General features: G+C 43.5%; 1 protein-coding gene across 1 annotated transcript; it reads left to right on the top strand.

Annotated features, from left to right (window-relative positions):
* Nucleotides 1-12,395: 12,395 nt before the first annotated feature.
* tsnare1 (T-SNARE Domain Containing 1) lies at nt 12,396-41,996 on the top strand (the record flags this gene model as incomplete). Its single annotated transcript, XM_080004809.1, has 8 exons — nt 12,396-12,409; nt 13,197-13,287; nt 13,394-13,468; nt 15,323-15,376; nt 18,627-18,785; nt 29,522-29,594; nt 34,929-35,011; nt 41,901-41,996. The coding sequence occupies 8 exons, from the start codon at nt 12,396-12,398 to the stop codon at nt 41,994-41,996; spliced, it is 645 nt and encodes a 214-aa protein (XP_079860935.1).
* Nucleotides 41,997-72,089: the final 30,093 nt, after the last annotated feature.

Genomic DNA, 72,089 nt, shown 5'->3' with positions numbered 1-72,089 from the left:
GTGTACTGCACATTCGGCACTCTGTTGGAGGGGGGGGGCTTCTTTTGTTTAGTTCAATAAGCTAAAAAACACGATGTCACACACACACACACACACACACACACACACACACACACACACACACACACACACACACGCGCGCACACACACGCAGCCCTGAAAGCACACAAATCACCGAGCGAGTAGTCACGTTGTAGAAATTTACGTCATCAACATTCCCACTTGCACGCCCACTCTGTAGCGGCTTCGTGCTCTTTTGTGATTGCCTGTACATATATGTATATATCTATATATGTATCTATATACAGTGTATACAGTATTTATAAGCCTTGAAAACAAGTCAAACCGAAACAATTTCGTAGTGAATGTTGGAAACCGGGACATCTGTCGGGACTCGGGACACAGCTTGACACCAGGACAGTCCCCGACAAACTGGGACATGTGGTTACCGTGCTCCGCAGACACTCCTTCCAAGGGCTAATGTGTAGGCAGTGGACCAAACCACTGTGAGGCATATAAGGGGGGGACGCAATCTTTCGAAACTTAAAAACGCATTATTTTACCTCTTTAATTAGCACATATGCTTTCAATGTATATAATTATATTGTTTTAAATGATAATAGTTATTTTTACAATCATATGTTGGGGGGGTATTTGAACTCTCTGTTTTTCCCAGGAAGAGGTGTCTGGACCTCCCTGTCCTTCCTGTAATTTCCACCCCTTGCAACATCTGAAACGACAACAACAAACATGTGTTGCGCCAAACTACTTCCCTAACTGGGATCCTCCTTGTCTGGACTCATCTGTTAATAGTTTATTTATTTTCTTTTAGATCCTCAAATTATCTCTCAATTATGTGTTGGTATTATACATCCAGACAGGGGCGCTGCCAGGTATTTTGCACCCTATCAAAATATATTGGGCCCCACCACCACAGGGCACGCCAACCCTGTGCTATTGCTTTAACCACACACCTCCAGAACCTAACTGACCGATTGAAAGCTTTAAATAACTCTCTTATAGTCCAATACTTAATGTACGATATTTACTGACAGTGAGCTGTGAAAATATGTGGGAACACTGTGCAGTTGTGCATGCAACATTCTGCATACCGTGGAATTCACTATTTGATGATGAGGATTGATACCATCTGAGAAATGTGCTCAAGGCCATGTTTCACATGTCTAAATGGAATTTTAATTGTAAAATTCTTGAATGTAAAATTCTCTCAACATTAATAAATAGCTTAAAATTCATATAACTTAAATATACATTGTAGGGTTATGACCACATTAATAATTAAAATTAGCTCGACTGCTCCAAGAAACGGCCGTGGAAATTTGCAGTTGCCGCATCGGCGGCCTGTCAGCAGTCAGTGTGGGTGACCTACATGGTGTGTGCACGTAGTTCGTGGCTTATCGATATTTTTTTCATATTTACTGTGTTTGTGCTGTTTATTTTGTTTATTTTCACCCTTCATGATGACTCCTAAGAAGAAAAAGGATTCCCATTGAAACTAAGAAGGAAATCATACAAAAATATGAGCGTAGTGTATGTCTATGGGAAAAAATGCTTCGAAATACGACTGTTTTAACATACGACCGTTCTTATAGAACTAATTACAGTCGTAAGTCGAGGTACCACTGTATAAGGGAAATAAAATGTTAAAGAAAAGAGATGATAAAGAAAATAAACACAGAATGCAGGATTTAAAAATGGTGACACACCTTAACTCAGAGACGATAGTGAGGCTAGCAGTTATGTGAGTCTTTCATCAAGATAATAAAACGAGACACGCAAAGAGGTAGTTGACTTCTCTAAAGGGGAAATAAATAAAATCCGACACCTCAACCCGTATCATGAAGTAGATTTGGAAGCCTTTCGTCTTATTGATCGTAAAGTTGTGGTTGGGAGTTCAAGCTGCTCTCCAGAGCTTACGTGGGCCAAGGAGTCGTCGACCGGTGATTTTCATCCATATCTTGTAGGAGTTAGCGGTCGCAGTTTGGAAGGGCCGGGGAAGTTGTGGTCCACCGGTCTTCAAGGGCCTTGATATCACTCTCACAGAGTCGAAGGGTGAATGAGCTCCGTGTGCTTCTCTCGTTGTGGTTGGGTGTCAAATTGAATTCCCCCGACTACACTAACTTAATCAGTTAGTCCTGATAATTTCGTGGATCGATGGAAAACAAAAAATGAAAAATAATGTAATGTTGCAAAAACAAGGTTTAGTGATACATAATAGAATAAAAAAAATAATAAAACAGTTCTTCAGCTCGGTGGCTGGAGCAGGCTTATTTAATAACCTTTAAATTGCACGCAAACTTTAGCAAAAACAAAGACTGAAAAACTTATAGTTAAACAAACAAACAAAAAACATTTTTCTGGGAAATTCTGAAACTCAAGTGAGGACAAGCTTATTCGATACCTGGTCGAAGGCTTCTTTTAAACTCTTAGACTGAGGAGGAAGAAGAGGAGTGTCTGTATCTCACCTTCCAAAAACGGCGGAGGAGGCTGAGTTTTTGTGTGCCTCCTTTCTTACTGACTGTTGATCATTTCTAACCAGGGAATGTCATTCCTTACACATGAATGTCACACAGCTTCACACAACACTTGTGTTCAAATCAATTAATGATTTCAAAACAAACTCTTGTGAAAGTGTTTACATTGAAAGAATTAAAAAGAAAAAGAAACACATGTTCAGACATCGTCATCTTTCTTTCATTCTCTCAGTAACAAAATATTTGTGACTAATTTACTATTAAGATGCTTTTTTTAATTACTAACTATTAAAGCATAATTTCAACACTCCTAATAAATGGCATACGATTGCCATCTTTAATCTAGTTATACCACACACAAGGGACATTGTAATCGGTGGTTATTGCGATTTCTACATGTTGGCAACTAGATGTCAGCATGGCTTTATGACAGTTAATATATTTAAACGGTATTATTGGTAACTTTGCCAATTTATTTGCACATCTTTCTTCGCTCTGTACCCTGGGGTGAAGGTCCACATCCCTGTCTGGGGAGCGTCCCAATTGACGCCTTTATTGGTTGGGAATGCAGACAAGAGTTAGCAGATCTGGGGTCTCAGCGGGGTTTATTAACCTCTCCTGTGAATCTCTGAAGAGAAGGGGTTCCTGGGGAGGCAGTCCTGGTTGTGGCCCTTACAATTTACCTCTTAAAATAAATTAATGGAAATAAAAAGGCCTGATGGTGGCGCTAGGGGAAGGGTCAAGCTTTCTAGCCAACTGACTTGCAATGGTCAGCATGGCAAGACTGTAAAGCCTGTCCTGGGACAAAGCAGACCTCAATTAGCATTGATTAAATGTCTGCTAAAATAGGACTGAAATGTAAATGTAAATACTTTAAATTCACAAAGAATGGATTGCGGCTGCTAATAGCGGCATGAATTGCGCATCAATTGCAGCTCCTATCTGCGCCATCTTTATGTCGATTCACAAAAGATATTGCACTTATAATATGACAATGCAAACACGCCCATAAAATTTTGCTGTTGAGTGCAATTTGCGCTTGTTTGGCGTCTGATCACAATCATCCATGTGGCAAAGTAAATAATGAGTGGGGGGGGGCACAAACCTTTATTTATTTATTGATTTATCTTTATTTGATATATTTCATTAAACCCTCTGGGGGAAATCCATCTTCTGCATTTGACCCATCCTATACAGTAGCTTTGAGCAGAGGGCAGCCACAGTCAAGTGCCCTGGGACCAACTCCAGTTTTTAGGATTGTGCCTTGGTCAGGGGCACCGACAGGAGTATTACCTCCTTTCATACATGCCTTTTTTTAGGAAAAAGAAATTGAATATTGAAAAAGAATACATCTGAATTAATAAAAACACACTCTTTTTTATTTGTTTTATTTGTAGAAACAGGGAACGGGCACGCGCAGCAGAGCCTAAGTGCGTAATGGAGAGTCTGGATTACACATTAATGCCACTGTTTTATTCTATCAGTCGTAAATAAATATAAAACTTACAATCATAGTGGGACAGAATAGTTATATCGATTCAAAGTTGTTTAACGAAAATGTTAAGCCCTCAGGGAAATCCCTCGGGGGTTCTGTGCCTTTGCCATGTCAAATCCTGACAGGGCTATAGCACCGGAAAGCGACCCCCTTAGGATTTGAAAATAATGGAAATTACGGGTTGGAGACCCGTTAAGGGCATGGAGGTGGGGAGACCCCAACAGGGTCCCTTTGCACATGTAACAGGTCTGTGTGTGTCTGTGTGTGTGTGTGACCACTGGGGCTCCCCCTTGGCCTGCGGAGGCACCGCAGGGGCCTTTTCTTGCTCTGTGCACCACCAGGTCTCACTCTCTCACTAACTGCGTGTGGATATTAGCGCCAGTGTTTCTGAATTGGACATTTTTTGCAACAAGGCTTATTTGCATAGAAAGGGGCCAATCTTGCACCAAATGGATGCATAATAATTCATTTAAATACGTGCAAATAGCAGCGATGCATCAAGATGCTATTTGCATGGAAGTAAGCAGTGCGTTTCACCGTTTGCGGGTGTTTTAAAAATTAGACTTGGTTTTTGTGTTATTTGCGCCCGTTTAGTGGCCTCAAAAGCCATGCAATCCTTTTGCGAAGTCGCCACACAGAATTTTCTGTGAAGATAATCAGTAAATAATGTTGGGGGAGCAAATGCAGCCTATTTCTCTATGGACTAAGCTAACCGGTTAATTTCCACCACTCACCTTAGTGGACTACACCCACCTTCCTTCTTTGTGAAAAGTCAGGTGACATATCGTTGCCCTTTCTTTTCTTTCTCCTGACTTTCCTTTCTTTCTATTCATTTTTGGAAGCCAGATTTTTCTTTAGGAAGCTGAGACCTGATGCTCCACCGGCACTCCTCACTCGCAGTTCACTGCTAGCAAGTACCGTTCGCACCTGGTTTGGGGGCAGGACCGAACAATTTCATCTAAATTGAGGGGGAGGATGTTTACTTTTTGCAAAAAAGAAGATGTGGGAGTCAGGTAGGGGTTTAGGCAGGGAGACAGAGTCCTTTTTGCCATGGTTTTCTGACAAGGTTCGCAGGCCAGAAGTATATATAATAATAATAATACTACTAATAATAATAACAATAATAATAATCATAATGGTGGTGGTGGTTTCGAGCGCAGGAGGGATGGCGTTCCTCTCCCTGGCTCCTGGTCAGCTGACGGGCCTGTGCGCCGATCCCCTCTGCAAGACAGACAAACATTAAGAACAAACAATAAGAAAGCTGTCCGACTAATCAGTGCTGCGTGGGCGCTGACTAATATGCTGTAGCCTGTGCTTAACCACGGCCTTTGCCTAGCCACATACCCCCACCACACAACTTAGGCCAGGGAGCTATCCGGCTGACAGCCGAATCCCCCCCCCCTGCCAGAGCGTGAGAGAAAGTCAGCCACGACCATCTGCGCAGCTGGCCTATGGACAACCTGGAAAATAACAGGCTGTAGAGCCAGGTACCACCGGGTGATACGGGCATTTGTGTCCTCCATGCGGTGGAGCCACTGCAGCGGGGCATGGTCTGAACAGAGGGTCAAAGCTCGTCCCAGGAGGCAATAGCGGAGGGAACCGATGGCCCACTTGATTGCCTAACAGTCCTTCTCCACTGTGCTGTACCTCAACTCCTGCTCTGAGAGCTTGCGGCTGAGATACAGCACCGACCACTTGGTCCCCTCCACTTCCTTGTACAAGACCACACCCAGCCCTCTGTCCGACACGTCGGTCTGCAAACAGGAAGGGAGAGAGAAGTCAAGGTTAATAAGCACTGGCTTCCCACAAAGAGCTAACTTCACCCTCGCAAATGCCTGCTGGCACTTCTCTGACCAGCTCTGGAACACCCTTTCAAGTTAAGTCGGACAAGTGGCTGGTTAGCTCAGAAAAGTCGGGACAGATCTCCTATGGTAGCCAGTCAGCCCCAAGAACTGCTTCACCTCCTTCTGGGTCTTGGATCTCGGCGTGTTTGGGAGCACAGCGGTTTAATCAAGCTCTGGTCTGACCAGGCATTCACTAAGTGGTACCCCAGACACCGTACCATCCTCCATCCCACGGCACACTTCTTTGGGTTGGCAGTGATCCCAGCTTGCCTCAGGGACTGTTCAGAGGGAGAAAATCCTGTAAAGGCCTGAGGAACCTCCTGCACCGCAAACAACAGGTGGTTCAACCACTTGTCCCCACTTGTGTATAATAATCCGCTAGGACTAACACAAAACGATACCCGCGTTCATACCTCCCGAGTCTTTCAAACAGGACTGTGGTGGATGGGGTGGCTTAAGTAGCCACATCTGATGCTCGTTGGTTGGGCTAACGAGCATCAGGTGTGGCTACTTAAGCCACCACATCCACCACAGGGACCTTTCGGGGGAGGGGCCTTAACGGCACTCTTGGCGTAGCCCGAGGGTTGACTAACTGGCACTCAGGACAGGCAGCGCACCATTTACGCACATTTGCCTAAATGCCTGGCCAATAGAAGCAGGCCATTATCCACAGTCGTGTTTTATTGTGACAGAGATGACCGGCAATCGGGTTATGGTGAGCCGGCTGGAAGAGCATTTCCCGGCGGCTCTTCGACACCAGCAACTGGGTTATCTCCTCTCCTGTCTGAGAGTCACGGCTCACTCGATATAACCTGTCCCTAATCACCGAAAAATGGGGGATAATTTTGCACAGCGTTTAAGCGCATCAATACGTCATCTTCAATTACCCCCTCAAAGGCCCCGCGTAGGGTGTTGTCTCGCGGGTCGTCTCGCGACAGGTAAGGTCAAGGGGACTGGGGAAGATCCCACTTGGTATTCTGCCGCCTTTGCACCTGTCGCTCCTTCCGACGACCCCTCCGCGTCACCGTGCGCCACACAACACTCACATCTCCTTATCGACAGTTAATGCACTCTCCCAGCCTCTCTCATCAATGTTTCAAACCCTGGCCAATCCCTGCTCAAAATCACGGAGTGCGACAGGTGGGAACTAACCGCAGCCTGTACCCTATGCATTTTTTGCCTTGTAACAAACTTCAAGCCGGACCATCGGGTACATGTCAACATCCCTATGCACACAACGATGTTACACGTCCACCAAAGCCCCGGGTTGAACCAGGCGTTGCTGGACCATCGTCTGCAAACAGCCAGAGTCCTTCAAAGCCTGATCTCTACCCTCTTGTAGCCTTACCGGAACTTGGTAGGCCCCTTCCTGACCATGGGAGGGGTCCGGCAGGCCGGGGACCCGGACCAACTGGTTGAGTTTCATCCGGGGGCAGTCCCGATGGTGGTGGCCGGGCTGCATAGGAAGGGGAGAGAGCGTTCCGCTGCACCACAGGACCAGGCTGGTAGACATCCGCCCTCCCCCAGGCCGGAGGGAGGGGGATTGTGTGGGAAAGGAAGGGGCCGTCTTCCAACGCCTGTGGGTGTGGCGGACTCCTGCGTGGATCCTTGGGTTGGATGCAGCGGACACATTCTCCTCTGGGGCATCGTGATGGGCTGGTCAGCTCCCGGTCAGTGGCGGCTTGCCAGCGGTGCTGGCTGGTGAGGACGCGCTTCAACTTGCAGCGGAGGAAGTCCCGCTGCTCCTCCAGGTCCACATGGTGTTTCTGCAGCCAGCAGATCGGCTTTGGGGCGCCTTTCAGTTGGCACCCTGCCCCTGCCGAGTCCCTGTACAGGTGCCACTTGTGGGTGTCTCTGCCCACTGGTAGGTGTAGGGAGGGAGACGTGCTTTTTGCTATGGGTTGCCAACATGGCGAGAGTTTTTATTATATCGAGGAACAAAAGGCTTGCAGACCAGAAGTATAAATAATAATAATAATAGTTATTATTATAATAATTATAAAAATTTTAATAATGATGATGATGGTGGTGGTGGTTTTGGGCGCAGGAGGAATGGTGTTCCACTCCCTGGTTCCTGGTCGGCTGACGAGCCAATGTGCCGATCCCCTCTGCAAGACAGACAAACATTAAGAAAGCTCCCTGCCCTGAGTTGGAGCAATCAGCGCCGCGCAGGCGCTGCCACAACTTTAACTACAATTCAGTACTACATTGTACAGTCTTTTCACATGTTTTCCGCAATTCCTTTCTAACATATATAATGTTTTCAGAAACAAATCCCCAAATTCACTTTACAGGGACTTTAACCTTGGCTATGATGCCCTTATTTGGAGTTCCACCTTTCCTGGCTGTGACCAAAATGCCCTTGAGTTAATTTACCTGGAAGAGCTCAAAGGAACATACAGTACAGGAACATGTTATCTACAAATGGAATTGGAGAGAATCTCCATTCATGTCTACGAAACTCTATGGGGCGTGACCAAAGAGTACATTGGTGGTACATTACAGTCCAGCCTCTCAAACAGCTTGATGGCCCTTTTCTCAGATACAGAGAAGTGTAGGAATAGGGTATAATTGGTAAAAATGTGTGATTTTCCATTTAAATACACAGGGTCAGCTCTACAATATATACATGTATACATGTGAGTTATATACACTCAAATGCTAAATGGAATTATGGCAACATGATGGCGCATTAGGCAGTCATGATTTAAAAATAATCATTTTGAATGTCTGAACACTCTGCAACTGCTGCAGAGTTTAAACGATGACACATCAAACTGAGGTTTAGCACTTATAAATCCTTGTTTGTGTGTGTGTGTGTTTGAGTGTGTCTGCATGTGAGTGTGTGTGTGTGTGTGTGTGTGTGTGTGTGTGTGTTTGTGTGTGTCTGCATGTGAGTGTGTGTGTGTTGTGTGTGTGTGTGTGTTTGTGTGTGTCTGCATGTGAGTGTGTGTGTGTGTCTGCATGTGTGTGTGTGTGTGTGTGTGTGTGTGTGTGTGTGTGTGTGTGTGTGTGTGTTTGTGTGTGTGTGTGTGTGTGTATGGGGTGTCTTTCATCATGCTGTGTTCTAACAGCACAGGTGCAGTTTGTCCTACTGGCACTTTTCCACTGAAAAAGTGTCAGAAAAACTCTTTATACTTAACCCGAGACAAGGTTTCCTTACAAATTCTAGCGATCTATCGGCCAGTCACACCTTCATTCCTCTCCACCATCATTACAGAGAGTCATCATACATAGTCTAAACTTAAAGGGATATTTGGGAAATGCACTTTTAGTCAATGACCCAGATGAGATCATCTGGATCATCACAGGGATGACCAATGGTCAGTGGAGAGATAGTGATGGGCTGCATGCTCTCTGTGTTAGCCCAATGCATTGCTGCAGAGGGAAGCGACTAGCCTGGCCCTTGGCAAATGAAGGCTCAAATACACCTTCCAGCACCTCAAAAACTGAGTTATCTGTTATACAACAATAGAAAGCGGAAAATTTAGATTTTACTCTTAGTTTGATCCCTTTTAATCCCATGTACTCACTCTTTTGATTCAAAAATGTCATTATTTAGATGAATCCATTTTACATCTTCGACTGTGACCTTTTGCACCTCCCCCGCCCCACCACCACCACCACCACCCTCACCCTCACCCTCACCCTCCCCCCGTACGCCTGGGATCAGTGAAGGAGTTCTGAAGTGGCGTTTTTCTGCCCCGCTGCTTTTGCTCGTCTCACAGCGGACAATGAATGTACAGTGACATGCCCGCCCCTCCTCCACCACCACCTCCATCCTCCTCTCGCCCCTCGCCTCCTTTCCCTCTGGCTCCAGATCAATATTTGAGGATGCAGGGGGTTCTGGGTGGAGGTGTGTGGAGTCCGGGGTGGGGATGGGGGTTTTCTGTTTGTGAGTCTTCTTCCTCTATCTGTGCTGAGTGGTAGCAGGTGGTGGAGGTATGGGTTGTGGTAGTCGGTAGGAGGTGGTGGTGTTGGTCGTGGTGGTGAATGCCTGGCGGAGTTCCCCTAGAGTGCATAGCAGTTCTCAGTTTCAACGGTACTTTCTGACAGTTATTTCATCCAATTTTCTAATATTATGTATGCTTTATTTTATTTATTACCTGTTCCAGTCAGGATATCTTTCAGATAATTATTAAAATTGATTCCCTTTCGAGTTAACCTCTAATCGGGCAGCTTCCAAAAATAACCGAGATCTGCGATAAACTGTTCAAAGAAGACACTCAGACTTTTTATTTTATTTTTTCTTAATTTTTCAGTGTTCCCAGATAGACTCCCTCTCTCACTCTCCACCTCTCTTTTTCTCTCCACCCCTCTCTCTCCACCCCTCTCTCTCTCTCTTCTCTCCACCCCTCTCTCTCTCAACCGCTCTCTCTCACTCTCCACCTCTTTCTCTCCCTCTCGCACTCTCCACCTCTCTCTCTCTCCACCTCTCCCTCTCTCTCTCCACCTCTCTCTCTCGCTCTCTCTCCATTTCTCTCTCCCTCTCTTGCTCACCCCCTCCCTGTTTCTGTCATTCAGTCACTGTAATTCGTTCACCCTTTAAAATGGACCTATGCTTATGCTCCTTATGCTCCTTTTCAACAAATTAATATCGGTCTCTGAGGTCCCCAAACATATCTTTGAACTTTTTTTTGCTGAAAATACCATTCAAAGTATGCATTCTAGCCATTCTACTGTAGCATGCCTCTATAACCCAGACTGTCACTGACATGCTGTTTCAGTGTGTCACTTTACGCCTTTATCTTCGTTTTTGTTTATATATCAGTTTGCCAATGTTAAGTGTAGTCGTTTGAATCCCTCCTACAACCGCCAAGATCTTCTGATCATAGCATTACAGTGTAACCAGGTCGTTACGAGTTAACTACATTTACATTTATTCATTCAAAAACCAAAAGCAGACGCTTTTGTCCAAAGCAACTTACATGAGAGGCTAGAAACAATCAAACCATACATCAACCACCATTCATGTTAGTATGTCTAATAACAACTTAACAGCTCGTCAACATCAACAACTCATGTGTCGTTAATGCATTGTCAATACAACAACTTAGGGCTAGTCAACCTAACCAGAAACAAGGATAGTCATAGCTAAGGTAGGATCAGGTGTTCAGGTGTTCTTGAAAGAGTAGGGTGTTGAGGTGTTTCTTGAAGGTTGTAACTGTCTCTGCAGACGTAACGAGCTGGGTAGCTTGTTCCACCACTGGAGCACCATGTATGAGAATAACCTGGGTTGAGAACTCCTTCCACGCAGTGGAGGCACCACCAGCCGCCGCTCATTTGCAGACCCCAGAGAGCGTGTTGGGGCGTGTGTCCTGATACGTGATGCAGTTGTATGTGGGTGCGGATCCAGTGACTGCCCTGTAGGCCAGCATCAACGATTTGAACTTGATGCGGGCAGCTACAGGGAGCCGGTTGAGAGAGATGAAGAGAGGCGTGTCATGTGCAGGCTTTGGCTGGTTGAAAACCATGCGCGCTGCTGAATTCCGAATCATCTGCAGTGGGTTTAACAGTGTGTGCTGGTAGACCGGCCAGTAGAGCAATGTAGTAGCCTACTCGTGAGAGGACAAGCGCCTGGACAAGGAGCTGTGCCGAGTGCTCCGACAGATACCGTCTTATCTTCCTGATGTTGTACAGAGTGAATCTGCAGGTTCGGGAGACAGAAAAAAAGTCATCGGAGAAGGTTAGCTGGTCGTAAATCACTACCCCAAGATTTCTAGCAGACTTGGATGGTATTTATGATGATGAGCCGACCTGAACATTTCTGTGCTGTTGAATGGTTGAACCTGCCGGGATAAGGAGGAGTTCTGTCTCGGAGAGATTCAGTTGTTAGTGGCATTCCTTCATCCAGTCAGAGATGTCTGTGAGGCATGCCGAGATTCTTGCCGAGACAGTGGTATCCCCTAAAGAAAAGCAGTCGTAGAGCTGGGTGTTATCGGCGCAGCAGTAGTAGAAAAAACCATGCCGCTCGATGGCCAATCCCAGTGAGGAGGTGTATAGTGAAAAGAGAAGAGGACCACGCACCTGTACCTGACAGACACCGGTCTTTACCTGGTGAGACTTGGACACCTCTCCCTTCCACGACCGCTGTAGGGTCTATCCGAGAGCTAAGACTCAAACCATCAGTGCGCAGTCCCTGTAAGGCCAAGATCAGAAAGATTGGACAAGAGAACATGATGGTTAACGGTGTCAAAGGCTGCGGATAAATCAAGCAAAATCACAATAGATACATTATGGGCAGCTCTTGCTGCTCGCAAAATGTCCACAACGGTCAGCAGGGGTGTCTAGGTGGAGTGACCGCATTTGAAGCCAGACTGGTTCGGATCCAAAAGGTTATTCTGTGTGAGAAAAAAGATCAGTTTGTTTAAATACAGCACGTTCAAGTGTTTTGGATAAAAATGGAAGAAGAGAGACAGGTCTGTATTTCTCCACGTGTGATGGGTTTAGTGATTGTTTCTTGAGCTTGTTATTCGAGCTTGCTTAAATGCGTCCATGAATGTGCCTTTCATCAGTGATGTGTTAATGATGTGTGTGAGTGAGGGTATGAGGGTAGGAGAAATGGCCTGCAGAAGGTAGGAGGGGATAGGGTCAAGGAGACAAGAGTGGAGAAAGAAAGAGTGGAGAGAGTCAGGTGCTGGAGGGTTAGGTGTGAGAAAGGGGGGTGGGGAGAGTTGCCTGATGATAGCCGCCACTGTCTCTTTAAAGAAGGTGGCAAATTCATCAGCAGTCAGTGTAGTGGGAGGTGGAGGGGGTGGGGGTTGAGGAAAGTTTTGAAGGTAGAGAACAGTTTGCGTGAATCACTAGTGCTGTTAATCTCGTCCTGATAGTAAGTGGTTTTAGTGTTAATAATACAACGTGAGAAAGAGTATAAATATTTTTTAAGGTTACAATTCCCCCGTCTGCAGTTTCTTCATGGACAGTTGGTATTGATTCCCTTTTCTTGAAAAGATTTGTGCTGGTCTGTGCAGCCAACATCAGAGCAGTTCCCATGCTTGGTTCATAGCTTCTACATATTGCGAGCGGGTCCGGTGAGTTCGACCTGTCCTCCAGCAGTGCGAGAGATACAGTAATTAGATGTGGGGTGGTTTCCTATTCCACTGAGGCCCATTGTGACCTAGGAAGCTGTGGCAAATCTGAGCGGCATATTTCACCACGTTTTCTGAAACAGACAGCTCACAAAAAACTGAGTTTTTTTCCACAGTTCGTGCGTTAGTAGGCCCATCAGAGACCAAAACGTATGTGCACAAGCACTGAAAAAGTACGTTTTTCATAATAGGTCTCTCCTCTCTCATCACGCTCTTCCTTTATTGTCTAAATCTTCTTCTTTCTTTCTCTCTTTTTTTCCTGCTTTCTGTCCAGACACTCCACACAGCAGCAGACCAACAGAGTCATCACCAGCACAAGTCAGCTCATCAAGCAGCTCTCGGACATCATCAGCGGCTCCTCAAGGGTATGTGAATAAATGAAAATATGAAAATAAATAAAATATGAATAAAATACATGAATAAACAGGGGATTAAACCCAAAACGTTTCTTCTTGTGTTCTTTTCTCACAGCAAGACCGTCTGCGTCTCACGAGACTAAAGACAGAGCTATCCGAATCCGTCCAGCGCTATGGGGATCTACAGAAGGTATCCTCACTAAACCTCCTCTATAGATCAGTGTTCTTCAACCTGCTCCTGTGTTGCAAGATCAAAATTGCAAGGCTGCACAAAACAATCAAACTCATCAGTTCCAGCCGGAATAGCCACTCCGTGTTCATCAGAACAAGCTCAAGTTTCACACTGAAAGTGAGAACTATTAGTAGTGAAGAAAGGATGGACTCTTTTTTGAGATTTGGTTCTTGACGAGTCAATCGATAAAAGGAGTTTGATTTTCGGTCTCTTCGTTTATTTAATTCAAGTTGTTTATTTTTCGTTTGGACTTCCTGAATGATGAACGAGAGTCAGAAGAGTCATTGGCTATGTTTAGTTGTGAATGGAGGTCTCACAAGAAGAATTAAATTCTGTCAAAATATGTTAATTTGGTGGAATGCAAAGAGTAAGTCAGTCGCATTCCATATTAATTATGCCAAATGCCTTGTCCTTTTTTTTTTCATTGGACTTATGGACTTGGAATAATTGTTTTCTTACTCCTGAGTCATTTAAAAGATGAGTGATGAGATGAGAGAATCCTTTGCGAGTATTGCGTCACTATCAGGAATAGAAGCAATAAGCAAAGTTATACATGGTTTTAGGGTTGAAAGGATGTCGGTGTAGTGCCTTGGGATGCCGATGCAGAAAAAGGGCTGGGTGAAACTGCTCTAGACACTGTGCAAATTAGAATTAGTTATCCCCCGCCAAATAGTTCAGTATATTTCCCAAAAGGGAATCTATAAAACCTTGGATGTGAAATTTTGGAAGTGCTCCACATACGATAAAAATTGATGGTCTCGCGGACTGGTGATATATACCGTGTTAGACATAATGCATATTTTGATGTAGTAATAATAATAAAAAAAGTAGCTCAGCACTTCATCTCTGGCTTTTAAAATATATGACGAGTGGTCGGGTATCTTTTCGATTCCAATTTCAACCGTTTTATTCTGTGTCGTTCCACTAAAGACTACAAACCATGTTAACAAGTTGTTTTGGGGAAAGGACAAAAAATCGCCATCGTCTCTTTTTTTCCCTTCCACCACAATAGGTCGTTTTAGAGACCGCTGCATCAGAATTTTAGGATATTTTAAAGATGATACAATCTAGAATCCACTCCAAACCGGTCAGACTCATTTTAAGTTTATTTGGGGTTTTTAGAGAGACAATTTAGACATATTTCACATTCTCTCCACTCCTTCCGGCATCACAACCGGCCAAGCATTTCTTCCAAAAATATCACAATGTTAGAACTTAAGGTGAGCCATCCCAATTTTGTCATACCATCATACATCATACATCCTGCTTTAGGTTTTTGGGAGGAATTTAGGCTTCACAACTATGCAACTTGAGTTGCAAGTTGACAACATAACATTTATTTTCTCTTAATTTTATATATTTATCTGAAACGATAAAAGAAAAATCGTATTTCTTTATTCAGAAAATTGCAGATGTACAAGTAGACAACATATAATTTTTCCTCTTATATTTTGTATATCCCTTATATTTTCTCATATCTGAAAAGGAAAAAAAAATAATTGAAAGGCCCACCTCTTCATTTATTTTTTCCTTCAATTGTCGACCATGCGAGTGCACAATATTAAGTGGACTCACAGGTGGACTCACCCCGTCTCCATCTCCTCCATCTACTATAATAGCAAACAACAAACTGTTTTTTCTCTTGATTTCATATCTTTATCTGTAAAAATATAAAGAAAGAAAAACAACAACATTTTTTTTTTCTCTTAATTTCATCTATTATCCGGCGGTAAAAAAGATGACAAAAGAAAAGCAATGATAACGGCTCATCCTGTCGCCCCCTTTTTATCCTTTTTTTTTTTTTCCTCCCAGAAAATTGCCGACCGTTCGAGGGCCCTGCTTCCTGCGGCACAGAAAGACATGAAGGTGAGTTGATTGTGCGGAGTAGAGGAAGGAAGGCCTTTGATCCGCCCTTTTTATTCATATCAGAGTCTCCGGCAAAACCCTGGCCCCTCTCCATTTGGTTGCATCCGCCCCGCTCAGGTTTTCTTTTTTCTATTGAAGTCCTTTGTGCCGTTCTTCTCTTTTTTTTTTAAAATTGAATGGACATTATTCATTGTGTGCCGACAGCTTCAATATTACTACTCTGTTGAGGTTTTTTTGCATTGACTGAGAATGAGTCGAAACGGTCTCTTTTACGACGACAAGTCTCGCTAGTTTTCTAATTTCAACTCCTTGATGACCGGAGAAATTAATATAGAGCGTTAAAAAATGTGAGTCCATCCTTCTGTTGATTTTCTGGACTTAGGGAGGATACCAATACCACCAATACCAGGAGTAATTGCAGTCGCATTTCCATTCCCTTGCGCAATCTTGTCTCTATGGGAACCTCAAAAACCGCTCCTGTAATTTCCTTTTTTTGGTCCTCCGTGATATATTTGCAAAAAGAGCGAAAGACGTAGAGAACCACCAATCTGTGCTCGGCAACCCGCTGCTATGTATTTCCTCTGACAAAATGCTGAAAGAAAAACAAGAGAATTTGATAACTCACAACACTAGGAAAGTGTTTAAAGGGTGGTAATAAAACACAGGAATACTGAAAAACTGGCAACCGGTCAAATATTGTGCTCAAAACGGCTGGTAGAGAATACTTATCTTCATCGACACAGACTTGACTTCCTTTATCAACACACCTTTTAACCGTTTAAACAGAAAACGATTAAAAGGTGATAATAAAATGCTGGAATACAGACAAACTGGCAACCGGCCAATTTTTGTCCCAAAAATGTCTGGTGGAGAATATATTCCCCTTTATCAACACAGACCGACTGTGAAGTTCAGTAAAGCGTCTGTATGATAACGTTGAAAAAGTGTAATTCAAATCCCTGCGCAGTCTTTTTTTGGGAGCCTGAACACGAATGTTGTTTCATTTATCCAACCTTTTGTTTAATTTTGAAAACAACGACTGAGTTAGAAGAAGAAGAAAAAAACGAGCGGCGACGATAATTGCGTCCTGTTTTTGTGATTCAAATCACAAGCTGCGGCATTGTTTGGCAATTTGGAAAAAAAGGGGGGAAAAAAAACCCCATCCTAATGGAGAGAGTGGCGCTGTGAGTTTCATGCAAATGAAAAATATTTAAGGTGTTGGATCTTGTGCTTTGAAGTCGTCGTTGTCGTTAACCTGTGGTTTGCGGTCCCCAAAACCTCAAAGGTTGCCTCGGTTTCTACCAGGTAGGTGTCATGTGTTGAACGATAAAATGGAATCTAAATATGGTCCCAAAATTACCCTTATTCTGCTGTTAGATGGAGACAACCGTGGAGGAAAAAAATCATTTTAAAATGCATCACAGTTTGATGATTTCACCTTTTTCCACCATGATTTCAAAGGAAGCTGTGGGGAAAAAAAAGATTGTTGCATGTTTCTTTGTTTTTTTTACTGCATAAATTCACATATGGCACTTTTGAATAGCATGCATAGTTTGCAGACATTTGGGGAAGTTTGATGTGAATATAATCTCATTTGATAGAGAAAAACAACTGCTATTGTGTTGCCAGATTTGTATTTTCTCAGTATGGCGCGCTGTTGTTTTTATGATAATTTTTTTTTCAAAGCCTTCCTTGTACATTTGGAGTCAGTTTCTATGGACTGTAATGAAATTAACTTCACAATCAACAATATTGCAGAATTTTTATGCATATTGCATCTTTCAAAAGAGAGTGAGGGAGTGAAAGCAAATACATCATTTAGATCATCATTTGGGAGGGTTAGAAAGAGAGAAAGAAAAAGGAAAACACTTTTTTATGGAGCGAGTCTCATGTATAAGAGTCTTATAGCCCTCTCAAGGAAAGTGTAGTTTCTTACTTTGTTTTTTAAATGTTATATTATATTTTCATTTTATTTGTATTATTATTTTAATAATTATTTTAGTCATTTTTATTTATAATTTTTTTATTTAAATATTGTTCAGTTCACTGATCAGAGAACTGAACTGTCAATTTGTTAAAAAAAAAAAAGAAATACCTCATTCACAGCGTGTGAGGCAGACATTATGGAGCTGGATGCTCCGTCTCCGTTGTAGATCGAGTGGAACAGGAACAGCACAAGACGACGAGGACAACGATGATCCACCGCGCGCGTGTGTGTGTGTGTGTGTGTGTGTGTGTGTGTGTGTGTGTGTGTGTGTGTGTGTGTGTGTGTGTGTGTGAAAAACAATAAAAAAACAACAAAAGGCGCCTCAAGGTTTCATCGATGTTATAAATAATACATATGCAATGAGGACAAAAAATATTTCCAGATCAATGCTTCACCTGCACCCACTCCTCCACCTCCTCTTCGTCCTCCGCCGAGGTGAGATCCGGATAGAGAGCCCGCTAGCTCATAGCCCTCGACAGCTCTTTGGGGATGCAAATTTATTCAGCTGTTAGGTGCGTGTGGAGGCGGCGCTAAGCGGGACACGGTGCAGCCGGATGAGTCAGATCGTGTCCGGAACGTTCAGACAGCTGTGACTCAGTGAGGGCTCGTCCCGGCGCTCTGACACGCATCGGCCACCACCGCCGTGGCTCTATCTGTGCACTCAGCCAGACAGGAAGGAAGGTTCCAGGCGTCAGCCATGAAAAGCAAAACCACAAAAAAAAAAATAAAGAATATGAGGGAATATGATTTTTCCCGCCCACCTGGTTATAAGATGTATCTTAGTGATGCAAGACTCGCAAACGGTTTGTCCGTTGCAAACTAATCTTTTTAAATGACTCTGGAATTGGGAGCCACTCCACCAAAACAGTTGTTCATTCGTTTTGTTCAACTCTGTGACTCCAGCCCGACACACGCGTTCACAGGCGTTCACTGAGAGTCATGAGTCGGATGTGTCTCAAGCCCCATAGCCCAAGGAGCTTGGTGAGTGGGCGAGAGCGAGAGAGAGAGAGAGAGAGAGAGAGAGGGCGAGAGAGAGTGAATCTTCTGCTCATGAACTGAATGTAATTACTGAGTCATTATATTCATAATTCATTAATTAGTAATTCATTTTCCAAAGTTGCATTCACGACTCAGAGCCGAACCGACTCTTCTGAATCTTTTTAATATGTCGCCCGTAAAGATCCCAATCTCCAAAAAAAGAGCCAAACGTATCGACACTTAATGTGTGTGTGTGTGTGTGTGTGTTTGCGTGTGTATTGGCAGAGTCCCCAGACGCCCTTCACGGAGCTGTGCGAGGAGGGTCCTCTTTTCGGGGCGGCGGAGGGCTCGGAGGGCGCCGGCGTGCAGGCCTTCCTCTCCGAGATCAGCGAGGAGGACGTGGAGCTGCTGCGCCAGAGGGAGGAGGCGCTGCTGCACATTGAAGTGAGTCCAGAAATACTCAACGAATGAATATCAAATTTTCTTTGTCTTGATCTTTCATCCGGATAACCGGTTTTAATTTGTCTCCTGTGCAAACCTTCCCTCCCCTGGATATCAGATATTGCATTTTTAAGCCAGGATATTTTCCGACAGAGAATTTTTCCGACAGAAGGCGAGTAGCTTCGGTTGTGTCTTCTCAGAGCGGCCAAACATCTGAGGTCCAAGGAGGAAAAATGAGCAGATATTCAAATTTTAATAACCAGACATTGGTTTCCCCCAAAACACATTGCCTCCCGTGACACCGGCGCACATCACGTCGGTAACTAGGAAACTCAAGGCGCGGCTCCCACCTCCCAAAACGCAAAGCTTATTAGCGATTGGTCACAGCTGCCCTCATACTGCTGCGGGATATTGAATGGTGCCCAAGTACTAATTATATAGACTTTGTTTGTTGCTACACCTCTTAAAAGTGTGTGTGTGGAATAACAATGTCGTCATACTTACTCACTTACTCGCAAAAGCACTTGAGGGCCAAAATCTGCCGTTTTGTCCCGCAGGATGTGTAGCGCTCTGCGCTCTGCCCTAGAGCAACCGAATCTGGAAAGCTGCACTTTCATTTAGAAATGGAGGCAACTCCGCTGTTCACAGTGAAACAGGAAGACCTCCGTTCACATTACATTCCATTCAAAAAAATGACTGAAATGACTGAACGGGGGCAGGGGAATTACAGTCACGGAATGAGACGGGGGGGTTACACTGATATATAAATACCAGCGTGTAGACATGAAGACATAAGGGAAGTTGGGAAAGCTTTAGATAGATGTTCTATGAAGCCAGTAACCACTCATTCACTGCATTAGAGGTGAGCAGACCACCTGCATCTGATGGTCCTTCAAAACAACATATCACTCAGATATAATATATCTATTTTTTTCAATCTGGACACCCTCAGGCAATTGCCTTCAGCAGGACCCAGGAGAGCCGTCCCAAATAGGGGACCGCACCCCACATGTTTACCAAACAAACACTGCTTTCAAAGTGACTGTTGCCTCAAATCTGCACCGCCTGATGTCGGGATTACCCAAGATGCCATTCTGTTCAGCGTCTGTGGATATGAAGAAAAAACAAAACAAAACAAAAACTTTTGAAGGCAAATTATAAACTCCGTCAGCCGTCTCCAAACCATATGGCTGGATCAAGGCCGGATGGAGGGCTGGCACATGGTGCCGCAGCCTGCGTCTCCCAAACCAAAGCAAAGCAAAGGAAAGGAAAAATACGACGAGTCTTTACCTCCGCCCTTTTCCCTTCGTGCCATCCAGCGGTGTGGCAGGGTAATGATCGTGTTTTATTTTTATCACATATTTTGGCAGCGCGCTCTCCCTGTAGCGTAATGAAGACGTATTTCTGAGCTGTCCGGACTTCATTGACGCTCACAATCCGGAGGAGGAGGAGGAGGAGGAGGCGTCAATCTCTACCCCAGGCAGAGTGGCACGCCACTACCGTGAGCCACTGAGCGAGCGGCAGGGATGGGGGGATGGGAAGAGAGGAAGAAAGAGGCCCCTGACACGACTGACAGCTTCATTTGGGCGGGAGACAGGGGAATGGGATGATTTGTGTTCAGACAGGACTGTAGTCACACCGGCGTGGATAAATGTCATCGTCAGCCCCCGGGGCAGGTGCTGAGGGGCTGCACCACGCTATCGGACAATCTGCTTTCTCCACGTCTACAACCCCAAGTTTCTCTCTCTCTCTCTCTCTCTCTCTCTCTCGCTCTCTGTCTCCCTCTCTCTCTCTCTCTCTCTCTCTCTCTCTCTCGCTCTCGCTCTCCCTCGCTCTCCACACAATGCCTGTGACTCATATTCCCACTAAATCAACAGCGTTTTCAGCGCTAGTTTCTCGTCTCACCCCCGGGGAGCAGAAAGACTAGCGTCTGTCATCGCTATCAAAGCCTTGATAGTGTTTCCTTCTGGGGGAATCGTGTTGATCTGCCACCGAGGGTTAGTTTGGCCCCTTTCTGCCTGTCGAGACTCGCTCCCCAGGGGGGCCGAGGTGGTGAGGGGAGGAGGGGGAGGGGGAGCTTGAGGCTGGGTAGAGGGGTTACGAGTGCATGACTCGCAATTGAACTGAGCAAATCATTTAAATGACTTGGGAGTCATGACATAATGTATTGAGAGTCACCCCGGCAAGAGAGTCGGTTCGTTTCGCTCGATTCTGTAATTGCAGCCAGGCACACAGGCGTTTACCGAGACTGAATCTTGATTTTCAAATAAAAAGAGTCATGAGCTGCGAGGCCAACGAGCTCCTTACGTTTTGGATTCAGTGGGTGGGCAAGCGAGTGAGAGAGCGAGAGAGTGAGTGAATGAATGTTTGATTCACTAACTGAAAATAATTCCTGAGGACTCAATAAACATGGCAACGGGCATTACGTGACGGGCATTCCAAAAAAACAACAGCAAAAGCCCAGAATTAACTTATTCTTGTTAGACGTCCATTCACAAGATGGATTCGGGAGCTCAGACGCTTTTTACCGAGTGACTCGCCAGGAACCGACCTCGAGCCGATCATTTCATCACCATGACCCAATCTTACCTCCCCTCCTAAACACGCCTCTAGCCTTGGGAAACGACAGCGCCCCCTTCCCCCTGGGAGGCACACATCGCATTTTGTGCAGCTCAGCCATGACAGTGTCCATGGAACTGCCGAATGTTCAGGCAGCAGATCCTGTCCAGGGAAAAATTTAGCATCTCGCTTCTGCAGCACGTACTGCCTTTTCAATCCTGTCTTTCCTCTCCTATCTCTCCTTCCCTTTTTTTTTAATCCAATTTTATACATCCTTTTTCTATTTTTATTCTACGCTATCTTACCCTACCCTATCCTACGGCATCATGTCTTGCGACGCTATCCAATCCCATCCCACCTGTTCTATCCGGAGATGTCACCTCCCAGCTGCACCTTTACATGCATTGGCACAGGAGATCATTTTATCAAAAATGAATTCATAAAAAAAAAAGGAAAGAAAGCCTCGGGCATAACAGAGGACAGCTTTCAAGGGGAAAACACGCACACACGCACACACGCACACACACACACACACACACACACACACACACACACACACACACACACACACACACACACATATGCACATGGCAGAGCGTGCATGTCCTACCAATGGACCACCAGGGCAGTATTATCTGGATTTTTTTTTTTTACCCTTGAGGGAAGACAGGCTCAGTGGGTGGCAGCAACAGACAAATACCGCCAGGGGGCTTCAAGACCCCCGACCTGCAACCCCCCACCAGCCACCATGCATAAAACATCACATCTGACTGTGGTTAAAGTGCTTTATTAGGTGATAATGTATCCCTGATCATAGCTGTCCATTAGACAGACTTTCAGTGGTGGAAAAGTTGCAAATTACAAGTACAGCAAAATAGTAATACAGTAATAATAATAAATAAGGCTTTTACTCTAATACATTTGACTTTTTACTCTGGTACATTTCGAACATCACGTTACTTTATTTGTATGCATTTATTTTAGAATTTTTGATTATGTCTATATACCTTTGACAATGACTATGACAACACATATACTATTTCATCGTAAATTGTAATCAATAGCACTTCATACTGCATTCTAGGCTGTGCTATATGAAGGCACTGGATAAGAATTTAAGTAAAATAAGTATTTTCATGTTCAGGTACATTTGAGTATATGATGATTGCATATAAATACTTTTACTCATTTGTAGGAGTACCTCTTCCACCACTGGTGAAATTATACACTGAGGAACTTTCCGTGTATGTTTGCGTGTTTGGACATTTTAAAAGCCATAGATACTTTAGTTTAGGTCGTTAAGTTTAGTAATGACGCAAGGGCAGTGTTATCGTTTGAAGAGTCAACATTCAAATCTTTACTGTTGTGATAAACTAATATCACAGTCATCACAGTCAACCACAATCACCAGTTAAGAAGTTGGGGGGGGGGGGGGGGTGAGAGAGAAGAGAGTGAGAGAAATTGGCCCCATTACGTACGGTGCTTGTTTTGTTCCATAAGGAAACGGAGTAAAATAAAATGACCTACATAATTATCAAATAAAAACACTGTTTTTGCACGCCGATCACCCCACCGTCGGAACGCGCACCATCGCCAAGGCACCGCGCGCACCATCGGAGAGGGAGACAATACGTATGCGCCCAGATCGCTCCCTCTCCGCGCCCCCCTCGGGATGGCGCCCTATGTGTGTGCTTCTATAGGCTCTTCCATTTTGTCGTCTATAGGAGGAGCCGGCCCTGGGTCAGGGAGTGAAATCACTTGAAAAGGCCAAATGTATTGATTGAATAGTGGAGGTGATATTTCCTTAAATATCCTTCCTACAGCCATCGTGTCCCTTCTCTGTCCTTCAGGATTCAGGCTCAGGGCAAAGCCGTAAGTGGCCCTTCAAGGTTTGTCCTCGGGTCCTCGCAAGTGGGAACGTTTGATTTTTACATTATAAATTATTTATTCAGCAAGGGCAGGAAAAGAGACAACTCCTCGATCCAGCCCCTCTCAGGCAGTCTGCGGAAAATGTCATCTTCTCTTTTTTTCTCTCCTTTCCTTCCTTCCCCCGTTTCGCCTTCGAACCAATAAGCGTGCACGTAAATCTGCTTAGCGTTTTTTATTTTTTTATTTTTTCACCGCCGTGGCATTGACACCGTGTCCTGCCGCCCCGACGATGCCTTTGGGGTGCGATGTGGAAAGAATTTCATATCAGCATTAAACGCACTTATCACAGTGAGATAGAGGGAGGGAGGGAGAGAGGGAGAGGGAGAGAGAGAGAGAGAGAGAGAGAGAGAGAGAGAGAGAGAGAGAGAGAGAGAGAGAGAGAGAGAGAGAGAGAGAGAGAGAGAGCACATACAGTAAACACATTCATCACAATGAGAGAGAGGGAAGAGAAGGACAGAAAGAAAGCTGACAATGACGGAGAAACGCAAGTCCCTATCCTTCAAGTCTCACTCTCACTAGTTTGTATTTTAAGCAGAGTAATAGCGTCACAATATTGAAATATGGAAAATATGTTCCAGAGAAAACTAGTTAAATTAAATGAGCAGCATGTGTCAAATCTGCTGTAGAGAGGTTTCCATCCGAAAAGGGTGAAAAAGGGGCTCAGAATTTGGCTCAGTTTCGGGCGTGACGAGCAGGTCGGCTGGCATGTACGTGAAGGCACTGGAGGGAAATAGGCCACGGCAAAAAAAAGCAAACAAAAGAAACATGTTGCATTCAAACGTGAAACGTGCAAAGTGTGCCCGTCAGCGGTGAGATTAGCGTCAGCGTGGAGAGTGTTTGGCCCCCTTGTCCGATTTGGGGAACATCTCCAGGTGGACGCTCACCAGTTCTCTGCATCGGAGGGGTGCTGCTTTAATGCTGCTTGAGGACTTATTAATGGAGCCACTGATTGAATGATTTTGGGTTACTAGACTTTCACCATAACCAGGAGTGTAGTGCTATTTTCTGTATTTATGTCAACATGTCCTACTGGGCCCCATATGGGCTACGTGTGGGCTGCATGGGAACCGAGCGGGCGTAAGCTCAAACTGAGTAAACTGTGTGGGACCCATATGGGCTAGATGTGGGCCAAGTTGTTTTGAAATGTGTAAACCATGTATGTCCCACATACTGTAGGTTTAATAGCAGGGCCCCCATGCTATTAAACCTACAGTATGTGGGCTGCATACAGGCTTCTTGTGGCATGATAAAGTTTGGCGAAATGGGCTTATTGCCTCTGCTTTAAATTGTCAATTCAAATTCTACTTACTCAGCTACTTCTCCTTACTTTCCTTCTTTCAGACTTATTTTTTAATCTTGGATGGGCGTTACCTTTAAGGTGGTGATAAGACACATCACGACAGATTGTTGTGCTAGAATATGACCGGGATTTAACTACACACCATAAATGGTTGTCAATGAAGCTAGTTGCGCTGTTGTTGTGCGTAGGGTTGTCAACTTGATCTGAGCAAATTCCTGTAGTTTTGAGGGGGCTGTGCCAATGAACATAAAAAAAAACTTATATTAGCTAATTCAATTTTTCAATGTCCGTTATTGCAGTCAGGCACACAAAGCATCAAACGGACTCCTCTCTCTCCCCCTCTGTTTTTTTCCCAGCAGACTGAGGCAAATTCCCAGAGTCCTGGGAGGGTTGGCAACCCTATTTTGTGCGCAGTCAAATATTTTTGTTTGTCAGCATACATTCGGGCATTTATGTGAAAATCACTAACCGAATGAAAGAAGGCCATGGCATAATACACAGAAAGGCAGTTCTGCATGAGTTGGACGCAACTGGCAGACAAACTTCAAATTGGGAGGTCGAGTTTGGTGAATAAGTCCGGCGGGTGCAGGTCGGGGTCATTCGCTTGAGCATTTTTGAGAGCAGGTTGTGTGACTTGTTTTGGCCTATCTCAATTTAAAAATGTTTTTCAAAGGAAATATCAATCTCAGTTCTGAATTTATGTTTTTAAAGCACAGACAAAAAGTAATCATGTTACAATTACAGTGATTCAGTCAACAAGAAGATGACGACTGTCCTCCCCAACCCTGACTGTGTTGTTTATTGACGTAAGAAGTATATTCATTCCAATAAGAGACATACAGTAGATAGAGATACACAGTACACAAAGGTTCCGTATTTTGGAGTTCAGTCATTCATTAACACCCTGCACCGCCGATTAGTCTCAGCACCATTTAAATTCTACCATTGAAAACTGAAACCTCTGCAATAATATTAGCAAAACCAACAGCTGTTTTTTACTTTGACACTCTGAAATTTGTCGCAGCTGCATGGAAATCACAGAGAGACAGTGTTCTGATATTGTAGATGTTTAAGTGCATTTCATCGGCATTGAAGCATTTTTCTTTTCTTCCAGTTCAAGGGAGCGCAGACAGGGAGTGGAAATGGCAAGTGCTGACAGCAGATCATGACTAATTTGCCTCGTGGACGCAGCGCCCGTCACCTTCTGGTGTCCAATCATAACTTAGACGGGCGGGGACCGGATGATGCATTGCAGCGACTGAGTTTGTAGAAAAACAACTGACCCTGTTTTGGTTCCAAAGTGGATGTTGTGGTTGTTGTGTTGCGTTTCACTGAAATATACCTGTTACGAAGACGTCTTCAAAAATTCCGACCTGAACTCGGTTGGAAAATTTTTCCCTAGTAATCTGTCTCTTCCGCCATCACTTTGGTAAAAACCTGATTTGTTTGGTGAAGTGCTATAGAGATGCTTGAGCTTGAGCCTCCCTCCTCTTGTGATCATGATCCACGATAGCGCCTCCTCTTGGATACACTCGGGTATTACACATAATGACACAGACCCGGGACCTGAGGCAATTGAACGCAACGTGACCTCAAATAGGAACGTTCCCAGGTAGACCCGTGAATTCAGGCACATCCATTCCTTCCGCACCGCTCTCCTTAATACGCTCTCTCGCTGTTCGGTCTTCTCTCTATCACCCTTCCCCTTAGCCTCTTCCTCTGGATATCGTGCTCTCAATCAACCCCCCACCCCATCTCTGTAGGGATGCAGTGATGAACTTGCACTCTCTCTATCGGAGCATTAAACCCTCCGCCACTCGTGATCTTCCTGAGCTGCATACCAAATCGCCAGCGTTCACCTGGACCCGAACGAGGCCGAGGTAATCCCTCCCTCCCCGACTCGGCTCCTCCCACTCGCCGCCCCAAGAAGCCTCCGCTCTCGCTCTCTCTCAAGCAGGGGCCTTTTGGGCTTGACAGAAGATTGTGTTGCTGGAACGTATCTTTGACTGAATGCGCCATCTCTGGCTGCTCTCTCATGACATTGACACTTCTGAGTGACTGGGAGTGCCAAACCCCAATACAGAGAAAATGGCACTGCACTACTGTTACACTCAGTGACTCCGAATGGATGCGAACCCATGAGCACGCCACAAAAACAGGCAGGTAAGAAGTCAAAGTCCACTAGGTTTAATAAAAAAAAAAAAAAAGACGGCTCAAAACCAGGAGATCAGTCAGAGAAGGTAAACATATCTGCCAGGGACCAGGCAGAGAATCAGGGTCCATGGAAACAGACAGGGGTTCAGACAGAAGGTACAGGATTAAAGAAGTTGTGCGGGACAGCTCAGCGTAATGCAAGAGACAATCTGACAGAGAGCAAAAGGAAGTGGACTGGTGTTTATACTGAGGGTGCAAATGAGGGAATGAGCTGCAGGTGGGGGAAACCAGGTGAAGGGAAGGGAGTGTCAGCAAATCAAAAGGGAGTGGGCGGAACTGTAATTACATGGAGGTTTGTGACATGGCGTGAGGAGATGACCAGATGCAAATAAAACGTGAAAATATATAAATACTGGGAGATCAGGGAGGATTCATGACAGCGACCTCCCCTAATCCCACCCACTAGCTGTCACTCACTCCTCTGAAAACCATCCTCATTGTCGAGCACTACACACAACTGTAAGGGAGGAGTTATTTTCAGTGAAACCGAAGCCCGGGCTGCATGACCTCAGAAAATGAAGCGCTGCTTCCTGAAGTGGAATAGGTCACATTTTAGGCTAAAATACCTAAAGTACATATATTTTCCATAATCTGCAGCTTCTGCTAATTCAGACGTTATGTATGTATGCTGCTTTAATGCATGCACTCCGGACAATGTTCGGATAATGTCCGGACATGAATATCATTGTACATTGTTCAGAGTTGTCCTTTCACACATGTAGCACACAACCAGAATGGGAATACTACGTTTGGTTTAGATGAGGGGCGGAGCCTGAGTAGAACGTGCAGGAGGCAGGACGTAACGCAATGACGCTGCAGAGTTTTACAGCACACCCAAGATAGCTAGACAATGCTACAGACTTATCCGTAGTTGGGCTTTTTTTTCATGGATACATCTATTTGGAGGTAATTTAACCGAAAGAGTGGAAAGGAACATAAAGGAAAGCAGAAAGGAGTACGAAGCAGCTACGCTCTGTGCGCAAAGATCCGCACAAATGTAAATAACTGGTGCATGATAGAAACGTCATCAACTGGCGACACGCCCCCTCGCTCACTGTAAATAATCCGGACAATCGCCTGCTTTGTTCACACATACCACTCAATTGGATACTACGCATACTTTGTACTAGGGTGCTGGCTGGTTGAAGTCAGTTGAAATGATTCAGACATTTGCCTTCACACATTCAGCTCCTCCAGGTAAGGTCCAGATAATTTCAGGGTTGCAGTGCATGTATGAAAGCAGCTGCTGCACAACCCAAAAATCGACACATTGATGAATGAGGAGTCGGTCAAATGATGACAAGCTGACTAGTCCTTTTGGGAAGTCCTTTTACTGGCCTTGAAGTTTAATTGTGTTATTTTTTGTCTTTGCAGTATCACCTGACATTACACATAAATACCATCACTGTGACCTGCTAGTTTTACTATTTTGTCTCTATTAGTAAAACGCAGTCATGATGGCAGCAGATCTGCGGTCTCAGCCAGAAGAGCTGGATGTTTGGCACCTGGTGCCTTCATAAACATATCAAAGAAACATGTCATCAATTTGGAGATTGTTGAGAGGTTCCTGACAAATGGCCATGTATGTAACGGCCATTGGGGGCGCATGTTCTGCACAGTCAGACTCCCTTTTGATCCAAACTGTTGCTGCAGTCGTTTTTCAGAGGAATGCCTGAAATTCAATATAATGCCTGGAATGCGGTTAAATTGTGCGATTTGGAAGATGTCTCACTATGAAATAAGATGGAAGAAATCCAGTCGCCTGGAACCCAGCGCTGCGCTCTGCCAGTGTAGCCTGCGGCTGTTAGAGTGACCATGCGTGGAATATAACCCCCCCCCCCACCATGAAAAAGGGTGAAAGGGCAGAGTTCTGGCCCGGAGCCGGCTCGCCCAGTCTGCTAGAAGGTGGAGCTTCCATCCCGGCCAATCTCTCCACCCAACCCCCCAAAACTGTCTCTGCCTTCTTTCTCTTCGCTTCCGCTCACCCCTTCATGAATTGGTTACACACTGTTTTGTAATTGTGATGCAATTAGTTCCAATTCTTCCAAAGCTCCTTGCCAGGTAAAATAAATGTGTCGCTATTCTATTACCGCCATGATGGACTGGACAGGGTTGCCCACAAATATGAATGCAAATAGAAAAAAGTCTTCAACATCACAAGGTTTTGCCAGAGGCCATTTTGGCTCGGTCCAAACGGGCATTTGCCAAAACCCAGGGACAACTGCCAGTTTCCACAGCGATGGCAGACACCTGTGATGGATGGCCCGGCGGGTCCGCCTGTACAAACGCAGCTGTGATTGCACGGTGCAATAATGGAGGAGAGCGGGGGACCTGTGAGAGGCAGATAGACAGAGGGTTTATAAGCCTCCATATTGCTTTGAGCGGCCGCATTGAGAGCAGATTCAAAGCTGGGAGACTGCGGGGAATTGGCTCCGGTCAAGCATGGCTGCAACAGTTCATCCTGTTCCCCGACAGAAATAATTGAACACAAAACAAAACAACACAAAAAAAAAACCACTGAGTGCATTTAAACTTGTGAGTTGGACAAATCAACACGACCAATGTGACTGTGTGTGCTACCTACAAGTGGTTGTTATTTTACAATTATCTCTTCCAGGGCACCACAGGCAGCAACTACATGATGAATTAAGAAGGAAATATCATAAAATCTGTCTTTAACTTGTGACTTATTGTGGGATTAATAGATGCTGTTTTTTCGTTTGCTTGTTTTTCGCAGAGAGACATGCTGGATGTTAGCCAAATTATGAAGGATCTGGCCAGCATGGTCCATGAACAAGGGGATGCTATAGGTAAGAGTGTGTGTGTGTGTGTGTGTGTGTGTGTGTGTGTGTGTGTGTGTGTGTGCGTGTGCGTGTGCGTGCGTGCCTGTGTGCCTGCGTGGGTTCATGGTTTGAGAGGACAAAATGAATGAAACCGTGAATGCCCACCAGCATTAATGGGACATTTGAGGACATTGACTGTGCTCGTGATCCGAAAGGTTCAATGCTGTTTTTCAGCATGTATATGTAATTTTGTATAGTATTGCATGTATATGCAAGTATTGTATATGCATCTTCTGATTTACTCGCTGTCGCTGTTACTGCATAATCTCAGCTAATCTTGTTTTTAAAGATTTTTCTAGATGACCCCATAAACCACCTAAACCTGAATGTGCGTGTGTATTCCATCTACACAATGTTATTACACAATGAAATAGAAATTCCCTGCGTGTGCTTGTGTGTGTGTGTGTGTGTGTGTGTGTGTGCTGATGTCTGTGTGTTTTTGTGTGTATGTTTGTTTGTATCTGTGTGTGTGTCTCAATCTTGTTTACAATGTTGTCCCCGAGTCAATTAACGACGGTAACCTTTGTGAGCCGTGTTTTAATTTGATTTGCTTGATTTATCACACCGGGACAAACCCCAACGGTGGGGGGGGCAAAACTTCATAACCCAAGCTGAGCCAGATAAGTTAGATGAGAGCAGTGACAACGTGTCATAAACACTCTGACATTTCCCCTGCCTCCAATAAAACACACAACAAAAACCCCGCCACCAACCAGCCTCTCGTGCTGATGCTACCTCGCGGCTGCGTAGAGAGACCCTCAACCCTTCAGTTACACATTGGTAATAAAAACAAGACAGTAGGTGTGTATGTGCATGTGTGCAGTGCCGTAAATACCAACGGTGCAACCGGTGCAGCTTCACCGGGGCCCAGGGGCCTCTCATCATCATCATCACCATGATCATCATCATCATCATCAACATCATCACCATCTCATTGGTGCGTCGGCGAAGGGGCGTCCACGAACTGCACTCCGCTGTACATCCCCTTGACCCTTTCCTCCAAATACGCCGCCCAGTCGACAGATTGCCTAGATGGCAAAATGGCTCGGGCTGGGCCTGCGTGGTTGCGCAGGGAGGGGGTCCAGTAAAATATTTGCATATCACCATCATGTTACACCACTGAATGTGGGTATGTGCATGTGTGTATGTGCATTTGTGTGTGTGCGTGCGTGTTATTCTAGCAAATGAAATGGGGAGCAATAACTTGCGCTAATTGCTGTCTTTGTGTTGTAGAGTGCCCTTTTGTGAGCCAGTCTTCCATCAGGGTAATGTAGATGCCCTTTAAATACCCTTTAGAGTGGCTGTTGAAGCTCAGACCGCCTCAGCCCCATTTATTATTTTCTTCAAGAATGGAAGAACGGAAGAATGGTAGAGTAGGCCTCACACCTGTTCTTTCTTCTGCCGTATTCATAATTAGAGTGGTGGAAAGTACAGAAAAGTACATGTGCTTTGTCTTGGTCAATTTTTCAAGTATCTGAAGTAACTAGTGTGTTCTTTCCGAGACTTCCGACTTTAACTGCACTACATTTCAAAGCAAATATCTTTACTTTTGACTAATTTTTAACACAGTACCATACGTTTATTTGTTTATATATACATATACAGTATATACTGTATATATACTGTGTATGAAATGTATATTCTAAAATGTTTTAGTGTAAACTGCACTTTGTGTTCTGTTATTGGCTCTGTTATATCTGGGCAACAAATACTATTGCTTTTAATACTTAAAGTACATTTAAGATCAAGTACTTAATTTATAATTTGTACTCAATTTGAAATGTGAAGGTCATTCTGTGCCTTTTTACTTTAACTTAATTTAAAAGTTTCAAGTACTTCTTTCAGCACTGGTTAACATATAGAACAATGACTAATGTGAGTTATAGCAAATTTCTGCTCTTTTTTTTTGTGAATTAATTTCCCCCAGAGAAATTATAATACGTAACAAGAAGAAACGCCCCCAAAAGAATGTGATTCAGAAGTTGTCAAGGTTAGCCATGATTAAAGTGGAACTCTCAAAAAGCTTGATTTTCTTTTCCTTAATTCACCCATCTGAGGTAAATCTCTCATTGGTATGCATCAAAGGCATCGCTGAGAATTCGCCCACATTGATGTTATGTTTTGTTGTTTTACAGGAATATTAAATTAAGTGTCAGAGCAGTGGTTTGGTTTAGACAATATATTTGTGGCTGCAAACAGTCCATGTTTATTCAGCTGTCGTAAAAGTGCCCATACCAATGAAATAATAATATATAAATTGGCTTTGATGGTTATTTGTTGCTCAGGCCCTTATTCAAAATGGCAACTCAAATAAACATATCTGCACGTTTATTTTTGTTAAGGGCTTTGAGTGTTATTCAACTGTGGGATGTCATTCTACATGTTTTTTGTAGATAGAATGGTCGACATAAGTATATTACAAACATCATATTCTACGGTACATATATGTATCCAATACCCACATTTACCTGCATCCATCATTTACCCAACCAGGTTTTACACATATCAGTTTATAGGACTTTGTTTTGTCTTATTTTATTTGTTACTTCCCCTCAGGTTTCAATTGGTCACTCTAGGACACTTCACTCACAGAACCCTTCAAAAGCACCTGACAACAGAGAAAAAGTGACAGTTAAAAGTCGAAGAGGGACTAAATGAATGAAAAAAGTAGAAGATAATAAATGCAAATCAAGATTTATTTTTTCCCTGTGAGGAAATTAAGGAAGCAAGCTAAATTATTATTATTATTAGGTATGTTGTACGACAGCCCCTTATTGTTATTGTAAGAGGAAGAAGCCTAAAAAACCAACTTCTGCATAGAACACAAACAGTGTTTGTGTCTTGTTTGAACCACGCTGTCACAAAGACCTACTGGTTGAAGTTTCATCCAAATAGATTCACAGACAGATCAGATATAAGCGACAAACTGGCCAGATTTTGAGCTATTATTAGACCAACACCAGTATGCCAGTCCAAAAAATGTCGACCCCCGACTAAAACTATCTAAAACACATACGTAAGCTAGAAACAAGGTTAAGGTTTCATTTGAACAACTATATAACAAGGATCTTGTGGCTTAATTTGAATTCAAATTGATCCACATACGGAGCAGATATTAGTGAAAACCCCCAAATATTCAGTATTTCTTGTTATCTGACATGTCACACATGTGGTTCGAAAATTGAACGAGATGAGATTTACAGTAAGATGCTTGATGATGTCATAACATTATTCCCTATAAATGTAAAAATTTGATTGAGAATGTCCAGTTGGACCGTGTCCATTGGGCGGTGTGGAATGGGTCCCTGTGTAATCTTTAGAAATGACCAAACTTTCGATTTACGTGTATATTTATATAGCTTCCTACCTGGTAGTTGTCAGGAGATCTGTTAGATTTATATTTTAAATCCATGGTCCACATTACTTTGCCGGATTAATGAAAAATGGTGCAATGGTAATTACCCACAGATATATCACTAAAAATCTAAGACAATATAGAAGCCATTATCCAAAAATCCAGTCTTCAAAGTCAGGCACAATATAAAAAAAAAAAACTACTGAAGAAACGAGATGAGCAACCAGGAGACAACAGGCCAGGGGGAGCCCATGCTGCGTTCAAGTAAACTCGGAAAATTGTGTGTTTCAGAAAGTCTTTATTATTTATTTTTATTCTTTTGTGTGTATTTAGATTTGATGATGATTGTTTGTTATTTTAATTTGGTATTATTTTTTATTATTATTTGCATCTTTAGATTGTATGCTGTAATTATTATTATTATTATTTATTTATCTATTTGTTTGTTTGTGTATTTATTTATTTATTTATTAGTTTGTTTGTTTATTATTATTATTATTATTATTATTATTAGTGGTCCAGCCCGCAGGGGTCCAAGGAATTTTATGATTATTATTGTCCTTGGCATTTTTCGGGCTAAAAGTGTCGAACACGACAACCCCGGACCCACGGACACGGTTGAGGTCTTGTTAGAACAGCTCAGATCAGCCACAACATTAAAACCACTGACAGGTGAAGTGAATAACATTGCTCATCTCGTTCCAATGGCACCTGTCAAGGGGTGGGGTGGGATACATTAGGCAGCAAGTCAACAAACAGTCGGTTCTTGAGGTTGATGTGTTGGAAGCAGGAAAAATGGAAAAGCGTAAGGATCTGACCAACTTTGGCAAATTGTGACGGCTAAACAATTGGGTCAAAGCATCTCCAAAAGGGCAGGTTTTACAGGGTGTTCCCGGTATGCAGTGGTTAGTACCTACCAAAAGTGGTCCAAGGAAGTACAACGGGTGACCCAGCGACAGGGTCATGAACGCTCAACACTCATTGATGGGTGTGGGGAGTGAAGGCTAGCCCATCTGGTCTGATCCCACACAAGAGCTACTGTAGCACAAATTGCTGAAAAAGTTAATGCTGCTATGAAAGAAAGGTGTCAGAACACACAGTGCATCACAGCTTTCTGCGTATGGGGCTGCGTAACTGCAGACCAGTCAGAGTGTCCATGCTGACCCCTGTCCACCAAAAAAAGCTCTTAAAGGGCACCTCGAGCATCAGAACTGGACCATGGAGCAATGGAAGAAGGTGGCCTCATCTGATGAATTATGTTTCCTTCTACATCATGAGGATGGTCGGGGTTAGGGTCCGATCCGATGGAGCATCTGTGGGATGTGCTGGAAAGACAAGCCCGATCCACGGGGGCCCCACCGCGCAACTTACAGGACTTAAAGGATCTGCTGCCAACGTCTTGGTGCCAGATACCACAGGACACCTTCAGAGGTCTTGTGGAGGCCACGCCTCAACCAGTCAGAGATGCAGAAATATCCACATGGATATTAATGCAAATAAATGTTTCGCCCTCTGATTAAGTCTTCGTCTACACATATTATGTGTGAAGACTAAATACAAACATTTGGCATGTATAGCATCTGATATTTCTGTCATGTTTTTATATTGAATTGGGGACGCTCCGATTGTGTCTTACCACACACGCACACACACACACACACACACACACGTGCGCACGCGCAAATACTAAGATTCACAAGAACACTTCAAAGCAAATGTTTCGGCCGATTAAGGTTGACGGGGGAAGAGTAGTGACACTGAAACTCAATCTCTACGCTATTTCACATTAAAGGTTGAAATTCAAGCTTGTCAAGTGATTCCAAATCCAGTGGCTTGAGAAACGGAGAAAGGTGTTGGTAGCAGGTTGTTAGTGCTGCGTCGCTGCCCCTGCTGGTACAATATGGCCACTGCGGTAATTAACTCTCCTTTATAATTTGTTTCACCAGACAGTATCGAAGACTACATCCAGACGGGCTCGTCCAATGTGGATATGGCCAATCAGGAGCTAGCCAAGGCCAGCCATCACCAGGTACCGTCACGTTGAACTATTCTGGACTAGAGCTGTCGCACGTCCCTCATTTGGGGTCATAACTGCTCTAATATCAACCATTTCTCTCATGTTTCACCCCCTCATGCAGCCAGAACAAGTTGAGCTTGATCGGCTCGGCAAATTGAAACTCAGTTAACCAGATTGGACTCCTTCATCACACCCTCCGTGAGGGTGATAGCGCAGGGGATGTTGTTTCATTTCATACTGTGCGAGTTTGCTTTTCCCCGCTAAATCAGTCGTGTTAAGAGAAAGAAAACATGGAAAACGTTTGCCTTGGGTAACACAACAACAACAACAACAAAAAAACACATCTATGATTTAAATTTCATAATCATTACGGAGATAACGATTATGAATGTGCAATTTTATGCATTGGGGAGTATGGGAGAGGGAAGCAAATGTGCATTTATGTGTTGTATCTCTTTTTTTTATTTTTTTATTTATTTTTTGTTACAAGTGTGATATTTGGGGGAGTCTTGAAATCTCCACTTCGGAGCACACATTGGCACAGACATCTTATAAGATGCCCAGGGGTTCTTCTTTTTACCATTTCCCTGCTTGTGAATATAAGTCCCTCTGCCATTCTGTCAGAGATTATCTCAGTGGGATGGAAACGCAGAGCGACTGCACGGTGTAGCCCCCCGGCACCGGTAAATAATGTATTGACTTAAGTGTCATTGGGTTAATAAAGGATATACTTTTATTTATTTTTTTAACACGGGCTGGATAATGGCCCACCATCAGATTTTCTTTTGTCGATTTTGGGCGGGGTAGTATTCAAGGGGGGTAAGTATTCAGAGTGCAAGTTATACAATGACAATCGTCGGGGCGGGGGGGGGGGGGGGGGGGGGGCAGCTTTTTTCTCCAGCGACTGAGAAAGTGTCCCCGTTACGCTCGGGGCTCCTTTTTTTCCCCATTTCCTTCAATTAGAAAAGGGAGGAAAAGAAAAACAAATACACTGTTTTCATTTGCTTTGTCGCTCTGATCTGAGCGGCGGGTCGCGCCCTCCGCTGCGGAGCCGCTCCGCCGAGCGTGATGCTCAGTAATGGTTTGGTCCACTTTAGGGATGTCTGGAAATCGTATTACAAGATTCTTCCAGGCATGAATTCGGGAAATGTATTGTAATGTTTACGATTACAGGTAAGAAGGATATATGAATGTTTCAACCCCTCCGACCTGTTGTTTTTGCCGCTTTGGGGGGGGGGTCCAAGTCTTAATTTGGTGGGTTAGACCCCCCCCGAATCCCACCTGTAATTCGAACCAGGGAAGTATTCTGGATGGAGGGTTTTTTGTGTGCATTATGTGACTGGTCTTACCGACTGCAGAGATTCCTGTCCGTCCTCCTCCTCCTCCTCCTCCTCCTCCACCTCGGCTACGAGTGAGGGAGCGAGCGAGTGGGTGAGCGAGCAAATGAGCAAGTGGCAACAGCTTTCCCATTAATTGTCATTTCATTATCTCAAGGAGAGCTGAGCCGTGACCAAGCTCACACAGAGCAATTTAGCTCTCCGCCAATCCAGACAGCCTCCCCTCCTCCTCCTCTCCGAGAGAGAGAGAGAGAGAGAGAGAGAGAGAGAGAGCGCAGAGGCAAGAGAAACGACAGACCCGATCTGACAAACAGATGGGCGGACGGATGGAGGTGATTGGCCGAGCCTCTCGAACATCTCCGCCAGAAGAAGCGCACCGTAATAGAGGGCGAAATGGAAGGAATGGCGGCGGACAGGTATAAAGAGTCTCTCGAAGACTCTCGTGGTCTCCCAGAGTCTTTTGAAATCTCTTAGAGTGTCTGGGAGTCCCTCGCTCGTGTGCGAGTCTCTCCGAGTCTCTACGTGCTACGGAGCAGCAGGTGCCCACAGTTTCGGACGCATTTCCGCGTCAGTCAATTAAGTGTGGATGTTTTTCAGCTTTTTTCTCCCCCCTTCGGCAGACTCCCCCCCGTTAAACTTTACACCGAAAATTAATGAATCTATAATCCATTATCCCGACGCAGAATACACTCCCCTCTGGAGTTACGACATCACTGACACAACGTCCTGTCACAGCGTCCGTGCTCAGCCGACCGGGAGGAAGTCGAGCAGTTGATTGCCGCACCGTGTTGACTTTCATTACCGCTTAAACGCAAGTTGTACGGCCCCACACTCAAAGGGGGAAACGGGCGTTTGAAGGGCGTCAAATGTACAACAATTATGATTTCCCTTCATTAATTGGGTGTTTTAATGGCTGAAAAGAGACCCAAAACTATCCGCCTTTCTGTGTCGCGATCGCTCTTGCATTCGAGGAGTCGCAGCCCTCCCGTCACCTCTCGAGCTCTCTCTGAGCCTCACGCAGTCTCTCACCGAGTCCCCGGAGTCTCTCTTGGTCTCCCGGAGTCTCCAGACTTGAAGCCATTCACTTGTTTTGTGTGTTGACAATTGATCACGTGCTCGAGGAGCTGCATCCCTCTGATGGCGCAAAAATCAATCAAACACAATTTTACTCCCGGCTGCAATTTGGATCATTTACGCCGACAAAGAGGGGCGACAGGGACATGAAAAAGAGGCAAAAAACTTTCAAATAAATTTCAGATGGATCCACCTCACACATAGAGAGACACCTTTATACGGATGTTAGTCTTTTTTTTGGGCAAATGGGAAAGATGTGAAGTGGAAAAAAAAAAAAAAAGCCCCAAATCATGGATGTTGCAGCTGCGCCCAGAGCTGAAACAGAAAAGTGATTGCGGTCGTCGCTGATTTGTTCATCAGTTGTTGCAGTTCTTGCCTTAGATGCAACCCGGGCTCTTCCTCGCTCACTTTACTCCCCCTTTTTAATCCCCACTTTCTCTCCACGGGGGCCAGGAAGGTAGATTGCTGTCATGGACACTCCTCTGGGTCGAACCAGGACACATTCAAAGGCACGGAATTCAACTCAAATGTCAATCTCAACAAAAAGAGCCAATTCATTGCCAATATTTCATGCATATTATTATTTTTTGGCTAAATTTAAGTACTGCAAGTAGGACTAAATCGATCTTCATTACTCATTAATTACAATTTTCCATTTATTTTACTGTACAAAAAAGGGCCAGTACTGGTTTAATTTTTTTTTTATGTTTATCCTCTGTTCTATAGATATATATACTGTATAACTAATATACATATTAATGTTGACCCTTTTTTTATGAGTTATTTATTTGTGTGTGCTTTGTTTGTCATTTGCTTTATTTTAATTTTTTAATTTTTTTTCATCAGGGTAAGGTGACGAAAGGCTTCCCCTCCGCAGGGCATGTGCCCAGGATCAGCCTGTGTTTATGGGCTGCACCAAAATATCATAATCAGGGTGACTGCATGGGGAATTTTATGTAAATTGCATATAAGCCGATTACAAGCGAGGCAGTTGCACTGGGAAACAAAAAAAAAAAGACATTATTTATTTTATGGACTTCCAATTTCCAACCCCCCTCCCGACCAGATGCGATAGAGGGGGAAGAATAATATTAACGTCTGTAATCATCTTGGCATTATTATTGTGTTATGAAGACATTTCTCATGTCGCACAAGGTAAATAGCGCTCGCCCTTTCGGATGAAGGAATGGAGATGGCGGGACGGGCTGAGTTTGGCAGTTAGAAGGGGGGCTTCTGATTAGCAATGGAGGTAGAAGTGGAGAAATAAACTCATATGCTTCATGGTTTATGGGAATGGAACATCTCTTCCTCATTTTATTCGAGGGATGGAAAGGTGAGAGTCGCGTTTCTCCAGTTTGAATTTGATGGGATGTGGTTGGGGCTCAGACCGGGACAAGGACAAGGAGACTAAAATTCTATTTTTGGGGAAATGGGGCTAAACTAGTGTAGTTTCACCCCCCCAGCAGTGAAACAGACATCCAGTTTGACATGGAGGTATTAGCCACGGATGCACATACCGCTGTCCTCCTTTCTAAAGCCCCGAGGAGCGAACACCCACCCACCCACATGGGGGTCTGGGGGACGTCCCCTCAAACCTTTGTCCTCACCCTCACCCACTGGGAGGGAGGGCGAGACGGTGGGCGGGCGCAGAGGGCAGCGCCCCGGAGCCCCAGCGGTGAAGCGCCGGCCGTGAATGGGCACGTTTCTCCGGCCGATTAAGTCGCTGGTCGATAAGGACCAACCCTTTTCCACTTTCTCTCGCTCTCTCTCTCTCTCTCTCTCTCTCTCTCTCTCTCTCTCTCTCTCTCTCTCCACCTACCTACCTCCCCTTCTTCTTCCTCTTCCTCGTCCAGTCTTTTTTTCTTCTTTAAAAAAAATCTTTTTTTGGGGGGGTTTTTTCGAGAAAACACCCTAACACTTCCTTCCTTTTGTTGTACTAAGCCCCTTTTTGTTCCTTCCCCGCCTTATTTATTTCCCTGTTCCTTCCCTGAATAACGGCACTGCCGGGACGAGAGGGAGCGAGAGAGAGCGAGAGAGGGGGCGGTGGAGGGGGGAGAGAAGGATGGGGCTGGGGATGTGAGGGAAAGTTTATAAGGCGCAGTTTAGGAGGAAAATGCGCGAGAGAAGCGTCGGAATCTGGCGGTGGCCAGCTGCAAGAGGGGAGATAGCGCAGAAAGGCTTTTAATTCTCAATCCCCACAGAGCCTTTGAAAATTACCAATCTTCTTATCACACACGCAGGGCTGCTTATGCAAATTGTTGTGGAGTGGAACGTTTAAACGGAAAATTACTCGACAGCATTTTTTTTTTCCTCCCTCCCTCCCTCCCTCTCTCTCTCTCTCTCTCTCTCTCTCTCGCTCTCTCTCTCCCTCCCTCCCTCCCTCTCTCTTTCCACATAGAAAGCCTGTTTTTTTGAGTCTCAGATAAGAAGATGAATTGCTCTCTCCGCGCTTTGAAGCGCGTCAGGATTTTAAAAGACTCCAGCCCCGGCTCTTGGTCTGCACGCCGCCGCCGCCGCCGCCGCCGCCACCGCCGCAGCTCTCACTCGCTTTTGTAGCCGAAAAAAAGAAAGACATGGAAAAAAGAGGAGAGAGCGGGAGGGTGGGGGCGGAGAAAAAAAAAGAACAACATTGATTCTGTCGCCGCTGCAGTCTGGGAGGGGGGGTGGTAAAATATATAAATACCCCCAACCCTCCAGTCTAGCTCCTTTTGTTATGGGTTTGTTTACCTTTGTCGACAACTCTTTTTAATGTCTATTTCCCCCCCGCATACAGTAATTGACAAGAAAAATAAACCGTTATTCCGTCGTGCAAAGACAGCACAACATCGTTGCATCATTTGTAGTCGAAATGTCACCGCGTGCGATATCAGAAATGAAACATCGATCATCATCAAACATCAAACATGGAAAATAAGTGCTTTGAATGCTCGAGGTTCTGGAGTCTTGAGTGTTCATATTATGATGCCGTTTGATCGCCAGTTACTTTGTAACTCTGTGACGTCTGTGATTCGTTTGTACATTTGATCATTTATTTAAAAAATTATAGAACATGCATGTATAGAAATTGTGTGCACGTGTCCGAGATGGGGACTCGAGTTTGCGACTGGGACTCGAGTCGCACTTAAGTCGCACACAGAACAACTTCAGACTCATCCTCATCCTCATCCAAGACTTGAGACTCGACTCGCACTCGAAATTTTGTGACTCGTGAACAATCTTTAAAAGCTTGTGTGTCGCCGCCGACAATGATATGTGTCGCTTCTCTGCGTCGTTTTCTTTACTTCCTGGTGAAATTCGACGTATTTCTTTTATTGGATAGGCCTCGCTTTTGGCAAACCACAGGGCTTTGATGTCACAATTTGTTTGGCCAACTCTTTTCCAATGAAAGTAGCTGGCACTGGCTCCAAAATTTGCTAAAAGTCACCAGGTGACATCATGTGCTCATTTGTATATTGATGATGTAATTGCGCATTCATTTGCATGAAGCTTAGTGGTGTTGTCGGCCAACGCCTACTGACTGCCTGGGCACGGCGCAAGAGTAGAGGGAGAGACCCCAGCGCTGTTGGCAGAACAGCCATAGACTGCGATTACTCTGAGCAGCACGCATGGGAATGGATTACAATATAATATATTCAAATATATTTCTGAATGAGTCGCTTTTCAGAACTAAAGTCACTAAGACGGTCTTAAAAGTTGCCAAATCTAGCGAGAAAGCCGCCAAGTTGGAAACACTGGTCACAATGAGTAATGTCACACTCAGCCAATCAGAAGCTCGATTACTATCCACCACTGTGCACCAATCAGAGGAGAGATTCTTGGACAGATTCAATCAGCTTCAAGCAATGTGCAGCTTTTGGATTGTGTTGACGCTGGCCCAAGGTAACGCAGGTTTTGCCGTTTTTTTTTGCGTGATGGTTGCAAAAGACTTTCTACACCAGCATTGGAAATTCTTTTTTATCAAAGGGTTAGTTTAGTAACTTCACTAGTTTAAAGTCCGGGTAATGTCAGGATAATTTCAGGGTTGCAGGGCATGTGTGAAGGAGCTTTAGACTTGTCTTGAATGAATCAGCCACGATCCACGAACCATCTTCGAAGACAAAAGTTTATACTCAAATTAAAGTAGCGTGTGCACAATATCACTTCATCCGCCTAATGCAACAGCCCTCTGGCTGTTTAGATCAGATTTGTGCACTGAGTTGTTTTTCAACTTGTTCTCACATGACATTGCATGCAGTGGGAAATTTATCAAATGTTATGGTGTTTTGGTCCAATTTACACCAGCCTTGTTTTGTTCATGCAGGTGTGTAAATTATTTCTAATATATTTGGCGAGGGATTATTGTATAAACAGCATCATCTACAATTAGAGTTAGAATTACTTTTAACAAAATCTACATCATTTACAATTAGAAAACCCCAATATTTAATTGCTGGCACGTGACCAATCCCTTACATAAGAATGCTACTGTAACATGTCCCTCCTCCCTGCAGAGGCAGCTGAGGAAGAGGAAGTGCTACCTCCTGGTGGCGGCAGCCTTGGTCCTGACCTTCCTCATCATTATAATCGCCGTCTCAGCCAGGAAATGAGACCCCCTGACCACGGTAAGGCCTCCCTCCGTCTAGGTTCTATTGGCTGCTGCCACTCATCCACTGTTCTGCATTAAACATTTAAGTGGAGGTGATAGAATATGATTGAAGATCCCTCAAGTGAGTGTCCCAAACAGAGTTGACCTCATTTCCTTCTTCTAACTCCAGGATAAGGAGAATAATATGTGGTGATGGACTGCAAAGTACTTAACACTTGTGCCTGAGTCAATCATTTTATATATATTTGCTGTGCATGTACGATTCCATTTTATATTTGGACAGACACGTTTAAATGTCACTGTTCAATTACACTAATCTCTAAGAGGAAATAAGGTACAACTGTGGCCTACTCTACTACTCTACTCTAATGTGATCTAACATCATTAAAACTCATCCTCCAATCTATTCTCCAACTCAGCAACTGGAAGAAAGATAGTCAAGCAACAGTTTCAAATTACTTTGTTTAAACCTTTACTCCCGAAGACAGGTATGAACATACATCAAAGCATGGACATTTATGGAAATTAACAGCTTTTATCTACTATGCATATGCAGACGGAGAAACGTATCTTTTTTTTCAAAACAAGTCTTTCATTGGATGCTAAATAGTTTTCACCACCACGATGAGAAAGTCACACATTAGGCAAAAACAAACATAAATCATGAGAGATTTCCTGATATACCTGAAAAACGTTGGAAAATCTTCAATCAAACTATAAATAGCTGGCATTAGCTTTCGCTGACATCGGCTTGATGATGGATGGCATATGTGCTTCGAAGACGTATCGGGAGGAATCGGTTTCTTAATAATTAGACAAAAAGGGGAAGCGGAGGGCGCAAAGATACGTACACTAAAACTACAACTTACTCGACCAAAGTAAGCCACCTCAGGGGTAGAGGGGCAGGGTTCTGATTAGCACAAGATCGTTTTTTCAAATTTTCTATTATCTATGATATTCTTAAATTCAAGGTCGGGCGACAATAGGGATATAGGGTCATACCCTCAGTATGAATTTCATTCATAGGTACAATTTAACTACATTCTATGACAAAGAAAAACAAATCCAACCCTGCCATTGCAGTGGAATGCCAAGTGTGACCCTTCGTCAACCCTTCATTCATTCAAAACCAATCATTATCTAATTGAAATAAAATCTGGTTTTTATTTTTTACTTTGTCAAAGGTCTTGTCTTGTTGGTTTATATATTGTACATTTGAGAGATTTCAGTGGACCCTAAACAGAGATATTGGCCTTTAAACCCAGACCAGAAGTCACCTTTGAAGCCCTATATATATATATATATATATATATATATAAAAAGAGCTACCAAAATAAGGTCAACTGTTTTGGACAGCTCCGGACCTCTACTTTTAGAGGGGTGGTCGTGTCAATAGGGGCGACACTTAAAATGGCCTAACATGTAATTCAGGTCTTTGCAATTTACATGTGGTAATTCTGACAACGTAAGTAAACTCCTCGTCACACATGCATGTTGTTTTTCACCCGTACCTTATTTTCATTTTTAGGGTTAAAATAATGGGTTATAGATAACTACTTTACCTATGAGGCAATTGCATCAAGATACATAACAAAATGGCGAGGAAAGCATTTAGCGGTTTTAAACTTTATAAATAATTGCAAAAATATTTCTCAATGTATATAATTTGTTTTTGCTAATGTAGAAGCCACAAGTCTGTATGAGATCAACCTTGTTCTAAGAAAAACATGTTTTATTTGCGACATCATGGAGAAGTACTACACTACCCATATGCCTAAGTGCATAATCTCCTGTTTCTAAATTCAACCAGATACAAGTGAAAGATACTGTAAGTAATCAGAATAAAATAGTGTCGTTAGCTTTTTATGTTTGTGAATTTTTTTCATGTTGGTGCATTATGTCAAATAACCTCTTAACAGCTGGTCAACATCAAATCTATTTTCAATACAACAACATAAAACTAGTCAGCCTCAACAGAAACAAGGATAGTTAGTCATAGCTAAGATAGGATCAGGTATTCAGGTGTTCTTGAAATAGCAGGGCCTTCAGGTGTTTCTTAAAGGTTGTGAGTGTCTCTGCAGACGTAACGAGCTGGGTAGCTTGTTCCACCACTGGGGCACCATGTATGAGAATAACCTGGGTTGAGAACTCCTTCCACACAGTGGAGGCACCACCAGCCCCTGCTCATTTGCAGACTTCAAAGCGTGTTGGGCTCTGTGTCCTGATACGTGATGCAGTTGTATGTGGGTGCGGATCCGGTGACTGCCCTGTAGGCCAGCATCAACGATTTGAACTTGGCACGGCCAGCTACAGGGAGCCAGGGCAGTAACAGCAACATCTCTGATCGGTGTTACCATGGAAATGTTTACTGGCTAATGGAAATATTTCAATTTTCAGCTAGGCGTGCAAACACTGACAATTATGTACAGTTAAATTCAGAATCAGAATAGTAATTGTTTACACAAACAATTGGAATTTGTCTTGGTGTTTGGTGCGTGACCATAGCAATAAATAAAAAGTAAGACATAATAAGAAAGTAAAATGCAAGCACTACAGGTCAAGTATATATATATGTCAAATATATAAGAATATGTAAAATATGTGGCTGTTTTTAAAATACCGTATTGACCAGAATATAAGACAGGATTTTTTTTCCTGGAAATAGGTCTGAAAAAGTGGTGTCATCTTATATTCGAAGTCTAGTCCTTTAAAATGTCAATATATGGTAGAAAAATAAAAAATAAAATGGCAGCTCCTGTGTGTCAGACTCATTTGCACTCTCCATAGTGTGACTGTGACTGACAAAGTCAGGCACCAGTCAGCTTGAGCTAAGATTTACATGTTGCTTACTTTCTAACAGCTTCCGGGTGTTTGGTTCCGCAACTTAAGGTTTCCGGGTGGAACTCGCGCTTGTGAAATTTGGTTCCACATTACATTCACACATAGGTTTCCGCGTATTCTCTGTACCACTGCATGCTGCGTTATTATTTTCTAATAAAATGATTTTCTTAAGATTTGGTCTTCAAAAAGTATTTTTCCAAAAATTTGTCTTGAAAAAGGGGAGGGTCGTCTTATAATCAGGGTCAACCTATCCTCTGTTTATATGGACTGTGCAAATGTTCACAGTTTGAAGTACAATAGAATGTGCAAGGATAATAGTCCACCAGAATGAAGAATGTGCGTTAATTTAATACACTGACAGATGCGGCGGGGGGTTGTCAAGGCCTTGTTTGTAAGACAAGCTGCAGACGGGAAGAAACTGTTCACCTCGCGTGAGGTTTTGGTCCTGATGGACCGCAGGGGAAGTGGAGTGGAGGGGAGGGGTGTGACTCAAAAAGTTTGTGTCCAGGCTGGTAGGGGTTGGCAACAATCTTTCCTGCACACCTATGGGTCCTGGAGCAATGGCATCACCTTCTCAGCAGAGCGAATGACACGCTGCAGTCTACCCTTATCCTTGGTAGTGACAGCAGCGTACCAGATGGTGATGAAGGAGGTGAGGATGGACTCAATGAAGGCGGTATAGAAGTACACCATCGATGTCTTCGGTAGGTTGAACTTCCTCAGCTGCCACAGCAAGTACATCCTTTTTTGGTGAGGGAGCTGATGTTGAGCTCCCACTCGAGGTCCTGGGTGATGATGGTTCCCAGGCGGCAGTGATGGCTTTGAGATAGGAAAGCACAAGGTGCTCAAATTACCTCATTATCACAGAGGTCAGGGCAGCGGTTCGGTAGTCATTAAGTCCTGTGGTCCGTGGTTTTTTGGGGACGGGGATGGTGGTGGAGGTCTTGAAGCAGGCTGGCACATGGCATGTCTCCAGTGAAGTGTTTCAGATGTCTGTGAACACCGAAGACGGCTGATCAGCACAGTTATTCAGAGTGGGTGGAGGCACACAGTCTGGCCCGGTTGCTTTGTTGGGGTTCTATCTTTTGAAGAGTCTGTTAAGGCTCTGTTATAGTCATCGTAAATGAGCCGTGTGACTCATGACGTACGCACTACCAGGGGCCCAGGCCCGTGCTGTGGTGGGGGAGGAGGAGCTTGTGGGCTGGCCCTAGTGGGGATGGTGTCAGAACTGTCCCATTGTATTTCAAAGCTACAGTAAAAGTAATTCAGACTTTTGGCCAGGCACGGGTCATTCATGGAGTGGGGGGCTCTAGGTTTGCAGTTTGTGATCTGTCTGAGCCCCTTCCAGACAGAAGCAGTCATTGACTGAGAACTGCAGTTGTAGCTTCTCAGAGTTTTGACGTTTAGCTTCTCTCACCCCCTTGCTAACCTGTATTTTATCCCTTTAAATCTGCCTCTATCTCCACTCCAAAACACCTCTTCCTTCTCCAGCCTTAACCACCTGAGTTTTGCTGCGAACCAGGGTTTGTCATTGTCACTCACCCTAGTGCATGATGGTTTACAGCTATCCTCACAAAAACTGACGTCACAACCACTGTGTATGCATCTATACCATTGGTAGTAGTCCTGAAAACATCAGTGCAGTCCAAGCACACCTGAAGATCCTCCAAAGCTTCTAGGGAGTCTGGGTTTGTCCACTCCACACACAGCATCTGGTCGACGAGCATGCGCTGTGCCTTTTGCATGTTGTTCTGTGAGGGAGTGTAAACACTGACCAGTATGAATTAAACAAACTCATGGGTGACTAGAAGGGTTTGCAGTTAATGAAAAAGCATCTTAGTGTTGAAGGACCACTGTCGCATTGTTACACCAGCCACTGTTAGTATAAAAACCTATTCCCCCTCCTTTTGTCTTGCCGGAGAGTTCTGTGTGGCAGTCCGTTCTGAAGAGTTGGAAGCCTGCCAGCTGCAGCGCAGAGTCCGGTATCGATCCACAAAGCCACGTCTCCGTGAAGCACAGAACAGAAGATGAAGAAAAGTCTCTATCCTTCCCCAACACGAGCTGAAGTTCATCTAGTTTGTCGCACAGTGAATGCACATTAGAGAGAGATTTCCGGTAATTGTGCAAAGTCCGGGACAGCGGGAACGAGTGCATCGGCACGTTGCCCTCTCCTCCGGTGTTTCACTATGTGTACAAGGGAGAGTGCACCTTTGACCCGAATGTCCAGTAACTCCACATACAGTATGTAGCGATGGAAGTGGGGAAAAAAACCCACAGGGGTTGTAGCCCTGATGTTCATGAACTCTTCTTTAGTGAAAGACTTCCAGGAACTGTCACAGAACACTGAGGGGCAAATTCACAAAAGGATTGCACGGCTCTTGCAGCTGCTAAACCGGCGTAAATAACAGAAAAAAGCAAGCGTCTTACTGACAAAGCATCCGAAAATGGATGGATTGCACCGCTAAGTGCACTGCCATGCAAATTGCGTGTAGCGCGTCAGTGCTGTTTACACGTATTTAAATTAGGTATTATGCATACATTTGGCTGAAAATTGGCCCCTTTCTATGCAAATGAGCCTCATTGCAAAAAACGTCAGTGCTAACTGCCATATGCAGTTACAGTGAAAATATCACCATCTGTTGAGAGCTGAGAGCTAATTGCGCAGAGATTGTGTAATGACTGCCCCCCCGCTGAGGCATAGATTGCTTACTTAGGCCACATGGATAATTGCCATCGGACGCACGCAAATTGCACTCACAAGGGCAAATTGCACTCAGTTGCAAAACTTAATGGGTGTATTAGCGTTGGCATGTCATTGGCAGACCTGCCAACCTGCATGCATTTTGTGTACCAACTGCGCAATCCGTGTTGTACGAAATGCCAGCTGAAACGACGCAAAAAAAATATTAAAAAAATTATTTATTGGGTATTTCAACTACAACTCTCGGATTGGACCAGATGCTATGACCTGTGGTTCTGTAACCCCTCCCCTCCCTCTCCTCTCACTCAACATCCACTGATATGCAGCACACTGAGCGGTACTTTATTATCCACCGAGGTGTAACATTGCATTGTGAGGGGGAATGGAAAGTGGGAGAGTTATAATAAAGCACAAATATGTGACCGTAACGTGTAAATATAAAATGTGAAACGGCACAAAAACCCACCGGTTTTCACCGGCGGATCAGTGCCAGATATATTTTCAGATTCTGTCCCGATCAAATTTACAATTTTACTGAGTTCAAGTACTGTACTAGTCAAAATGATTCAATACTTAAACCCAAAACCAACTTAATGTAACGTTGTTGCGTAGTTGACCCCCAAAAACAAGCGAAAGAAAGAAAGTGTCAGCTGTTTGGAGGTACTTCAAGGTAAACAAAGAACATTATTTTATATTGTTTATAGTGTGTACTTGATATGCTTTTTTTTTTCTGCTGTCCCCTTTTTGCTGTTGGAACGATGTAAATTTCCCCGTTGTGGGACTAATAAAGGTTTATCTTATCCTATCTTATCTTAGATAAATGTTTTATTTATCGCCTGAAAATATTCCAGCATTGTGCAGACTGAGTATCTATCCCTGTCACAGCAGAGCGCCGCTCATGATGAAAAGTTTTGACTGTTTTATAAGACTTGGTTCTTGACGCGTTATGTAAAACGAGTAAAATGAGTAAGGTAAAGTAAAACGTTTAATGCATGCGAAAAAGGACTTCCAGTGAATGAGAGTGAGAAGACTCGGCCATTTTTTTTATTTTTTTATGTTTTTGTCATGATTGCAATTTATTTTATTTGTACAATACCAAGTACCATATAAATATAATATGAATGTATATTTGCACTTAAAGTTAAAGACTTTCATTTGAAGTTTGAACTGGACACTTCCATGTTAGTTATATGTTGTTACTATGTTGTTGCTACTAAAACTCAGTGAGAGTTACATATACTTATACATATATTTAATTGGAACTCAGTGACAGTTTAATGTTCTAATATTGTTCCATAGTGAATAATGAACAATAAACACAGTGTCTAAATGAGCAATCTCTCTATTGTGGTAACTGAATATTGTAGCAGTAGTACGTATGTGCAGCTGTCCAATCACATGAGTCTGATCAGAATACATGATGTATTTGTCATTGACGTACAGCAGATCGGAAATTGGAATCTGCAGGTCAGACTTAAAAAAACAAATAGGAATCGCCCAAAAAAATTGCAATTTGTGCATCTCTAGCAGGTAAACATGTTCAGTAACTTCACGAGATGATGCATTTCAAGGGGAATATCCTAATGAGACAAATTTGTATACGGTATATAGTTAGCCGTAGTAGCCAGCATACGATATCATTGGCCTCGTTAAGAGACACTACGTGTGAATAACTGATGGAGTCATTTAGCTGCAGTAACTTAAACGCCACAGACACTCCCTTTTCAAAATACTACTCAAAGTATTTTCCCAATGTTGGCAGGCCTGCAATATATTTTGTGAATCGGCGGATAAGACGGCACACATAGTGAGTGCAATCGATGCGCAATTAATGGCGCAAATAGCTGCCGCAATCCATTCTTTGGATATCCATTCTCTGAGTTAACAAACAAAACAATCCGCACCAACACACCGTGCCCCCCCCACGACCTCCCTACAGTGACATACAGTCACTCATAGTCAGGATAGTTTTGTACGTATCTGTGCCCCCCCCCCTTCCACATGCCCCCCCTGTAAAGTTGAAAGAAAATCTCCCCATTCAAAATAATTGGTTTAAATTTTGTAGCATGAAAAAAGTCTGCCAATTGTGCTCCGGGACACGTTTCAATACATTAATTCTCGTGACTATAAAAATGAAAAAGCGTGACAGCAGGTTGGGCATAAGCGTAAGTCTTGGGTGATTCTTGAATTCTAATAGGAGGGACATTTATCACATAAAAGGACAAGAATGACTGCACCAGTTAGATACTGTACATTGAGGACAGATTGGGAAGTTGCAAACCAGGAGGTGGTCAGGGACATATTTTGACCTCATAGAACACCAGTGTAAATGCATCTTAATGTGACAGCTTGATTTTATCACCTCCAAGTGTAAACATTAGAAAGGACATTTGCTGTGATTTGAATTCCACATGGGATGGCACAATTGGATCCGAATGTTGACTAATTCTGGGATATTGCACCATTCTTCAAGAAGAGTAGCCCACGGTTCTTTGAGGGATATTCTCCAGTTCTTTGCATCAGGGTTTCCCATAATGGTTCAATGGTGTTGGGATCAGGTGATCGGGGAGGCTAATGTAAGGTGATTCAGCAGGGAGTGGGGAGGTATTATCATCCTGGAGTATGGGGCAAATCATGAAAGAACCAGTCCCTTTTAGACCTGGCTGTTCTACAACCATGCAGAGCAATTATTGGCCCCAGTGACTCCCACGAGATGACCGCCCATACATTATGGATCCACCACCATGTTTAACAGTTGGAGAAAAGACATTGTGGGTTGATGGCATTCTAAATGCTTTTCTCCAAACGTAAACCTGTCGGGATGTTGGACATAGGGTGAGAGGTGACTCATCCGACTATTTCACTTGTTTCACTGGTCAGTGCTCCAGGTTTTGTGCTCCTTACACCAGGTAATGCACCATGTTTTCCAATATTGTAAATCTTATGCTTTGTGTAGTTTTTGTTGAGACTGGACCAGTTCTTCCACACCATAGTGAAGCCAGTAGCACCTAGCACTTATCACATTTCCTGTTTCATTTTCATTAATTTACTCATAGCAGACAACAATCATTCCACCCCATATTGCTGGGGTTGCTTTGGTTCACGATAAAAACAAAAAGGCCCGCCAGAGCCCTGATCATACTGAGTTCGACCAAAGCATCTAATCTTGACTTTCAGTGATTGGTGACACAGCGTCATGATCAAAGTGGCATTGCCAGATCAGCGACTGTGGCTCCGGCTCCGAACCGACTTGTTGGGAGAGCTGCGGTCGGCTCTGGAGGGGTCCGCTCCACCGCATCCCTCAACGCACACTGCACCGAGCCACCTGGCACTAGGGCTGGAACTGGCACTAACGAAATTTGAATAGAATTGAAATAATACAAAGCAACATAAATTAATAAATAAAATACATTTAGATATAAGTTCATCCAGTTTGTTGCACAGTGAACGTACATTAGAGAGAAATATTCCTAGTAACGGTGTGCAGAGTCGACAGAGACGCACAAGTGCACCGGCGCGTCTCTCTCTCATCCAGTGTTTCACTGTGTGCACAAGGGGGAGTGCGCCTTGGACCAGAATGTCCAGTAATTCCACAGATGTGGCGATGAAAGTGGGAATAAAACCAGCCCATCTCCGGCGCAATGTCCTCTAGTGCAGAGGTTCCCAGCGACCGGCTCGACACCGAACCGACTGTTCCAGGACAGTGAATATCTTAAATGTAGTGTAATAACTTATTGTAATTATTTCAAAGCCTAGGTTTTCTAAAGCTCTTAACTGTTTAGGTGTGTTGTTTAAATATTCTCATGTTTTTGTTATTTATAATTTTTAATATTGAAATAAAAGTTACCTATTGAGAAACAAGTGTTTTTCTTTACAACTCAAGACTTGATAGTCAAACAATGGCATAACTGTCAGTGCTGGAAAAAAATAGATGTTAAGATCGAGAATCGAATCATGACACCCCTAAAATATATATATATATATATATATATATATATATATATATATATATATATATATATATATATATATACACACACACACACACACACACACACACACACACACACTGGCTGCGTCTGTCAGTTTGAATAATTGTAAGTCGCTTTGGATAAAAGCGCTTGCTAAATGCAATGTAATAACAAAAAGGGATATTCGGCTTTCTGGTGAAATTTCAGGATGAACCTAAAATGCCCTATAACCTTGACAGGTAAACTTAATTTGACCTTCTCTAAACTTCTGAATGCACATGTCCAACTGTTCAATGTTTCAGTACTTTTTGCACAACTTTGCTGTTCTCTAACAAGGAGCTGAACAAAACAGGTGTTTGATCAATGAATCGACCAATACATTTCCTGGTTCAATTAGAATTGGTATTTAAACAGTCCTCTTCATCATGCTGTTCACATTTTGACATCATGAGATCAAGACGACACCTAACAACTGATCAACAGTACCTCGCCATTGTGAGGCTTCAACCAGGATGTTCTCAGAGGGAAGTGGCCACTGAGCTTAGAGTGTCACAGAGTGTCATCAGCAGGTTGCAACAGAGATAGAGAGAGACTGGAAGAGTCACAGAAAGGCATAGAAGTGGACGTCCTTTGGCCACATCCCACACTGATGACCGCTTCATTGTTTACAGTGCCCTGCAGAACCGGATGATGAATGCCACTCAACTCCAAGCACATTTAAGGGAGGTGAGAGGCACCCAAGTGTCACGTCAGACCATTCGAAACCGTTTACATCAGCGTGGTCTGCGTGCTAGACGACCTGCAAGGAAACCTGACCACACCACCAGGCACAGGCATCATCGTCTTGCATGGGCCAGGCAGCATTTAGGCTGGACGAGGGACCAGTGGGCCTCAGTGCTGTTCTCTGATGAAAGTCGATTCACGTTGAGCAGAAATGATGGCCGCCAACGATGTTGGAGACATCAAGGAGAGCACTATGCATAAGCCACGTTTGTCACCAGACGAGCCTTTGGTGGTGGTGGTGTTACAGTGTGGGCAGGTGTGTCTAGTCAATACAGAACTGCCCTACACTTTGTGAATGGTACAGTGACAGCCAGTACAGCCCATACTACCTGAATAACATCATTCATCCAGTCATTGTGCCCCTGCATGAACAACACAGGCATCATTTCATCTTCATGGACGACAATGCTCCAGCTCATCGAGGTGGCATCATTAGGGAACGGCTGCTGGAGACTGGGGCACCTCAAATGCAGTGACCTGCACTTTCTCCAGACCTGAATCCCATCGAAAATGGGCCAGTTTACCATGGCGTGTGTGTGTGCCGACCACCACTGTAGTGGACATGCCTCTATGATGACACAAGGCTCTGCCCTATACCTGTCTGAGAGTTTTGTCTGTGGTCAGTGCCTCATCATCTGACACTTACCCCATCAGCAGGGGGGCCATCTTCTTTGGTGGCTCTGGATACTTTTCCTCTCTGGAGGGCAGGTTCTCTGTCCTTCAGCATCTCTCTCAGCTGATGCCACACCTTTTCCCTCCCTGCTCTGGGCTGGCACCCGAGGTCCTTGAATCTGGGATCTAGAGCTGTTGCTACCTTTAGCTATTACAGGTTTGTGTTTCCTTTCATCTGTGTTGGTCCTCTGGGAATGCAGCCTTGAAGCTCTTTATATAGCCAGGGTCAACGTCTGAGACCTCCATCGGACGCAAGAGGTGGCAGAGTGCAGGCAGCACCACAGAGCAGAGGTCAGTGGCATACCGTCAAACACACAAGACCAACAGAATTTCTAACAAACAATAACAAAGTGACTATTATATTAATTGTATTTGTTAGAGGATAAAATTGGAGATTTTCGACCAATACATTTCCTGGTTTAATTAGAATTGGTATTTAAACAGTCCTCTTCATCATGCTTTTCACATTTTGACATCATGAGACCAAGACGACACCTAACAATTGATCAACAGTAAGGTGATCAATTGGTGATTGGAAATCACCTTACCGGCTTGACTCCAGCAGTGCCAGCTTTGTCAGTTTGTGATATTCACCTGAGGTTAGTATGGCTACGTTATGCTTCTGCCATGCCAGCTTTGCCTTCAGTGGGTCTTTGGGTCTTCTTTATGTTGGACCCGCTTTACCATTTCAAGAGTGAATTCCAGTGTCGGTGTACTTCCTGGACGAGTGACTCCTCTTCTTGCCCATCAGAGGCTTGCTGAACTTTTGGCTCTGCTCTGTTTGCAGATTGTGTTTGCACTTTGCTAAAGCATCGTCAAACCTGCTGTCATGGAATGCCTCTGTGATTCCCCTCTGTATAATGTGCGCTACACAGGGCATATGCTGGAATGGTAGACTCCTTGCTGCCCTTGTCCATTATCTCCCACTCCTTTGCAACTTCAACAAACTGGCTGGTGTATGCTTCAGCAAAATGCCCTTCCTCTAATTTCTCCGTACCTAAAGTGAGCGGGTGCAGTTGCTATTTGTCATCGATTAAGTGTGCTATTTCACAAAGGTGTAGTTATGGTTGCTTACTGATGTCCGGTGGTCGCCAGTCAGTGCAACAAATGTAATCAAATGCTCTGCTTTCTTTGCCGTTTAACTGCCATACAATTCACAAATTATTGTGACAATAGCTCCCCTTGAAGGTGGCTTATAAGATGGGTCAGCTTAGGCTATCTGCATAATGCCTTGAAGCCCCTGGTCTTCAGCAATGTTGATGGCTCTGCAGTCCAGGCCAATCCATTTGGTGATTGCTTTGGTTAGCTTAGTTGTTGTCGCTTTGTTGACAGACTTGGCTGCACTCTGACAGTGTAGTTTGAGGAACAAGGCTTGATCCTGTCCCCGCGCTAGTATCTTTGCTAACATCAGCAAAGATGTGCCTTGCCCGAAGATGGTACTTCAGACTTGTGCTTCGGTGGAAAGATAGTTAATCACTGCAATGTGTGCACACAACTGGTTTTATCTAAACTTCCATCTTGAATATTATTTTTATATTTTTTTTCAGAACAGAATTGGCCGTTCAGCACACCGGGGGATGTCTCCTCAGTCATCGTGTTATCTGTGTTTGCCACGCCTTTCAGTAATTCAGCCGAGCGTGAATGGGTTAACATTGACAGCCCTAATAAATAAATAATAAATAATAAAAAAAAATATATATATACACACACACACACACAGCCAAGTCAACACCTCCCACCTCACGGCTGTCTGTACACAAGGTGCATACAAGCCATGAAGGGTTAATTTCTTAATATATTTTTCATTTAAATGAGTGTGTGTGTTAATCAACTTTAATAATTATCTCTCACACGCGCACATGTATACACACACACACACACACACACACACAAACATGCATTTTCACTTTTGCAATAAAGTCATTACCAATCTCCAGCTCTGCCTTGGCAGTACTTATTGAGTATTTAAGGAACAAAACAACCTTTTTGTTTTTTGTTCCTTCTTTCTTCTGCAGTGTTCGATACAAGATGTTTGCACTGACATAGGATATTGATCTCAAGCTTATTTTCCACCGAGGGGATGATATTGGAAATCATGTCAAAAATCAAAACAGCCTGTTCATAAGAAAGAGCGAGAGCAATCAATGTTCCCATGGCACCTCGCTCAGCGGGTGGTCTCCACTGGTGGTCGTCAGTGGGAGGCGGCCCCCCTGTCACTGGCAATGGAAGTTTCTGCTAAACTTATAAAAGAACGGCACTGAAGTGAGGAAATAAATACAAAAATAACATCTCACATTTTTCTGATGAATATCAAGTTTCGTAATGTGATCTGCTATAAACTTAGGTCACTATATATTTGAGTTGATATTTTGTTCCAGATGTTTCACATATCTTTGTTTGTAAACTTATTAGATACACTGTTCAGGCTGTCGAAGTTTAAAAGGAAGTTTTAGCATCTACTGCCGTGCTCCTATCTGCCTGTGACAGATATTGAAATGATATTCTCCTTTACGTTCCTTAATCCCAAGCAAGAGTGACCGCTCGCTTTCCCAGAATGCACTGCTGCTTTGCGGACAGCGGCAGTCCTGAGAGGCGCTGTTTCAATGGCATGTTAGGGACCATCTACAAAGTTACGTAACACAGTTTCCAAAGTGCAATGATGCTTTCGCAATAATACTTTTTAACCAACAATCTATTTACACACATTTAAATATGAAAGGCTTCATGTTACACATACTTTGTTTAATGTGCATGTGATCCCCAAACTACTGTCCATGGGCCTCTAGGAATAGCAGGGGGTCCGCAGCAAATCATTTTTATATTATTTTATTTATATGTCAATCACAATTTGTTTCTCAAATAGTAATTGTGATTAATCACAATTACTTATTTTAATCATTTCACAGCTCTACCTCCTGTTTATAGTGTGTGTGTGTGTGTGTGTGTGTGTGTGTGTGTGTGTGTGTGTGTGTGTGTGTGTGTGTGTGTGTGTGTGTGTGTGTGTGTGTGTGTGTGTGTGTGTGTGTGTGTGTGTGATTTTAGATGATGTCCATGTGTGATTTTAGATGATGTCCATCAGATTACAGTAGGTCATCCAATACAAATCGCCCCTACGTGACTAATTCTCCAATACCAAAGATGATGGTATTGTAGTCATATAATTGGCATTGGCTTGTTTTTAAGTCATTCAGCAGAGCGACCCCGTCTGTCCCCCTCCTCTGCTCAAACAAGCTCACATCACAGATTAGTTGCCACTCGGGTTAATGGCGCTAAATCAAGTCTTTGTTTTAGTAGATGCGACAGGATTAGGAAGGAGAGTGCCTCAGTGTTTCTGTCTTTAATGTGTGTGTGTGGTTTGTTTGTACTTGAAAGAGAAATGGAGTGAGAGAGACAGTGAGGGGAGGGGGAGAAGTGGATTGAGAGGAAGTTTCCTCATCCCTATTGGAGGGAAATAATATTGGGGCTTAGTGGTGGCGGCGGCGTCTGGCGGAGCAGCCCTAAGCTTGGCAAAGTCAACCAGCCCTTGTGCCTGGAGACCCCGAAATAAACACGCTGGGCAAACTCTGCAGGTGTAGCAGGCTGTAGCATCCATCCACTGTTGGCAGCTGACAGTTATATTATATTATGTGATATTTTATTGTGATATTGTATGTTAGTATATTATTTGATATTATACTATGATATTATATGATGGTGTATGATATGATATTTATGATAAATTTATATTTATATTATATGATATTATTATATGATAAAAAATAGTAAAATAACTAAAATAATAAATAGTATTATTTTATTATATATTATATTGTAAATTATATGGAAGAGATAATCACCTATTTTGTTTATTTTGCATTCTGATTCTGAGTCTGTTGTCTTCCACTGTAGTTTCTATGTAGCGTCACAAGATGGCGCCACTAGCTAGTGTTATCATTGGCATAAAGGCAGAGTGATATCGTCATTATGAGAAGATTGCTCATTATTCACAATTAATTGACTGCTAATTGACGCTATAGACCAATCAGAAGTCTGCCTTAGAGCCGTGCAATATATATATATATATTTATTTTAGTATTCTGGTAACCAACCCAACTTTGTTCTTCTTTTTAGTTTTACAAAATATAAACAGGTACTTCTCACTTAACGACCTACCTGTTTAAGACTGTTAAACAGACTTAGGACCAGCTCTCCGACCAGTCTGTATTGTATGCTGCGTAAAATTCCACTGCAGGCGCGGCGTCTCAACGTCAAGCATCTCATTGCGCATCACCCTTTATACACTATATATACAATATACCCTTGAGATATTATATACACTAGATATACTTTATACACTATATATACTACATACGCTATATATTATATATACTATATGCGACGCACCGCAGACTTACAGGTACATCTGGTGGTTTTTGACTTTTTTTTGTTGCATTATTTGAAAGTGAAGAATCAGAGATCCAAAACAAGGTGTCACTTGTGCAAATCAAGCAAATATTTTTAAAGCTATGATTTGTTAATGACAAGGGTGTGGCAAACTGTGTTTCTGAGATAATCACCTTCAAAGTCTTTCCCCCGCGCTTGGCTTTATTCAGCCAGCTCCTAGAATGCAAATGATATGGAGGACCAACAAAGCCGCATGGCTACTTGTCACATGGCCACTTCATACCCTGCTGAATGGGAACTTGACACCCTGCTGAATGGGGCAATCTCTTCATTGTTCTTGTGTTTTGAAGGAATGTTGAACAGCGTCATCAACCCACAACATCTTTTGTTTTAAAAAGGCTTTTATTCAACAGTAAGAATATACATGCTTTATAAAAGTGGAATTATTTTGGAGTTTAAAAGTACGGACAACACAACAAAATGTAGAGTCCATCAATAATATGAGTCTCTGTATATCAGTCTTGGCATGTCATTTTATTTATAAATGTGCGTATGCCGAATATCTTCAAAGTTCTTGGAGTTATTGTGTGGCTAACCGAAACCCTACCCCAGCTACTCTAAGAGCCTGTTTGTGGCCTCTTTTCATTTTTTTTTTCACCCTGGCTGCATTTGCAGGTAAACTTGAGAATCTTGTCCATTGCTACTTGTTCATAATCTGCATCACCAACCTCAATGGACTTCATCAGGTCATCAACTTCTTCCAGTGTAACAACAACAGGCGTATCGTTGGTCTCCTCCAGTGGTTCTTGAAAATATTCCATTTCATTGTCACATTCAGGGTGAAATCCACTGTTTGAAATGTTCTCCAAGTCCGGGATAACACCGGTATCAAATTCAGCATCACTGTTGGAGAACTGACTATCATCGCGAAAAATGAAGTGCAGTACGTGCTGCTTACACTGACTTGTATTTATCGCACTGGTCAGATTAAGGTCCGCGATATGATTTACATCTTCCGCCACCAGCTTCTAGTAATCCATACCAACACGGAGAGGAAAGTTTCACAGACAAGTGAAACCGGATCCTCGTCTTGTTTACGGAAGTGAGGTCATCATTACTTCTTCGTTGTTACACGTCCCCTTCACAATAATGTCTCGGTGTGTGTGTCTTTAAAGGAAACGATTGATCATTGTTGCGCTATGCAACATCTCGGTAAGTGACCTGTGTAATTTCACACGAATATTTAACACATTTTTCTACTCTTTATAAATCAAACTCTGTTTTAAAACTACGTTGAGAGATTAAAAAAAATACAAAGGAACGTGAATTTGGAAAATCATTTTCCTTCTCATTTTCCTCCTAGGTTTTTTCGACTTATTTGGCTGCTCCTGGCGATTTTAGAAATGCGCAACAATGTGGGTTTTGCTGCGGAGGGTCACATATACACTTATATGCACTATCCTATATAGGTTATAAACATCTTATGTCATCACTGTTCTCAGTCTTGTTCCCGCAGTCCGTCAGTATTCATTATACTACCGTTCCCAATTGGCATGCCCCCTTACCGTGAAATAAAACGGGTCCTTGCTCATTGACCAATTTACTTAACGACCTGGTCCAAGGAACGAAACTTGGTTAAGTGAGGAGTACCTGTACATACATTTCACTATGTGAGGCATCTCTTTCTAGCATTGCCCATGGAAATTATTTTTCAAGGAGAATAAATGCAAACGCGTCATCTGTTAATTGATCCTGTGACTTGAGTTTTTTTTTGTTTCGGAGACGAGGTGTCGCTGTCCAAAATAGCAGCCCAGGCAGACAGATGGAGACAACTACAGGGAGTTGAGCCATATTGAGTAGCTCCTCAAATATGCATTTTATGTTGTGTACTTCTCTCTGGGGGAATAGACAATATGAGATTGAATTGCAACATAAACTGAAAAATAAATAAATAAATACAAACCTATACGCTTTTGCTTTAGTGCTAAAAGCGCTAAACAATACAAATGATCAATGGAAACCTTGGAGCTGACAACAAGTGTGTGACAAGGGTTTTTTTATTTGTGTGATTTAGAAGGCATAAATGGCGACTTGGAGAAAACGGGCAGACAGAGCGGGAGAGGAAAAGAAGCTGAAAGTGAGACGGAGAGGGAATCGGGGCAGGAAGAATAGCTTGGCACCATACATCAGTTTAATGAGAGCGACGATGACAGAAATAACCGGGGAGCCACTTCTGCACTCAAATCAATAGCGCGACTCTTTATGGCACTCTAAATAATGCAATAACTGCACCCTGACACTTATTCCCGCGAATTATGTTAGCGGCAATGCCCTCACATCTTGTTTACAGAGTCATTTGGGGAGGGCGGATGTCTCAATGTTCATGTAGGCGCCGGGCCCCGATCCAGCCCCCTTCGTCTCTTGTGTTCCGGATCGGAATCTAAATTTAGGAAAACGGGAGGCCTGCTTTGTCAATAGGAAGCTTCAAATGGTTACAAAGAAAGGGAAGCTTTGACTATTGTAATGATCAAACTAACAGAAAGGCAGCCGGAAAGCATAGGCGAATTCAAAGGTATATTTGGTAACTCAACGATTCGTTTTTATCAAATGCGTCTTTGAAACGAGTCAGGAGTCGAGTCAATCCAGCAAAGGAGTGGGTCGCAAACACGATCAAAAATAAAAACACAGGGGTTTTTTTTGGTTTGGATAAACGGGGAACAGGGACGTGGAGCAGACATTTCCCTAGAGCACCGCTCTTGGGGGGCCCTCTGGTGGCTATGGGGGCCCTTAGCGGGCACTCAGTCTGCTTATGCCTCGGCAGGCTCTGGATAGATAGATGGATGGATGGGTTAACCGTTCATTAAGTTGATTGGTAAAGTTTAGAGCGATACCTTTAGTGCTGGTCGAGTCTTTCGGTTAGAGGTGTTCTTTGTTCCACACTAGGATCCGGCGGTTTACCGGTTGAGAAAACTCTGTAATTCACTGTAATTCACCTTCTTAATATGAGAAGAATATCGGAAATTTGTTCAGCCTTCCCTGTGAGAAATATGTGCTGGGTTGTACTAATCATATTGAACTTCACAATGGTATAAGAATGTTTTCAAACGTATTTGGAATGGTGCTTAGTTGAGCTAACATATAAACAGAACAGCATATAAACACTAAAACAAACAAAAGAAAGTGTGTGGTTAAGAAGCTCAGTTTCACTGCTTTCTTGTCTCACCTAAAACTCAAATCATTTATGTGCACTTACTCGAAAGGAACAAATCACCCAAAGAATTCGTTCTGCCCAGGACACTGAGTTCACAACTAGAGACTCTTTTCTTGCCGAAAGAACTTGATGCATTTCTTAATATCACGGGTGGGAAGAACATAGGAAGTACCAAGGATAGATGGACGTACTGAAGCCACCTGATATGTGTTTGTATATTCCCATCTATTGTGAGCAATGAACATGGGATGAGGATGAAAGCATAAGATGTTAAACGCGTTAAAGGTTTTTAATATGCCCATATCATTCCTATAATTCTAGCTTTGTATTCGTCTGATTAGCAAAATTAAACCGGCTTTCAGAGCGTAAAAGGCGTGGATACCGGATCATAATATGTCCCTTATCATTGTCAATGCTTGAAAGGTTAACTTTGAAAAGTAATAGTGACATGCAAATAGCAGTGAATTTAAAGCTGAACACCCCAAAAATCTAATGAATGAATCACATTCGTTCACATTTTATTTTATTTCACTTATGTTTTCATCTCTATTTTTTTGGACATGACACTTAGTAGTAATAATAATAATAATGTAAAATTTAGCTGCAGGCAGCAATACACAAGGTTCAGTTTAGTCATGTTGAGTGCATTTTACATTTTCCGAGTTTACTTGAACACAGCATGGGCTCCCCCCAGTCTGTCGTCTCCTGGTTGCTTATCTCGTTTCTTCAGTATTTTTTTTTTTTTTTTATATTGTGAATGACCTTGGTGAAGGGATGGCTTCTTTATTGTCTTATATTTTCTGTGATATTTCTGTGGATAATTGCCATTGCACGGCCTCTATTTTTTCGATGCCACCTTGGATTTTGAACTCATCATTGAGTCGCACATTACAGTGTTTTCGAGGGACACTCAGATGACATTTCAATAATTATTTCCTATTCATTTTTCCATTTAGCCAGCAAAGTAATGTGGACCACTGATTAATAATATCTATCAAAAACAGATCTACTGACATCTACCAGGTAACTAGCTATATATACACGTAAATTGATAGTTTGGTAATGTCAAACAAGTATATAATGACTCGGTCCACTCAGAATGACTCGGTCCACTCCGCACCCTGGGCATGGTCCAACAGGACATTCTCGATAGAAATCTGTACATTTATAGTCAATGATATGGTGACATCATAAAGCGTCTTACTGTAAATCTCATCACGTTAAATTTCAAACGATTTTTCACGAATATATGCACCGTATGTGAATTAATTTGGTTGAAATTTAAAACACGAGATCCTTGTTAGTGTATTGGTTTAAATGGCAAACCTTGTTTCCCGCTTACGTCGAAGTATATGTTTCAGATAGTTTTTGAGCACGTTGGTCTCAAAATCTGGCTGGTTTTATGCTAATATCCATCATTCCATCGTATGTGGATTGATTTGGATGAAACTTCCTCCACAAGGTCTTTGTGACAGAGCATTTCAAACAAGACATAAACCGTGTTCATGTGTTATGCCAAACTTGCTTTTCCAGATAGTTTTAGGCTTCAGAATTCCAAGATGTCCTCCTTCTTTTTTCTCTTACAATAACAATAAGCTCCGTACAATTACATTGCAGGCTGGTGTTAAGATCGAGGCTAGGAGGGACTCAAATGCACGACACAGGGACGGTAGGCAGACAGGGGTAAACAAAGGAGTTTTATTCTGAGACACAGTGGTGACGACAGGATAGATCCTGTCGGGTTGGAGCGGGTCCGGGCTGGCGGGGGTGAGTTTGCAGGTCCACCTTGAGGGGCAAGTCCTTCGCGGAAAGCCACACTCTTTGGCCGGGGCATACACGGGCATATGCGGGAGCATGGCTTCCACCTCCTGGTTCGCCCGCTTGTTCTGGTCATTGGTCTGAGGGTGGAAACCTGAGGACAGATTAAACTGAGCTCCCAAGGCCCAGCAGAAGGCATGCCACACATAGGAGATGAATTTCAGCCCTCTGTCCAATACCACATCTGAGGGGATGCCGTGTAGCCACCAGAAGATCGGCGGTCTCCTTAGCCGACGGCAATTTGGGCAGGGCGAGGAAGTGGGCCCCCTTTGAAAACCGCTGTGAGGACCACTGTGAGGATGGTGGTGTTGCCAATGGATGGTGGGAGGCAAAGTCCAGGGCGATGTGGGACCAAGGGGACGGAGGAGACCGGAGCGTGGTCGGGTGGAGGTCTTGTTCCGGGCGCAGGTGGGGCAAGCAGAAAGGAAGGACTGGGTGTCTGGAACCAGGGTGTGCCACGAGAAGTGCCGCCTGATGAAGGCCAATGTGCGGGTGACCCCGGGGTGACAGGTGAGGCGGGATGAGTGAGCCCACTGAAGAACCTGGGAACATGCAGAGTCAAGGACAAACAGACTGATGCTCCTGGGCTCAGGTCACCAGCGACTTGATCTCCCATGTGAGAGTAGCGGCAAGACAGGTGCGGGGACAAAGGGGTCAGGATCCATACTGTTCTCCTTCGCTGTAAACACGCGGGACAGGGCATCGGATTTGGTGTTCCTGGAGCCAGGGTAGTAAGACAAAGAAAAATTGAAATGCCCAAAGAATAGGGCCCACCTGGACTTACGGCTGTTGAGCCGCTTTGCTGACTGGATGTAGGCCAGGTTTTTGGGTCAATCCAGACGATGAAGAGGTGGTTGGCTCCCTCGAGCCAATGGCGCCATTCTTCCAGTGCCAATTTCACAGCCAGGAGCTCCCGATTACCCACATTGTAGTTTATTTCGGGTGGGGTGAGCCTACGGGAGAGGAAAGCACAGGGGTGGCGCTTACCAGGGGGATGGTAACAGTGCAGTGGTGGAGGTGAGGGCCGTGAAACCTAAAAAGGGACATGGGACATGGAAGACGCACTTCTTGGCCTACACAAACAATTGGACCAGGACCAGGCGTGTGTGCCTCTCGTGGACGAGTGCGAAAAGATCACAATGTCATCAAGATAAACAAAGACAAACAGGTTTAGCATGTCCCAGGGAACATCAGTGAGCTTGGAGAAATGGGTGGCCCCCCGGTGGAGGACGAATACAGTATCAGGGGCAAGGGATACTTATATTTTACTGTGATGTCGTTAAGGCCCCTGAAGTCTATGGGGGGATGGAGGGTCTTGTCTTTCTTGGTCACGAAGAAAAACCCCACGTCCAGTGGTGAGGACAAGGGGCGGATGATCCCGGCTGCAAGGGAGTCCTGAATGTAGGTCTCCATGGTTTCCCGCTCAGGCCGGCAGAGGTTGTATAGTCCACTGCAGGGGAGAGGGGCGCGTGGCAGTATATCAATAGCACAGTCATAGGGGCGGTAGGGACAGTGCAGCCTGTTTACTCAGGCCGAAAGTGGAAGAGTCAGGAGAGGGCGGCTGATAGCAAAGGAGGGGAGGGGGGGTTGAAAATGGTTCGACTGGAACACTGCGGAAGACCAGGCGTGAGCCGCCCCTCTCAGGAAGGCCCTGAGGTAGGCCATGCGGGAGCTGTCGTTGTTGTTCGAAAACCACCGCGCACTTGACCAGGAACGCCTGGCAGGTCCCACAGTCGCCGTTGTAGGTTGCCCGGCCGGCACATCGGGCTCACGGAGGACGAGAGGAGTGCTGGGAGCCAAGGTGGGAGGTGGAGCGAGAACCAGTGGAGCTGGTAGGGCCGGCTGGACCTGGAGGCTACTCAGGGCCGGCGAGATGTTCCGGAGGGCTTGGTCGTGCTGCCCTAGGAGAATGCTCTGGTCTAAGAGCATATGTCGGAACGCCTCTGTGTCGGCTGAGTCTGTGTATTTTGGCCAGATCGTACTGTTAAGATCAAGGCTAGGAGGGACTCAAATGTACGACACAGAGACGGTAGGCAGACAGGGGTAAACAAAGAAGTTTTATTCTGAGACATGGTCCGGTCGGGTTGGAGCGGGTCAGGGCCGGCGGAACTATCGGACCAGGTGGAGCAAGACAGGACAGGACCAGTGAGGACTGGGAAGGAGGGATCCAGGTTCCGGGTGGATGACGGAAGATGAGATACTTGGATTTTACAGGCTAGGGAGGAGGCAGGAGAGATAGAAATTTGCGTAAGTTAGCTGGAAATTGGGTGATGAGTGACTGGGGAGCCAGAGAATAAATACAGCTGTTGATGATGATGGTTCTCAGGTGTGTGAGTGGAGTTTGCCGGAGGAAGGAGCAGCAGATAAAGAGCAGCCTCTAGTGGTCCTAGGAGGCCGTGGCCTTGACAGCTGGACCCCTGATAATAATAATAACAATACATATTGCTGCAGGCAACAATACACAGGGTCCAGGCTAGTCGTTGTGACATGTGTGAGGTAGTGATGTGCAAGGCCTATTTGCAATGCTGTAGATGTTAGTTAGTTAGTTAGTTAGTTCCTCCCGTTCCTTCTAGAACATTGGGCGACGAGCCCCCACCATTTGCTCCTTACCAGAATGGCATCTTCTCGTTGTTTCCGTAACATGCTTTTTTTTCACAGGGTGAGGTTGTTAACCCCACGGCCAACCCCCAACCTGAAGGACCGGGTGCTGACTTACCCGTGTCACAAAGGCATTCTTGGCAGTGCTGACTTACCCGTGTCACAAAGGCATTATTATTATCATTATTATTGTTATCATTATTATATATGTAGATGACAGACAACCAAATACATTTTCTGTAATGGAATACACACGTAAGGTGATACTTTTTACAAATCAGACATTGGTGGTCATTCGCATGCATCGTCATTTACAGTACTAGTATGTCTCTGAATTGCTTTAATTGGTATGGCTGTATTCCATAACGCAGTCAAAAGAGTGATCGACACCAATACGGTCTATAAACGCCTCAGAATACGTTAATTACAATATGTCCTTGGCAATTATGATTTTGCAATATAGTTTCTTCGTCAACATTTTATTTTATTCCACCAGATGTTTTCATGTCTGATAAAGGCTAGCTCCTTCTATCATCATATCATCACAAGTCAAGTTACCATCCATGTCAAAACATTCTCGGTCTTGCTCTTAAGTACTGCTGTAAAACTGATAGCTGCACACTGCTTGTTCCTGGAGTCTCCAAACCGTGCATCACCCTGATGAAATGAGCCTCCTAACACCTAGTTGTGCGAGTATAATCAGGTATATTTAAAGGCACTTCATTTGCGTTAACCTTTGTCAGAGATTCTCCTTTTTTAGGTGTTTTTTTGGAGTCGTTATTTCAGAGTTTCTTGCAGTCCTTGTTATGAGAGTTTTTTTCTAGAGTTTTCAGAGTTTTTTGCCCAGAGGTTTCAGGAAGCCTTTTAGTCTTTTTTCATTTTTTTTGTTTTTGTTTTTTGTTTCTAAGAAGAGAGTGACTAGCCTCTAAAGCAGCATGATCTGACCACAACTTCTTTGCTGCCTTGGAAAGTTGGCTTTTTTGAGGCCTCTGGAACCGAAAAACACAAAAACATTGACATGGTTTCATAACAAGGACACGATAAATACATGTTCCTTGTACTGTGTAATCGCTTATGGTTATTTTAACAGTTAACTACCGTTCCTATACTAAGATTGTATGCGTCGATATCTCTGGAATGTCTGTAAATTCTGAAGGTGATGTCATTTGTCCTCAGAAGCGTATATGTTTGACGTCTAATACACTGCACTTTGTTTAATCCAATTGTCTTCTGGTAGTACTTAAATCATTTTCAAGCGTAGCAAAGGTTAATAGTAATAAAGTAATACCTGTCACTGTCATTTTGTATGATGTCTGTTACAACTAACTACAATTCAGGAACCACTCTAAACAACATTCTCAGTGTCCCACACACAACACCTACCTCGAATTTAACGTGGATTATCTCTGTGCTTCTGTGTAGGTACAGCCCGTCAGAGTTTGTCTTATATTCCTTTAAACTCCAATCAAATAGTCTATTGAGCAGATGAAATATCTGGATTAGTTACAAATGTTAGATTTAATGTAAGGCAGTCATTGCCCACCGCCATTTTTCACTGGCGCTTAGTGATTATACGTCTCCAGTGATGCCATGCCATGCTTGTCAGTGACCAATCAGAGGTCTGCAGTCCTATCACGTAGCCGTTGCGGAGATGAGAAATGCAGCGTTTTCTTTACTAACTTCTCCTACAAAAATGGACTGATTTGGATCAAACTCGGAGGACCGCATGTCGGAACTGCCCCGAATTGAAGTTGTATTCATGTCCGTTGGTACCTTGGTTTCATGACATCCAAAGACTACTGACGTCAATTTTTCACTCACATAAACAGTGGCTGGACCCCTAATATTTTATTTAATCCAACATAAGAATAATCATAATTATATGGTCTATTTCTTTACCTCCGTACACTTGAAACTCACCTGTGATATTTTCATTACCTCCGGCTCTGGCGACAATATAATATAGTATAATCTGAGCTCCGTGGCCTCTGATGGAAAAAAGGAAACATTGATTAGCAAAACATTTTGGGATTTCCTACAACAGAGGCTACTGAGTTTAGCTGGAAGCAACACTTTAATGTTGGCTCTGAGCTGGAAACTGTCTGTTTACTTTCTTTTTCTGTCCTCGGGAAAAAAAGACCCAAAACATTTGCAACACATTTTCTTTTATTTTTAAATTTCTGAACGGAATGCAAGCTCTGGCTTGAAAATGCCGTCTTAATGGAGTGTGAAGGAGGACAAAAGGCGAATGAGCAACCATGATGCAAGCCTTTCATAAGTTGACTATTATAAAATGTCAGCCACTATCTGCGAACGCTCCTCTTTTTGCCGCGCACATTTCTATATTTGTTTGTTTGTCTGTTCGTTTTCGTTTGATGTGGCGCTGTCCAAAGCCCCTCTGATGTTTTATTCCTGTCCAGACCAAAGAATTAAAGTGTGAAGTTAAAAAGGGTCCAGACACACACACACACACACTGACACACACACACACACACACACACACGGTTTATTGATGTCATCAATAAACCATTCCATCCAAAAAGTCTCAAATCAATAAGCAGGGCCATAACTCTGTTTGGACCCATTTGGTTCCATTTTCTTGGCGAGGGATCACTGCCAAAATAACAGTGAGTACACAGTTCCCCTCTGTCAAACACTGTGTAGCTCCACTGATCCCAAATATCTCCGTCATTGGGGAGAACCTTTTCTTTTTCGGTCTAAAACGAACCTAACAAATACAAGATCCCATATGTAGTGATGAAAAGTTTGTCTGTTTTTGGAATATTCGACAGGTTCGGCTCTTTATAAGCGACTCTGCAAAAAAGATTAATTCAATTTGTCCGACTGTTTGGTTTAGTCGGTGCAACGACAGAAGAGCCGGTCAACTCAGTCATGAATAGGATTCTCACAAGAATCATTTAGTTCTATCTAAATTTATAATTTGGTGGAATGTGAATGCGTAAAACGGTCATATTCAATATGTATTATGCCAAATCTCCATCTATCACCTTTTTTTTTTTTTACACATTAGTTTAATCCTCTAATTCTTTTCATTCACAAAGTCAGGTCATTCACGCAGATCAGCTTGAGTGCTTGTCTGCGTTTAAAAATGTTGTTCAATACGACCGAATCGTTTGTGCATCTTGCATCGGTCTGTCTATAGATAGATGGATCAATACTTTCGGCACTATCCATATTGCATGACATTCTGCAATGTTATCTCACTAAATTGCCTTTGTCACGGATGACTTTACTTCTGCTGTGTTACAGGAAAATAAACAAAAAAACGAATTCACCTCAACTCCAGATACAGCTTTAAGAGAGAATGTTCAAACAAATTATAAAAGAGCTTCAATGGGGAATGTTTAAATGAAAATGCTGAAGTTTAAGCTTATTTTGGTGCTTATAGTCACATGAAGTGACCTTCAGTCTGTTGTGATGTATTAGATGAAAGCGAGATATGAATAAAAAAGCTCGATTTGTATAGGAATCCTGGATAAGGATCATATTCCGAGCTTCAAACTATGAATATAATTATTTATGTTTGGCTGAAAAACGTGCCGTGCCGTTGTGTATAATGTATGTAAATGTAAATATTTAAGAATTAACAAAGTGGATGGACGTTATATTTAGCCTCCAAAGCTGCTTTGGTAGGTCACTATGAAACACAGCAGACACACTCCGTGCGCCAAAGAGGCTTATTCAAATCATGTAAAAATAAATAAAAAATAAAAGATGCTAAGTTGACATCGCCGAAACGAAAATCCTGCAAAAGACTGCACGGATGTGACAAAACCTAAAAAAGAGGGAAGAAGAAAAAACAAAAAAAACAAGGACATTTTTTATAGATGTATAAAAAATATCATTTTTCAAATTTGAAAGAAGGCCGACAAGGTAAATTGAAGCAATTGGAGTTGACTCTCTCAGATTAATTGTACATGAAAAATATTATTATTGTTTTATCTTGTAATATTATGATTGTTATTTTGATTATTTTTTAAATTATTAGCTATTATATGTCTATGCTGTATGTTTGTGGTGTGGGCGGGGGTGTGGTTTGAGCAGCCACACCTGTCTTGAGTCTAGGTAATTGGGCCTAGGATTACATTTACATTACATTTAGCAGACGCTTTTATCCAAAGCGACTTACAATTGTTCAAACACCGACGGACGCAGCCATCAGGAGCAATTAGGGGTTAAGTGTCTTGCTCAAGGACACTACAGCATGCTAGCAGGAGGAGCCTGGGATCGAACCAGCAACCTTTAGATTACTAGATGACCAGCTCTACCGCCTGAGCTACCACCCCCCACCATCCAGGATCTGGATGGCTATTTGCCATCAAAGTGTAGGGCAGTTCTGTATTGACCAGACACACCTGCCCACACTGTAACACCACCACCAAAGGCTCGTCTGGTGACAACAGTGGCTGATGCATAGCGCTCTCCTCGACATGTCCAACATCGTTGGCGGCCATCATTTCTGCTCAACGTGAATCGACTTTCATCAGAGGACAGCACTGAGGCCACTGGTCCCTCGTCCAGCCTAAATGCTGCCTGGCCCATGCAAGACGATGATGCCTGTGCCTGGTGGTGTGGTCAGGTATCCTTGCAGGTCGTCTAGCACGCAGACCACGCTGATGTCAACGGTTTCGTATGGTCTGACGTGACACTTGGGTGCCTCTCACCTCCCTTAAATGTGCCTGGAGTTGAGTGGCATCATCATCCGGTTCCGCAGGGCACTGTTCACAATGAAGCGGTCATCAGTGTGGGATGTGGCCAAAGGACGTCCACTTCTATGCCTTTCTGTGACTCTTCCAGTCTCTGTATCTCTGTTGCAAGCTGCTGATGACACTCTGTGACACTCTAAGCTTAGTGGCCACTTCCCTCTGAGAACATCCTGTTTGAAGCCTCACAATGGCGAGGTACTGTTGATCAGTTGTTAGATGTCGTCTTGGTCTCATGATGTCAAAATGTGAACAGCATGATGAAGAGGACTGTTTAAATACCAATTCTAATTGAACCAGGACATTCATGGATCAAACACCTGTTGTGAATTTTGCTGTTCAGCTCCTTGTTAGAGAACAGCAAGTTGTGCAAAAAGTACTGAAACATTGAACAGTTGGACATGTGCGTTCAAAAGTTTAGAGAAGGTCAAATTAAGTTCACCTGTAAAGGTTACAGTGCATTTTAGGTTCATCCTGAAATTTCATACAAAAGCCCTAACTTTTTGTGCGTAGTGTGTGTGTGTGTGTGTGTGTGTATATATATATATATATATATATATATATATATATATATATATGTGTATATGTGTATATGTGTATATACACACAGTTTATACTTTATATATATGCAGTATATATTGTATATATATATGTATATATACACACACACCGAATACTTTATAGGTTTGCGCATTAAATGCTGCATTTCTCCACCCTCCACTCTCGAAACCAGATCTCTTCCTGTGGTGGGCCTTGCCACAGAATTTGCGCAGAGTTGTTTTTGGGCCCCGGTGTGGTTAATCCATGTCTATGAAGGCGTGTGACAATAAGCTCTCTGTCTGAACAGCAATCCTCTTAGGGCGAGGTCTTTGTGGGTAAACTCGCCTCATGCAAATTCCTGAAACCCCATTAGCTTTGAGGGAACCGGCACTGCATTGAGATTAATGGACGACTGACGACTTGATTTAATAGGGTTATTTCACTTCTTCCGGCAGAGAGGAAAAAATTAAATAAATAAATAAACAACAAAGTTAATGCAAGACATTTGTCACTGACGTCCTCAATCTCTCCCTCTTCCCTTACACTCCCTCTCTCTCTCTCGCTCTCTCTCTCTATCTCTCTCCACCCCCCTCTCTCTCTCCCCCCCCTCTGTGGAGTGAGAGAAGTTTCTTTACCGTGTTGAAATACAGAAGTTTGCCCCCAACTTTAACTCGTATATTATTTAACCTATTTCCCAAAATCCTGATTTTAATTCAGCCCTAAACGCACCATTATACTATCCATCAGCACTGTTTCACATTAGATGTCTTTCTTTTCTCCAGAAGTTGAAACCTAATTTTTTTTTGCACTGTCTCATAAATAGTTTGCTGATCGATGCTTAAAGAAAATAAACAATGACCAATAAAACAATGAAAAGAAACAATAATTTCAACAAACAGGCAAAAGAGCAATGAATAATACAAATCTTGCAAATATACAATAAACATAATGATAATCAAAAAACAAATAACCTAGAAACCTAAAAAATTACAAAACAGTGAAATATACCAAAACAATAAACAAGAAGCCATATACACTATCCCCAAAAAATTAAATTAAACATACACATCTAATCACATTATGACTGTTGCACAATTTTGTGCTGTTTGCTTGTAAATGTTGAAGAGAGTGTAAATGTTTTGTAAATGCAAATAAAATGCTTGACTTTTTTTTTTTTTAGCATTAGGGTGATCCTGATATTGATGAATTGACATCACGCCGGGCATTTATAACAAACTGTGCTGCAGATAAACACAGGAGAGCGAGAGAGAGAGAGAGAGAGAGAGAGAGAGAGAGAGAGAGAGAGAGAGAGAGAGAGAGAGAGAGAGAGAGAGAGAGAGAGAGAGAGAGAGAGAGAGAGAGAGAGAGAGAGAGAGAGAGAGAGAGAGAGAGAGAGAGAGAGAGAGAGAGAGAGAGAGAGAGAGAGAGAGAGAGAGAGAGCCATACAACTTTCTGTCAGCGGGGGATGAAAAACTCAAATCATATTTATCCTTCCGGGGAGCCAGTGTCCTCCCTCTGTGAGAGGATAAGGACTCGTTTGCATGAATGTTTCAGTGCTTTTCTTATGACCTTTAATTCCCACATACAAGTTAAAATGCCACCCATGTCTCTTTGTCTTAAACAATGGCACTGAACACCAGCCCACGCACGCATGTAATTCAAGATTCTTTATTTTGTTGCATGCAGTCGTACAAATAAGGTGTAGGAAAATGGTTAAAAAAATAAAGAAATAAAGAAATGTCAAACTCCAAAGGAAAGCTGTCCAAAACCAAAGTTGGAGGAGGAATAATAAGAATGAAATATACAGTGTCTGTCTTCTGACTTCCTGGCGTGAGGAAAAAGGTGGTTTCTG

This window comes from Zeus faber (genome assembly GCF_960531495.2).
Source record: "Zeus faber genome assembly, chromosome: 8".
NCBI lineage: Eukaryota > Metazoa > Chordata > Actinopteri > Zeiformes > Zeidae > Zeus > Zeus faber.
The sequence above is the reverse complement of the archived record's forward strand: the minus strand, read 5'-3'. Positions and strand labels throughout refer to the sequence as shown.